At 31.1% G+C, this 72089-nt stretch overlaps 8 protein-coding genes and 1 pseudogene across 9 annotated transcripts; 5 read left to right on the top strand and 4 right to left on the bottom strand.

Moving 5' to 3' along the window:
* Positions 1 to 2124: 2124 nt before the first annotated feature.
* Positions 2125 to 3929, bottom strand: LOC107934472 (UDP-glycosyltransferase 75C1). The gene has a single exon (XM_016866902.2). It carries the CDS (start codon positions 3765 to 3767, stop codon positions 2367 to 2369), a length of 1401 nt encoding a protein of 466 aa, XP_016722391.2. The 5' UTR covers positions 3768 to 3929; the 3' UTR covers positions 2125 to 2366.
* A 4134-nt stretch (positions 3930 to 8063) lies between these two features.
* LOC107934471 (UDP-glycosyltransferase 75C1) lies at positions 8064 to 10047 on the bottom strand. Its single transcript, XM_016866901.2, has one exon. It carries the CDS (start codon positions 9639 to 9641, stop codon positions 8232 to 8234), a length of 1410 nt encoding a protein of 469 aa, XP_016722390.2. The 5' UTR covers positions 9642 to 10047; the 3' UTR covers positions 8064 to 8231.
* A 2899-nt stretch (positions 10048 to 12946) lies between these two features.
* On the top strand, positions 12947 to 21193 carry LOC121214418 (phloretin 4'-O-glucosyltransferase-like; annotated as a pseudogene).
* Positions 21194 to 31585: 10392 nt separating this feature from the next.
* LOC107934474 (UDP-glycosyltransferase 75C1) lies at positions 31586 to 33497 on the top strand. Its single transcript, XM_041088022.1, has one exon. The coding sequence runs from the start codon at positions 31906 to 31908 to the stop codon at positions 33421 to 33423; it is 1518 nt and encodes a 505-aa protein (XP_040943956.1). The 5' UTR covers positions 31586 to 31905; the 3' UTR covers positions 33424 to 33497.
* A 4426-nt stretch (positions 33498 to 37923) lies between these two features.
* Positions 37924 to 39605, top strand: LOC107934473 (CRIB domain-containing protein RIC4). The gene is made up of 3 exons (XM_016866904.2): positions 37924 to 38177; positions 38273 to 38416; positions 39280 to 39605. Exons 1-3 carry the CDS (start codon positions 38051 to 38053, stop codon positions 39513 to 39515), a joined length of 507 nt encoding a protein of 168 aa, XP_016722393.1. The 5' UTR covers positions 37924 to 38050; the 3' UTR covers positions 39516 to 39605.
* A 6451-nt stretch (positions 39606 to 46056) lies between these two features.
* LOC107934479 (uncharacterized) lies at positions 46057 to 49248 on the top strand. 2 transcript variants are annotated; one of them, XM_016866920.2, is made up of 7 exons: positions 46057 to 46693; positions 46836 to 46938; positions 47031 to 47647; positions 47728 to 47830; positions 47959 to 48563; positions 48656 to 48754; positions 48834 to 49248. In XM_016866920.2, the coding sequence occupies exons 1-7, from the start codon at positions 46157 to 46159 to the stop codon at positions 48912 to 48914; spliced, it is 2145 nt and encodes a 714-aa protein (XP_016722409.1). In that variant the 5' UTR covers positions 46057 to 46156; the 3' UTR covers positions 48915 to 49248. The 2 variants fall into 2 exon arrangements, with proteins under 2 accessions (XP_016722409.1, XP_040943953.1); XM_041088019.1 differs by having other exon boundaries at positions 46101 to 46693; positions 47959 to 48560.
* A 2049-nt stretch (positions 49249 to 51297) lies between these two features.
* LOC107934480 (xyloglucan endotransglucosylase/hydrolase 2) lies at positions 51298 to 52989 on the bottom strand. The gene is made up of 3 exons (XM_016866921.2): positions 52643 to 52989; positions 52018 to 52211; positions 51298 to 51938 (listed from the first exon to the last, which is right to left on the bottom strand). The coding sequence occupies exons 1-3, from the start codon at positions 52922 to 52924 to the stop codon at positions 51539 to 51541; spliced, it is 876 nt and encodes a 291-aa protein (XP_016722410.1). The 5' UTR covers positions 52925 to 52989; the 3' UTR covers positions 51298 to 51538.
* A 12462-nt stretch (positions 52990 to 65451) lies between these two features.
* LOC121214417 (uncharacterized) lies at positions 65452 to 67068 on the bottom strand. The gene is made up of 2 exons (XM_041088020.1): positions 66708 to 67068; positions 65452 to 66101 (listed from the first exon to the last, which is right to left on the bottom strand). Exons 1-2 carry the CDS (start codon positions 67024 to 67026, stop codon positions 65668 to 65670), a joined length of 753 nt encoding a protein of 250 aa, XP_040943954.1. The 5' UTR covers positions 67027 to 67068; the 3' UTR covers positions 65452 to 65667.
* Positions 67069 to 70455: 3387 nt separating this feature from the next.
* Positions 70456 to 71895, top strand: LOC107934453 (uncharacterized). The gene has a single exon (XM_016866884.1). It carries the CDS (start codon positions 70456 to 70458, stop codon positions 71893 to 71895), a length of 1440 nt encoding a protein of 479 aa, XP_016722373.1.
* The last annotated feature ends 194 nt before the right edge of the window (positions 71896 to 72089 follow it).

Genomic DNA, 72089 nt, shown 5'->3' with positions numbered 1-72089 from the left:
ATTTCTTTTTTCTTCTCATTTTTCTTCATTACAACACAAGTTCAAGCCTCTATTTATAGGCTGATAAAGTGACAACAAATGTGGCTATTAATCCACTTAATTTCCAGCCACAAAACATCTCAATAATGGAGCACTTTGTATGGCTAAAATTTCAGCACTTTGCATGGCACAAAATTGCTCCACGTCTCATGCTTCTAGATTATGCTTGGAGTGGGTTTGATTTCTAACAGAATCTACCAATCACTTGTTTTTTGAATGCTCCTTTGTGAAAAGATTCTGGTCGCGTATATTTTGCTGGTGGGGGTTGAGATGGAAGGACGTAGCAAACTTTGAGGAATTCTTTTCCTTTTGCTGGAGAGTGTCTTTGTCTGGCATTCAAAAAAGTTTATGGTTACTGGCAGTATCAGCAGCATGTTGGTCAGGATGGATTTCTCGTAATGAGAAAGTGTTTGAAGGTAAGGCTACAACACTTGACTTAATTTACCAAACAAAATTGAGATCGTTTGTATGGGCAAGAGTGGTCTATGAGGAATGTATTTTCACAGAGAGTGATTGGTGGGGGTGGCCAAGGAAGAGCAGTCTGGTTAAATAGGGTGGGGAATGTGCGGGTTATGGATAGGGAACCACCTCCTTGCGGTTGGATGAAATTTAATGTGGCTGGGGTTTCTTTGGATGAAAGAGCGGGCTGCGGAGGGGTGTTGCGGGACGAGAAAGGGGTTGTTTCAGCTCTTTTTCAGGTAACTGTGCAGTGGAGGGTTTGGAAATGGTAGTACTGATGGCTATAAAAGTAGCAATAGAGATGTTTTCAAATTTGTTTCATAAGGTGCAACTTCCTTTGATTATAGAGCTTGATTTGAATACGGTATTGAATTAGTTGAAATATAGAAATCTTCGTCCATGGTCGCTAAGGAAGTTGTTTGCGGAAATTGAAGATGGATGTAGACATATTGCCGAAATCCAGTTTGCAATCACTAATCAAAAAAAGAGTGGAATGGCGGAAACTTTAGCAAAGACAGGCATGTCAAGGAAAAACTTCTTTAAAGCTGCTTGGTGATTTGCTGCTGAAGCAGAATGGATGATGCTGCTGGGATGGTCTGCTATTTTCTGCAGCAGAATACAACGGGGAAATCTGTTGTTAAAGTGTTTTTGTCTGCTTAGTAGTATATGTTAGGCTGTTCTGTTTTTTTTTTTAAACTGTGTTTGATAGTGTTTGGATTGTTCTCAACAATCCGTTTTGTTTTTCACAGACTTTGCAAAGAAAATGGATAATATATATTAAATCTACAATTACATGCTAGTAATTGAATTTAAACAAACAAATTGAACTACTATTATTTGGTTTAGGACGAAAATTTCAAAAGACTGAAAATATAGGGACTAAAATTGAACATTTTGAAAAGTGCAGGACTAAAAGTGATTAAATTGAAGTATTGGGACTAAATCCATCACTTTCATAAAGTATAAGGACTAGTAGCAGAATACAACCAGAAAAAACCACATGCGCATAAACTTGTGTGGTGGCTTATTCAAGTTTCATGGTACGATAATACCTGCTCCAGTACGATGAAAGGTATTAAAAGGGATAATACTGAAGTTTGTCCTCAACATTTATATATTTTACCAATTTAATTATTTTTTAATTAAATTCAATTATTAATCTTTGAAAAAACATAAATAGAAGCCAATCGAAAAAAATTTATAAATTCAGGAAACACAAGAAGAAGAAAGAAAAAAAAGCAAAAACTTGGTTACACTTCAAATGAAGTCCACAGCTCAGTAAGGTTAAAAATATGCATATATATCAAAGAAGACATGGGTAGCAACAGTAAAGAGATTTTTGAAGGGATAGAGGTACGACAACAACACATTTGACTGTTGTTGGTTAGGTTATAATCATATATCGAATGGTGAAAGTTGGATGAGGGGCGTAATAAGCCCGACTGGCACCCTTAATCCATATGATAATGGAAGCATCCATGCTTAATCACATATCCTGATTTTGTTTAGGAAGCTCATAGACCGAATTCAAACTTTGGGTTTTTTTTTTTCTTTTTTTTTTTGAGATCATGTATCAGTTATTAAGTTAGAAGGTGGAGTGATATTAATGAAGGGAAGACGAGGATAGGACATGAAACGAGTGAGTGGCATTGATTGAGATTGAGATTGACAGGTGGCGCTCAAAGACTAAACAGACCAGCTCCTCTTGGGTCCTTAAAAAGAGGAGTTTTTGTTTCGGCTTTTCAATCTTACTTTTTTTTTTTTTACAAAAGATGATGGAAAGGAAAAAGAAATAAACTTAGAAATTAAAGAAGTTACAATCTTTATAGCTGCTATTATAACAGTGAATTTATTTGAAAATGATAAATTTACTTGCAACCAGCTTGAGCAACATCATCCACAAAAGCTTTAAGCTTCATATCCATGGAGCCGCCTTCCATGGAGGCTTCCCTGGCTAACCCTTTCCATTTCTCTACATTTTTCTTCACTTCCATCCCTTTCTCATCATCCCCCATCACCAAATCCAAGCACCTAACGATCTCATCACATTCCACCATCCCTTCTTCATTAGCACTCACTCTCACCCCATTCCCCCACACATCTTCAATCAGCTTCGCATTAGTCCATTGATCCGTCCATTGAGGGAAAGCCACCACCGGTACACCGGCCACCATGCTCTCCAACGTCGAGTTCCACCCACAATGCGTCACGAAGCAACCCAACGACGGATGAGACAATACTTCCACTTGCGAACACCATGGAACCACCCTCCCAAACTGTTCCAATTCTTCCCTGCAAGTCAGTTTATCTTCTTCTTCGCCTCCATCTTTCCGGTTCCTCACCACCCATAAAAACGGTTGCCGGCTGGATATTAAAGCTCGAGCGATTTCCTCCACTTGTTGCTTCGTTAACACCGCAATGCTCCCGAAGGAAACGTAAACGACAGCCGATTTTGGTTTGGAGTCTAACCATTGGAAGTAATCTTTTGAATCGGATTGAAAAAGATCGGTTCTCAAGGAATTATCCAAGGAGTCATTTGAGTTCAAGAAAGAAGATGGGATTAAAGGTCCGATGCCGACCATGTTGAAATTTTCAATGGCGTTTAATGTTTCGTGTTCCAAAGCATCGAATGTGTTAACAAGGATTTTAGGGTTGTATTCATCGGCGAGGACGTCCATTTGTTCTTGGATCAACGACGGTCCCCAACGGTAAACGTTTGAAGCGGTGACGAACGACGGAAGGTCGCTAGTGGCGAGTAGCGGCAGACCTGGTAATTTTATTGAACGCTTGGGGTTTGTTTCATCAGCTTGAGCTTTAATGGTGGATTCGTATCCGTTGAAGTAAAAATAATAGATGTCAAAAACGGTGGCGGGTTGAATCCAAAGTAAAGCTGTCGGGATGTGATGTTTACGCGCCACCTCCGTGGCCCAATGGATGAACAGGGTGTAGACAATGCAAGTGACGGGTTTGCCTTCGTTTTCACCGCTTGTTATAAACTCGGAGATGGCTTCTTTGCCTCGTCGCCTCAATTCAGATAGGTAACGGTCCACGTCATCGCCGGGTTGAAAACCGTCATCGTAGCCATCGGAAAAGGGTAGAAACGTTAGGCCTTGAGCAGTGGGGACTTTGGTCATGCGGTGGCGAGCGGAGATGCAGGTGATGAAAGTTACACGTACGCCAATACGTATAAGATGCTTGGCAAATTGTAAGGTTGGGTTTATGTGGCCTTGTGCAGGGATGGTCACTAGGAGGAAATGAGGCTGTGACATGATGGTGACGGCGGCACGTAGGTAGTTCACATGGTCTTTTTCTACGAACGTCGGAGTTGGAGTAACTAAGAAAGGAAATCGAAGTGTTTTTATAAGTGATGAGAGGCACTGACGAAGTTGAAGATCCTTGAATCCTTTTGGATTTTGTGTGGATAAACATTCAACACGTTGTCACACACATTCTTGCGCTAGAAGGACCATAAATTTTCTCTCATTAATTCCAATACAATAAATTAAAATATAAATTTATTTTATTTTAAATTATCCATTATTATTATTATTATTATTAAAGTCAAAAATTTTATTTGTGACAAATTAAAAGCCCAAGTTAAAAACAATTGCAAAACCAAATATATATACGTCGTACATATATATTATAATATGCACTATTTAAGAAAATAATCTTATGTAAGGTTTAAAAATTGTAGCAGGCAAGTTAGAATAATTTTTTAGGGGTCGAATAAATTTTAAATTTTTTATAGTTAATATATTTATATTATGTTAGAGATAATTTGTTTTAGATTAAATTATGGTTATGGTCTCTACTATGTTTAAATATAGAATTTAATATCTATTCTTTAATTTTATATAATTTGGTCCCTCTACATAATACTATTAATTAGTCGAAATAGTTGATACCTTTAATTATTGTGGTCAAAATGTTGAGATCAATTTTTTCCTTAAAAATACCCATTCGAACTTCTTGTAGAAATATATATATTGTATTGAAATGTGTTTTTAAGAGAAATTCATGTAATCATTTTAATCGATATAGTTAAAAATATTAATTATTTAGGATAACTAATGTCATTATAAAAGTAGAGGATCAAACGATGTCAAATTAAAATATAAATATTAAATCTCAAATGTGAGCAGAATAGAGAGATAAAAACTATAATTTTATCATTATCTTATAATGTCGGGAAAAAAAGGTCGTATCATTAGTTAACCCAAATAATTAGCACCCTTAATATTTTTAGTAGTTGATGTGAATATTTTTAATAACATTTATTCCGATTCATTATGTAAAAGTAATTTTTTTATAGAATAGTATTTTTTAAAAAAATTAAAAAATTAATTAGAATAGTTAAAAAATATGTTAATTATTTCGACTACCTAATATCATTGTAAAAATAGACAATCAAATTATGCCAAATTTAATTATAAAGATTAAATCTTACTTTAAAAAATTAAATCTTAAACGTAACCATAATAGAAGAACCAAAACTGAAAATTTACGATTATAGTTATAAATTTATCAACTGTAGGTAAAAGTATTATTGAGGTCATTGTATTAGATGTCAGATTGCATTTTATTCTCTAGCTATACTAAAAAATAGATAAATTAGTCTCTATATGTTAAATCAACTAACAAATTAATTTTTTTAAATATTCTTCCGTTCTTGCTATTAAAATTTCGAAGAATTAATTTATTCACCTCACACCCTAATCAACTCAGTTAACTTTTCTTTGTACTATAATAATTATAACACTATGGTCAATCACACCTAACCATCAATATGATAACTTTCACTATAACTTTCACCAAAAATTGCTTATTATAACACCCCTAACCCATGTTCGTCACCGGAATAGGATTATGGAGCATTACTAGACCTATCGGACAATTTACAATTAATATACAAATAATTATCAAATATAATATAAAATAATCTTAAAGTCCCTTAGATAAACCCTCAAGGTCCATAATACGAGTTAAGAATGACTCGGGACTAATTCGGAAACTCGGAGATTTTTTTTTTTGCGAACTCAATATAACTTCTTTATAAATATCTAGCATTCCCTGTAATTTAAACTGCAACCAATTTACAATCAATATGGAAACCAACACATTTTCACATTTAAACATATTTAAATCATGCCTAAAACATTTACTTATCAAATTGATCAACAACATCCATAATACTATATAAAAGTTAACTAATAAACTTCGTTCATTTTATTTCAATTTTAGTACCAAATTAACTCAAAAGTATGTCAATTTAACTTACTATAACCATCAATTCATCTTAGGTTCAAATATGCATTTTCTCAACACTTAAACAACCAATTCATATGGTCAAATACACACCAACCTTTAAAAGCCAAATCTCATGGCTAATATCATAACTCAAAACATACCAAAATAACACTAGCCTGTACATCTCATATATCATATATATACAATTCAAAAGTACCAACTTAGATGTTCGATAGCGCGATGATGTTCCCGACGACTTTTGAATCCGAGCTAGCCTTGATTCTCTATAAAACATAAGAAAATAACACGAAGTAAGCTTCATAGCTTAGTAAGTTCGTAAATGAATAATTCAATACATCAAATACATACAATTCAACTAATTGTACATAACATCACCATATATACAATTACAACAAACCTTTCTCAATGTCTTAAAACATGATCAAATACCATTTCATTATCTTTCTCTATTAAATACTCGAATAGGTTCTGTACGTACCTGTATCATCTCGTACTAACCTCTTACTCAATCATCTCAATGATATTTATAATTCAATTCAACTAGGTCGAATTCAAATAAATCTCAAACACATAAACATTTAACTAACTCATATAATTGCAAATTATCACATTAAGTGCTAAACTTACCTTAATATTGCATGAACATATAACTTCACACATACCTGAATCATTCAACTCAAATTCACATTCGAAATAGTTAAGATCATACGAAAATCATATAAAACTCGTACAATACCATATCTTGGATATGGTCTTATATGTTAACACATATCAATTCCACTGTCCCAGACATGGTCTTACACGTTTTCTTACTTCGATGCCAATATCCCAGACATGGTCTTACGCGAAATCACACCTCGAAAGTCCTAATATCATGACATCAATATCCAATACATTTACTAAGGTTCATTCGGAGCTTTCGACTTCGTAATTAAATCAATTCATGCACAAAACCAGTAATCCAAAGCTCAAATCAATTCGGTGATATATATCCATATACGAATCAAATTTGTCAATGTATATATATACAAATCAAATTTGGTAATGTATAACCATATATAAATTAATTCAGCAATGTATATCCATATACAAATCAAATTCGGCAATGTATAACCATAAACAAATCAATTCAAATGAAGACATGAATAGCAAATAAAGATAATTTTGAAGGGACAGAGGTACGACAACAACACATTTGACTGTTGTTGTATAGGTTATAATCATATATCGAATGGTGAAAGTTGGATTAGGGGCATAATAAGACCGACTGGCACCCTTAATCCATATGATAATGGAAGCATCCATGTTTAATCAGATATCCTGATTCTGCTTAGGAAGTTCATAGACGGAATTCAAACTTTGGGTTTTTTTTTTTTGAGATCATGAAGTTAAGAAAGGGAAGACGAGGATAGGACATGAAACGAGTGGGTGCTTGAGGCAAGAAAGGAAAGCATTGATTGAGATTGAGATAGATAGATGGGGCTCAAAAACTAAGGGCCAGTTCTTCATTGCTTTTGAAAAGTGTTGTGGAAAAGTACTTTTGAAAAATGCTTTTTTAAAATTTGAGTGTTTGATATTGCTGTCAAAAAGTGCTTTTGAGAAATAAAATATCCATTTTAGACATGATATTATAAAGTAACAAATATGTATTTAAATAATGTTCAAATTAGTTAATATTATGATATTTTAGCAAAATTATAAAAATAATTTATTATAACTTATTGTTAATATTTTAATATATAATATTAATTTTAAATTTTTCTAAGTAATTAATATTAATTATTTATTAAATTTAATTAGAATATATAAACTATATTTAAATATTTAAATATAATAATTAAATATTTGTAATTAGATATTGACACAATTGTATTATTTTAAAAATTATTTTTTATTTTTAATTAATGCTTTTAACACATTTGTATTATTTTATTTTAAAATGTATTTTAATATATAACTCTTATTAGATATTAAGATAACATAGAAAATATAAACCTAACAAATTAAAATATTACATATATTTAGATTAAAGATTTAAAAAGGGATAATATTTATATATCAAATATAAATACTAAAAGTTTTGGGAGAAAAAAAAGGCTAAAAATGTAAATAGAAGCCAAAAGCACTTTTCACAGGTAGAAAAGTTAAAATTTTTAATTTATCCATCAGCCAAAAAGTATTTTTTTTAAGTTAAAAATTTTTCTGAAATAATGTCTAATCTTTATTATTTTTCAGAAAAAAATACTTTTACATGCAAAAACTCATCTAGTAATAAATAACACAGCCTAAACAGACCAGCTCTTCTTGGGTCCTTAAAACAGGAGTTTTTGTTTGGGCATTTCAATCTTACATATATTTTTTAAAAGATGATGGAAAGGAAAAAGAAATAAACTTAGAAATTAAAGAAGTTACAATCTTTATAGCTGCTATTATAACAGTAAATTTATTTGAAAATGATAAATTTAGTTACAACCACCTTGAGCAACATCATCCACAAAAGCTTTAAGCTTCATATCCATGGAGCCGCCTTCCATGGAGGCTTCCCTGGCTAACCCTTTCCATTTCTCTACATTTTTCTTCACTTCCATCCCTTTCTCATCATCCCCCATCACCAAATCCAAGCACCTAACGATCTCATCACGTTCCAGCATCCCTTCTTCATTAGCACTCACTCTCACTCCATTCCCCCACACATCTTCAATCAGCTTCGCATTAGTCCCTTGATCCGTCCATTGAGGGAAAGCCACCACCGGTACACCGGCCACCATGCTCTCCAACGTCGAGTTCCACCCACAATGCGTCACGAAGCAACCCAACGACGGATGAGACAATACTTCCACTTGCGAACACCATGGAACCACCATCCCAACCTGTTCCAATTCTTCCCTGCAAGTCAGTTTATCTTCTTCTTTCTCTTCTTCGCCTCCATCTTTCCGGTTCCTCACCACCCATAAAAAAGGTCGCCGGCTGGATATTAAAGCTCGAGCGATTTCCTCCACTTGTTGCTTCGTTAACACCGTAATGCTCCCGAAGGAAACGTAAACGACAGCCGATTTTGGTTTGGAGTCTAACCATTGGAGGTAATCTTTTGAATCGGGTTGAAAAAGATCGGTTCTCAAGGAATTATCCAAGGAGTCACTTGAGTTCAAGAAAGAAGATGGGATTAAAGGTCCGATGCCGATCATGTTGAAATTTTCAATGGCGTTTAATGCTTCTTGTTCCAAAGCATCGAAGGTGTTAACAAGGATTTTGGGGTTGGATTCATCAGCGAGGATGTCCATTTGTTCTTGGATCAACGACGGTCCCCAACGGTAAACGTTTGAAGCGGTTACGAACGACGGAAGGTCGCGGGTAGCGAGTAGCGGCAGACCTGGTAATTTTATTGAACGCTTGGGGTTTGTTTCATCAGCTTGAGCTTTAATGGTGGATTCGTATCCGTTGAAGTAAAAATAATAGATGTCAAAAACGGTGGCGGGTTGAATCCAAAGTAAAGTTGTCGGGATGTGATGTTTACGCGCCACCTCCGTGGCCCAATGGTTGAACAGGCTGTAGACAATGCAAGTGACGGGTTTGCCTTCGTTTTCACTGCTTGTTAAAAACTCGGAGATAGCTTCTTTGCCTCGTCGCCTCAATTCAGATAGGTAATGGTCGATGTCATCGCGGAGTTGAAAACCGTCGTCGTAGCCATCGGAAAAGGGTAAAAACGTTAGGCCTTGAGCAGTGGGGACTTTGGTCATGCGGCTGCGAGCGGAGATGCAGGTGATGAAAGTTACACGTACGCCAACACGTATAAGATGCTTGGCAAATTGTAAGGTTGGGTTTATGTGGCCTTGTGCAGGGGAGGCCACTAGGAGGAAATGAGGCTGTGACATGGTGGTGATGGCGGCTCGTAGGTAGTTCACTTGGTCTTTCTCTACGAACGTCGGATTTGGAGTAACTAAGAAAGGAAATCAAAGCGTTTTTGTAAGTGATGGGAGGCACTGAAAAAAGGTGACGTTTGGGCTGACGAAGTTGAAGATCCTTGAAATCCTTTCGGATTTTGTGTGGACAAACTTTCATCACGTTGTCACACTCAAGATAAATTAATTTTTTTAAAATTATCCATTTTTATTATTAATAACAAAGTTAAAAAATTTATTTGTGACAAATTAAAAGCCGAATATATATATTATAATATACCCAATACTTAAAGAAAACAATGTAACGTAAAGTTTGAAAATTATAATAGGAAAGGATGAAGTTAGAATAATTTTTTAGGGATCGAATGAAATTTTAATTTTTTGTAGTCAATATCTTCATATTGTATTAAGGATAATTTGTTTTAGATTAAATTATGATTATGGTCTCTCTACTATGTTTAAATATAAAATTTAATATCTATTCTTTAATTTTATATAATTTGGTTCCTCTACATAATAATATTAGTTAGTTGAAATAGTTGTTACCTTTAATTATTCTGGTCAAAATGTTGAGGTCAATTTTTCCTAAAAAATACCCATTCGAACTTTATGGAGAAATATATATATTGTATTGAAAGGTGTTTTTATGAGATATTCATGTAATCATTCTAATCGATATAGTTAAAAATGTTAATTATTTAGGATAACTGATGTCATTATAAAAGTAGATAATCAAACTATGTCAAATTAAAATATAAATATTAAATCTCAAATGCGAGCATAATAGAGAGATAAAAATTACAATTTTATCATTATCCTATAATGACTGGAAAAAAGGTCGTATCATTAGTTAGCCCAAATAATTAGCACCCTTAATATTTTTAGTAGTTGATGTGAATATTTTTAATAACATTTATTCTGATTCATTATGTAAAAGCTATTTTTTATAGAATAATATTTTTATAAAAAATAAAAAAATTAATTAGAATAGTTAAAAGCATGTTAATTATTTCAACTACCTGATATCATTTTGTAAAAATAGACAATCAAATTATGCGAAATTTAATTATAAAGATTAAATCTTACTTTAAAAAATTAAATCTTAAATGTAACCGTAATAGAAGGACCAAAACTTAAAATTTACAATTATAGTTATAAATTTTATTCTCTTTACTAAAAAATGGATAAATTAATCTTAATTTAAAAAATATTCTTCCATTCTTACTATTAAAATTTTGAAAAATTAATTTATTCATCTCACACCCTAATCAACTCGGTTAACTTTTCTTGGTACTATAATAATTATAACTCTATGGTCAATCACACCTAATCACCAATATGATAACTTTCACTATAACTTTCACCAAAAATTGCTTTCACGTAATATGAATAATTAAAAGTTGATGTAGTTGTCAATTGAGTCTTAATTTGATTAGCATCGGCATTGTTGTCAGTGTAGGAGGATGTGAGTTCTAGTTTGTTCTCCTATTTAAAGGTGGGGAGGGTTATGGGTAGTTCTAAGCATTGTATCAAAAAAGAGTAGATTCTCACTAAAGTTACTTGGATTTATAATTTTTTTAAAATTAATTAATAAAATTCAATCAAAATTCCATAAAAAAAATCATCATTATTAATAATTTGAGTAAACTACATTCAAGGTTGCTAAATTATTAGTAAATTTATGTTTTGATCAATTAGCTTAAAAAAACTATAAAATGGTCATTAAACTATTTAAAAATTTTCATTTAATTTGATGGATTATTAAAACTGTTATTGTATGGCCTTCTCCGCTTGCAATGCCTGCACCAACCGAAAGATCTCTTTTCTCTTCTTTTCCATATTTCAATTTTTTTTCATGAAACAGTTTTGAACGCCACAAATTTGCAAATCAAAATTTAAACAACTTTCTTCTTCGATCTCTGACACTAACCGCTAGATAAATTTTGATTTAAAGTATGTTTTTTTTACTTATCAATGTGTACTAATTCACTGTATCAATCGTCGAATAGTCGCTTAGAGCTAAGGTTGTGCAAATAAACTAACCAAATCGAAAATTGACCCAAATCGAGGTATTTAGACGATTTATGGAATCCAAGTTTAAAAATTGCAGTTACATGAAACTAAACTGAATTGTGTTTTTTATTTAATATATAATTCATTTTATTTTTTATGATATAAAAATAAATATTTTATATTTAAAATAGTGTAAATTATTTAAAAGTTTTTAAAAGATTAGTGTATTTTAGAAATATTTATAAAAAAGCCTTGAAATTTTGTCAAATAATATTCAAAAGTCATAAAACAAAGCTCATTTTATCAAAATAAATTTAAAAAATCAAAATAAAAAATTAATATAGAAAAACTAAACCGAGCCAAACCGAATTATGATGGACAATTCAAAAGAATTGAAAAACTCAAAAAACTCAACCAAACCGAACTGATATCACCCCTACTTAGAGCTTGCTAGCCGGACTTAAAAAAAATATTTAACAGCCTAGTGACTTAAATAAAAACTTCGAATAATTTAGTTACTTAAATGAAAACTTTCAAATAGCTCAGTGGCCATTTTGTAAAATTTTAAAGTTGAGTAATCAAAATATAAAAGCTAAACTACATTGCAAGCCACTCAAATATGTTTAAGTTTCTTTTTTTTTTCACTCAACTTTTAAAACTTTCAAATTGTCACCTAACTAATCAAATTTATTTTTTGGTCCATTTCAGTTAAGGGCTTGACACGAGGTTGAGGTAACACTTTAAAATTAGTATAATAACAAATTTAGCCATCAAAATTTATATTTTATGTCAATCTAATCATAATTTTTAAAAATTAACCCTCAACTTTACAAATACCTAATCTACCAGATATGCAAAGATAAGGCATTTAACAATGCTTAAGGGATATGGATCAAAAATATCGAACTCAATTAATTGAGTGACCATTTCGAAAGTTTTAAAAATTGAGTGAGTAAAAAAAAAGTTTACGCATAGATGGATAACTTGGTAGGTAGTTTAACCAAATATAAACTTACTAGTTTAGTGTTGGGGTTTAGTTTAACCTAAATTATAATTGGTGAATCAAGTTCAAACCCCCAAGACTCGTGTAGTCTGAAACTGTCTCTGACAGCATCATGCATCAAGCTGCAACCTAAGCTTTAAAAAAACACCAGATAAATCCAAAAAGGTTTAGGAATCTATGAAATTCGTCAGCTCAAACGCCACCTTTTATGAATTCCTCTCATCACTATAAAAACCCATTAATTTTCTTCACGAATTACTCCAAATTAGTAAAAAGAGAGAGGATAATTCACTACCCACGCGCCGCCGTCACCATCATGCCACAACCTCATTTCATCGTATTGACCTATCCTGCACAAGGCCACATAAACCCGACCTTACAATTCGCCAAGCATCTTATTCGTATCGGCGTACGTGTAACTTACATCACCAGCATCTCCGCCAGCCGCCGCATGACCAAAGTCCCCACCGCTGAAGGCCTATCGTTTTTACCTTTTTCAGATGGCTACGACGACGGAATTAAACCCGGCGATGACACAGACCATTACTTGTCTGAATTTAAGCGACGAGGCAAAGATGCCATCTCTGAGTATATAACAAGTAGTGAAAACGAAGGTAAACCCATTACTTGCATTGTCTACTCTTTACTCCTTCATTGGGCTGCGGAGGTGGCGCGTAAACATCACATCCCGTCAGCTTTACTCTGGATTCAACCCGCCACCGTTTTCGACATCTATTATTTTTACTTCAACGGATACGAATCCGCCATTAAAGCTCAAGCTGATGAAACAAACCCCAAGTGTTCGATAAAATTACCAGGTCTACCGCCACTCTTCACCCGCGACCTTCCATCGTTCGTCATCGCTTCAACCGTTTACCAGTCGGCACTGTCGTTGTTCCAAGAACAAATGGACGTCCTCGCAGAAGAACCCAACGCTAAAATCCTTATTAACACCTTCGATGCTTTGGAACACGAAGCATTAAACGCCATTGAAAAGTTCAAGACAGTTGGTATTGGACCTTTAGTCCCATCTTCATTCTTTAACTCAAAAGACGCATTAGATAATTCCTTAAGAGCCGATCTTTTTCAATCCGATTCAAAAAATTGTTGTTCCAATAGGGTCGGAAGCGTGTAAATTATTGTACTAAAAAATCACACAAAGTTCAATTCCCAGGGAAGAGAGGTGGATCACATGGATCTCTTAAATACCAAGTCTTTCCTTAGACATAATATCCCTTCTATAGTAATTTAATAGCACAATTAAATACTACTATTATACCCTCAAATATTGAAAGAAAAATAGGACAAGAAAGAACACAAGAGTTTTAACGAGGTTTGGTAAATTATACCTAGGTCCTCAGGCACTAACACCAGATGATAACTTTACTATCTCCAAAGTATTACAAACAAATAGAATTCCTTAAGAATTCTCAAATGGGAGAAGAGAGAAAACTAAGAGAGAAAGATTGGTTGGGATGAATTGAAATGAGAAATGAGAAGGCCTATTTATAGTTGAGGTTTAAGGACCAAACAATAAATAGCCCATTATCTCAAGGACCAAAAAAAAATTATCCCATGCCACTTTTTCAAAGTCAACTTTAGGGTGCTAAACTTGCACCACTTTGTATTGTTTGCCATTAATGTTGTCTCCCATTAACGTTAACAATCTCCACCTTGAAGATTTGATTAGGATAATCACATCTTCACACACTTTCTTCAACTCCCCAAATTCGATAAAGCTATCTTTTTTAGTGCCTACAAATGCACTCTCGAGCGCCATACACCTAAAGGTGCTCAAATTCTCAGGATGTTAATCAAGTTCAAACAATGATTAAACTTGATTGTTGTTACCACCTTGGTCATCATATCTGCGGGATTATTTGCTGTCGGAATCTTCTGAAGTAGAATTTTTCCTTTTTCAAAGACTTCCCGCACAAAGTGATATCTTACGTCGATATGCTTGGTTCTTGAATGATAGACTTGATTTTTCGCTAAATGAATAGCGCTCTGACTGTCACAATATAAACTTATGTGACTTTGAACAACTCCTAAGTCTTTCAACAATCCATTAAGCCAAATAGCCTCCTTAACAGCTTCTGTAACTGCCATATATTCTGCATCTGTAGTAGACATAGCTACTGTAGACTGTAAGGTAGACTTCCAACTCACTGGGGCTTTCGCAAGAGTAAACAGATACCTCGTAGTTGAACGACGTTTATCTAAATCACCAGCAAAGTCGGAATCAACATATCCAAGTACAAACTGACCAAGTGCTTCATCCTGTTCAAAAATTAAACCAACATCTACGGTTTTTCGAAGATACCGTAGAATCCATTTCACAGCTTGCCAATGTCCTTTTCCAGGATCATGCATATACCTGCTCACAACTCCAACAGCTTGTGAAATGTCAGGCCTCGTACACACCATCGCATACATCAAACTCCCAACTGCATTAGCATATGGGACTTTCACCATATATTCTCTTTCATCTTCAGTCTTCGGAGATAATTGAGCACTAAGTTTCAAATGAGAAGCAAGTGGGGTACTTACATGTTTTGTGTTTTCATTTACACCAAAACATTGTAATACCTTTTTCAGATATTGTTTCTGATTTAAACAGAGCTTGCCTCTCGGTCTATCTCTACTTATCTCCATGCCGAGAATCTTCTTGGCCTCACCTAGATCTTTCATCTCGAACTCTTGATTCAACTGAGCCTTCAGCTTATCTATCTCATTTTGGCTCTTCGAAGTGATTAACATATCATCAACATACAAGAGTAGATAAATGAAAGATCCGTCATGCAACTTCTGCAAATATACACAATTGTCATATTTGCTTCTTGTGTACTTCTGCCTTCTCATAAAGCTATCAAATCGCTTGTACCACTGCCTCGGGGATTGCTTCAATCCATATAGCGATTTGTTAAGCTTACAAACCCAATTTCTACCACCAGCATCTGTGTATCCTTCTGGCTGAGTCATATAGATCTCCTCTTCTAACTCACCATGCAAGAAAGCCGTCTTAACATCAAGTTGAGCTAGCTCCAAATTCAACTGTGCTACCAAGGCCAACAAAATTCTAATGGAGGAATGCTTCACAACAGGGGAAAATACATCATTGTAGTCAATTCCCTCCTTCTGAGCGTAGCCTTTAGCTACCAATATTGCCTTGTAGCGAATATCCTTCTTGCTAGGAGATCCATCTTTCTTTGCGAATACCCACTTGCATCCGATTGCCCTTTTACCTTTCGGTAATTGCGCCAACTCCCAAGTATTGTTCTTCCGGAGAGACTGCATTTCTTCATCCATGGCGCTTTTCCATTTATCACTTTCTAAGCTTTGCATTGCTTCTTGATAAGTGATAGGAATATCATCAACAACGGGAAGGGCGTAGGCCACCATATCAGTAAATCGAGTAGGTTTACGAATTTCTCTCCGTGGCCTTGCAACTGCAACTGGTTCTGGTGTACTTAGTGGTTCTTGGGTCAGAACCTTTTCAACCTCTAATTCCTCCATTGTGGCTGGAGAATTAGACTTATTAACTGGGCAAATCCCCATCTGCTCAAACTCCACCTGTTTTGGAGTACACTCCACCTGCTGTGGAGTATTGCTCATCTGAATATCTTTATCTGCTACCTTTTTCAATGTGGCAGATTCATCAAAGGTAACATCTCTGCTACAGATCATTTTCTTTGTGCTTAAGCACCAAAGTCGAAATCCCTTCACTCCAGAAGTGATTCCCATAAAGAGAGCTTTCTTTGCCCTCGGATCTAACTTTGACTCCTTCACATGGTAATATGCAGTGGTTCCAAACACATGTAAAGAATCATAATCTGTAGCCGGTTTTCCAGACCATACCTCCATAGAAGTTTTTCTTTCTAATGCAGATGATGGCAAACGATTAACAAGATGGCCAGCGTATGTCACAGCCTCAGCCCAAAATTGCTTGCCCAACCCAGCATTGGACAACATACATCGAACTTTCTCCAGCAATGTTCGATTCATACGCTCTGCCAATCCATTCTGCTGTGGTGTATCCCTAACTGTGAAGTGTCGAACAATACCATACTCTTGGCACATATCGAAGAACGGATCACTTTTATATTCCCCTCCATTGTCCGTCCTAAGCCACTTGATTTTCTTGCCAGTCTGGTTTTCGATCATAGTTTTCCATTTAAGAAAAACTCTAAGCACTTCATCCTTAGTTCTCATGGTATACACCCAAACTCTTCTGGAAAAGTCATCAACAAAAGTAACAAAGTAGTGTTTTCCTCCCAATGAAGGTGTCTTGGAAGGCCCCCACACATCTGAGTGAACATATTCCAAAATACCATTTTTATTATGGATAGCAGTACCGAATTTCACTCTTTTTTGCTTTCCCAGAACACAATGCTCGCAAAATTTTAATTTGCAAGCCTTTGCACCTTTCAACAATCCTTGCTTTGCCAGAATTTGCAAGGATTTTTCGCTGGCATGTCTCAACTTCATATGCCACAACTGTATTGAGTCCAATTCTTTGTTGCCGGAAGCTGCAGCGACTGCTCCAATAACTGTACTACCTTGGTAGTAATACAAGTTATTTTTCCTGATGCCCTTCAATATCACAAGTGCGCCAGATGTCACTTTCAAAATCACATCTCTCATAGTAACAACTGAACCATTGGATTCCAAGGCTCCCAATGAGATGAGATTTTTCTTCAAACTGGGCACGTACCGAACATTAGTCAGAACTCTGGTTGATCCATCTTTATTCTTTAATTGGATTGAACCTATCCCAACAGTTTTACAGGCATTGTCATTGCCCATATAAACAACTCCTCCATTTAGTTCTACTAAATCAGAGAACCACTCCCGGTTAGGGGACATATGATAGGTACAACCCGAATCCAATATCCACTCATCTGAATGGAACGACGATGATGATGATGCAACCAGTGATAGTTTAGAGTCACTGGTATCATGCTTTACAACACAAGCATCTACAGCAGCTTTTCCCTTATTCTTCAGCTTTGGACAATTTTTCTTCTAGTGGCCTTTCTCATGACAAAAAGCACATTCATCTTTCCCGAGTCTGAACTTTGACTTTGATCTCCCCTTTTGAGTTTTCTTCCGAGTGTATGAACGACCTCGGACTACTAAAACTTCTGTATCTCTGATTGAGTTTTTATGTTTGTCCTTCTTTCTCTGTTCATAACTGTATAAGGCTGCACAGACTTCGCTCAGAGATATATCACTCCTGCCATGAAGTAGAGTAGTTTCTAGGAACTCAAACTCCTCAGGAAGTGACCCCAACAGCATCAAAGCCAAATCTTCATCTTTGAATGTCTCATCCATATTCAGCAAATCAGTGACTAACTGATTAAATTTGGTGATGTGATCATTCATTGTGGTACTTGGGACGTATGTGAAGCGAAACAGTCTTTTCTTCAAGTGGAGCTTATTTTGACTGTTTTTCTTCAAAAATTTTTCTTCAAGTGCCACCCACAACTTATTTGCAGAAGTCTCCTTTGAAAAAGCATACCTCTGCTCTCGAGAAAGGCATGATCGAATTGTGCCACATGCCAACCGATTGATCGCCTTCCAATCTTTCTCCTGTACATCATCTGGTTTCTCTTCATCAATGGCAATGTCTAGACCCTGCTGAAAAAGGGCATCTAGAACCTCACTTTGCCACATACCAAAATGGCCCGTGCCATCAAAGATCTCCACGGCCAATCTTGCATTTGCAATTGTCGGTCTTGTCTACATGGACGATGTTGAAGCTCCTACACCGACCGTTTTCTCCATAATCTTTCAATATACCTAAGGAAATCTTTTCTGATGTGGAAGATCAGTTTAAACTGCAACCACAGAGCATACTACGATTAACCTTAGGCTCTGATACCACTTGTTGTTCCAATAGGGTCGGAAGCGTGTAAATTATTGTACTAAAAATCACACAAAGTTCAATTCCCAGGGAAGAGAGGTGGATCACATGGATCTCTTAAATACCAAGTCTTTCCTTAGACAGAATATCCCTTCTATAGTAATTTAATAGCACAATTAAATACTACTATTATACCCTCAAATATTGAAAGAAAAATAGGACAAGAAAGAACACAAGAGTTTTAACGAGGTTCGGTAAATTATACCTACGTCCTCGGGCACTAACACCAGATGATAACTTTACTATCTCCAAAGTATTACAAACAAATAGAATTCCTTAAGAATTCTCAAATGGGAGAAGAGAGAAAACTAAGAGAGAAAGATTGGTTGGGATGAATTGAAATGAGAAATGAGAAGGCCTATTTATAGTTGAGGTTTAAGGACCAAACAATAAATAGCCCATTATCTCAAGGACCAAAAAAAAATTATCCCATGCCACTTTTTCAAAGTCAACTTTAGGGTGCTAAACTTGCACCACTTTGTATTGTTTTCCATTAATGTTGTCTCCCATTAATGTTAACAAAAATTACATCCAATGGTTAGACTCCAAACCAAAATCGGCCGTCGTTTACGTTTCCTTTGGGAGCATGGCGGCGTTAAAGAAGCAACAAGTGGAGGAAATCGCTCGAGCTTTAATATCCAACCGGTGACCGTTTTTGTGGGTGGTGAGGAACCGGAAAGATAGAGGCGAAGAAGAGAAAGAAGAAGATAAGTTAACTTGCGGGGAAGAATTGGAACAATTTGGAATGGTGGTTCCATGGTGTTCGTAAGTAGAAGTGTTGTCTCATCCGTCGTTGGGTTGCTTCGTGACGCATTGTGGGTGAAACTCGACGTTAGAGAGCTTGGTTACCGGTGTACCGGTGGTGGCTTTTCCTCAGTGGACGGATCAAGGGACTAGTGCGAAGCTGATTGAAGATGTGTGGGGAACTGGGGTGAGAGTGAGCGGTAACGAGGAAGGGATCGTGGAACGTGATGAGATCGTTAGGTGCTTGGATTTGGTGATGGGGGATGATGAGAAAGGGATGGAAGTGAAGAAAAATGTAGAGAAATGGAAAGGGTTAGCCAGGGAAGTCGCCATGAAAGGTGGGTCCATGGATATGAACCTTAAAGCTTTTGTGGATGATGTTGCTCAAGTTATTGCAAGTAAATTTCCTTTTTTTCCCTTTCAAATATCATTCTTTTTTTTCCAATCTTTGAATAGTAATAGTAATGTGAATAGTGTTGGTTTAATGGTAAGAATGTTTATTGTTTCAATCAGTTCGAGTCACATTAGTTGCGTTATTGTTAGGATTTTATTTTTAAATTTATCCATATGTTAGATCATTCGAAAAATTGAAAGGTTTAGATCTATCCATGGGTTAGCATCACTTATCTTAGTTTTATTTAATATATATGTTTTTTTAATTTATTTTTAATTTGTTAAGAAACATTTTTAATAGTTATAGTATTTTTTATGTATTAAATTTTTTTAAAAAATAAAATAAAAAAATTAATACTAGTGAGTTAGACTGAATTCGAGTTTTAACATTTTTATCTGGGCCGAGCTAGTCCCAAGCCTACAAGCGAAACTAAAATTTTGATTGGGCTCGGCCCGACCTATAGACACCTTTATTTGTTCTCCTTCTATAATTTACAAAAAAAAATATGTATATCTAAATTCTTTTTCGATAAATACAATAATAAAAATACTAATTAAATTAAAATTCAATAAGTTGTCAATTTTGTGTTTATATTAAATTTATGCTTTAAATAATTTTGGTGCAACCAAAAATAAATTTAATTAATAAAAAGTACAATCGTGATTATACCTTTATAAAAAAAATTATTAGGTTTTGACTTGTAGTAATTAATGATGGTAATGCTGAACCACCACACAAATGGAACTGCACCTAGTCAAAGTGAAGAAGATAAAAGGCTATCGTTTTGTCAACAAGTTCACGCAATGTGGTTTGTTTCTTCTTGTATGAAAATTGAAAGCTACCATTTTTTAAGTATTATATATTTGAGGATGCTACAACAGGATTCGTTTTATGGATTTTAAATCGTTCAGTTTTAAATAGAATACATTTTTTGTATGAAGGATAGTTGCAAGGTATGACAAATTGGATAATTTTTTTTTTGGCGGATAATTGGCATGAAGCAGTTATAATAATTGTTTGCTCTTTACTATATAAAATTATCATTTTACTCGTAAAATATGTATAACCATTCAAATGGTAAAAATGTACAAATGCATTATAAAAAAAGCTTTTATGTTTGGATTTTTTTAAAAAGTTATGCTTAGTTGTCTTATAAAAAATTTAAAAACTTTAGAAATAATTAACAAAAATTAAATTGATGTGGGATGGAGTGGGGTATTTCCAACATCTATAGAAGTGGTAATAATTTTCAAGGTTTAACATATGTAATAAAACAGGGCAAGTGGTAAAGTGAAGTGAAGTGAAGTGTACCAACTGTGAAGCAGTAGTGGATTTGACAACATCTATCCTAACTCGCTCTATTGTCATCCCTAATAAGTGTAAGTATTATTGTTAGAGTTGTGTGATCCAAATTCCTGTTGAATAAAACAAGAGATTATTTGCAAGTTAAGTTTAACAAAATATATTTTCTTTTTAGAAGATTTAGTACTTATTAGTGTAATATATTTAGCATTTATTAGCATAATTTATTTTACCTACGAATTTAGCCAATAAATAGGCTCTTTTACAACATTAGAAAAAATACCTATTAAAAAGATTAGAACTCAAAAAAAGAAAAAAAGAAAAAAAAAGAAGAAGAAGATAGTGTCACATTTGGTACTTGTACTTTCATAAAATATCCAATGTGATACCTTAACTATCAATACGTGTTCTATTACAGTACTTGGCGTTAACACTATTAGTGAATTGCTAAAGCAATCAATAAAAGTTTTGGCACATAAAATTTACTTAAATGAAGAAGATGATGTTTTTATTTATGTAAGTTTAATAATAGATCCTTTTTATTAATAATATATTTAATTAATTTGTTTTTGTTTTATTTATTTTTCTATATAATTTATATTATTCATGTGGATTTGGATGATTTAAAAAAAATTACGTATCAAATTTTTATTGGCTGGTTTAGTAATTCATTAATAGTATTAACACTAGGTACCATAATAAAAACACATTAATAGCTCAAGTATCACATTAGATATTTTACAAAATTGCAAGTACCATAATAAAAAATATATATTAATAGTTCAGGTGTCACATTAGATATTTTCAAAGTACAAATACTACATTAGAAATTTTATGAAAGTATATATACTAAATATAACGTTATCCCAAAAAGATATAATGGTACAAAATAGTTAATTGTACTAAACATCCTTCCATTATAATTTATATTTTAAATTAATTTCTAAAATTTAAAAATTTTAATTGAATTTTTAAAATATAAATATCGTTTTAATTAAAACCTTTTGTTAGTTTAATTATTAGTTCCCACATTAAATATTTGTAAAGCATATTTGCAAGACATTAAATACCACTTTATATACCCACGTGACACGTGATACTGTTTTATTCTTTTTTTGTCGACAAGTGTTTTAATTTTTTTAAATGATGAGCTTGATTAATTATGTTTCTTAAACATTCTAATTACGTCTCAAAGCAATCGATGTTTTATTAATCAGGTCCTTCCATTATGAAAATTGTTAATTTAATCATTAAATGACACGTAAAATCTTATATGACATAAATCAAAATAAAATTTTAAAGAAAAGTAAAATGTCGTTACATAATTTTTAAAATTAAAAATTAAAATAAAGTAAGACAAACAAAAAAAGAGAGGAAAATGAACGATAATTTCTGTAAAATCTATGAAAACCTCAAAATTGGTATTTATACAATATTCATTTTAAATTATATCACGTAAGATCTGACATCTTATTTAGCGGTTAAGTTGACAATTTTAGTAACGGAAGAACCTTATTTGATATAACATTGATAATTTAATGATATAATTAGAATGATTTAAATTTTGAAGACCAAATTAAAATAAGAGTCATAATTTAGAGATATTTGATACAATTAACTCTAATTTTTATAAGGCGTAAAAAATACAAATTATTTAAAAATCCAAATTAAAATTTTAAACATAATTATATTGTTAATCTACATCCTCCGAAAACATATTAATCTACTAACTATTCCATCTAAACTATTTTTTTTAATAATATTATTTTCAAATGTTTCAAAAATGTTATTTTCGAAGTTTTAAATCAATAATTGTAGTTGATAAAGGTAAAATAAAATCATTATCAAATTATCAAATTAATGAAAAGGCATTATCTTCTTGATAGTAATAATTTCATTATAGATTTTTCATATCTGTTTTTTTTATATAATATTTGGAATTGTTCATAGTCTCTCATCAACCTATAAATAGGAGGATAATGCGTTTTAGTGCAATCGAACTCACATCCTCCTGTATTGACACCAATACTCATACCAATCGAATTAAGAATTTAAATGAATAAATGAAATATATAATATGAATGTGTTAAATAAAAATTATTTATATAATAAATTTTATATTAATATTAATGTTAAATAATTATAACAGAAAATAATAAAATAATATAAAATTAGTAATTGTCGAATGACACCACTCGCGTGACACGTGAATAGTGTCTGTTTTTTTCTTTAATTAGAGTAGTGTCTTTTTATAAATTATTCTAAGCAAATTGTCGAAACCATTTTTTTGAAAACAAAAATTTAGTTTGTCGACCTTTAAAAATAAAAATTTGAGTCGCCACCGATCCGTGATTTAGGTGTGATCGGCTTACCTGAAAAACAAATGTGATCTACGAAATTTGAGAAAACAGGTTCGGGAGTCAGTTACGCACGAGGAAGGGTTAGCACCCTCATAACGCCCAAAAAAATCGGTACCGAATTTAATTATTTAATGTCTTGGTGTCGAAAATTTAAAAGATTTTGTTAAGCTCAAACATTGAAATCTGAAAAGGATAGTCAATTATTCAAGTCATACGAAGAAATTCAGACCCAATACGTTAGGGTACAATTTCTCAAAATCCCCGAATTTTGAATATCACTTTTGCTTTATAAGTAAATCTTCATTTCGAGGAAGCAATTATGTCATGCCCAATATGTTAGGACATAACGAATTAAGTTCCCAAAAATGATTTGTACTTATACATTTTAAATCACGAATATTCTCGGTTATTTGAAATTAACAAAGAAAATCGGAACCCAATACGTTAGGGCTCTATTTTCCTCGAAAATCCCTAACTTTGAATCTCGTTTTTATTTTGAAAACCTTTGAATCATAAAAAATGATTTTAATGTTCTGACAAAATCAAAATGTATTTGAAAAATATGTTAAAAATGTCAATGCAATATGAAACAAATACTTTAATTTAAATTATGTGTATACATAAGTATGATATATAAACAATTTTACCAAATATGTATATGGATATGAGACAGAAAACGTAAGTCATAAAAATAAAACAATGATAAAATACATATAAAATATATTAATACGTTTTAAAAAAATGTATAAGGATAATGTATTAGTAACTATAAAATCATGGAAAATATTTATAATAGCCTTGAAAAGAATGCAAAAATATATGTAAACGTTATAAAAATGTATAAACATATGAATTATAAAACATGAAAATATAAATATCATAAAAAATATGAATGTATATAAAATATATATAAACTATAAAAATAAAATGATATGATAATAAAATATATACGTACTACATATATGTATTTAAAACATTTAGAATATACATATATATATATATTAACATATATACATGCTCACATATATACGGACAATAATAATAATATAGTAATAATTATACTAATAAACAATATAAACAATATAATAATAAATAAATATAAAAAAAACTGAAAAAAACAAATTAAAGATTAAGTTTCAAAACCAAACGGAATTTGAGAGCTGAATTTGAAAATAAAAATAAGAAAGGGAGTAATTTAAACATGCGCAATCAGGGGGAGGACCAAAAAACAATTTACCCAAACCACTCGAAGCATTGCGCAATATTGGATTAAATCAAAACATTAACAATGTTTCATGGAAAAAATTTGAAAATAATAAAAAAACAGTGATTTTGAAAACCAAAAAACATGAAGGGCCTAAATTATAAATAACCCATCAACTTAAAACATGCGGATCTGATCGGGTTTTTGGATCGGGTCACGCGTGTAACAGCCCGATTTTTTTGAGTCTAGTTGGAACAGTGGTTTCGGGTCCAAAATTCAGACAAGGAAAAAAAATTATTTTAAAATTTATGATTTATGACATATTAATTCAAGAAAGGATTCAATTGCAAAAGTGAGAAAAGTTTTGTTACCCAAGAGTAAATACTGAAAAGTTGAGGGTTAAAGTGTAAATATGAAAAAGTTAAAGAACCAATAGTGTAAATATTTTAAGGGTGGAATAATCTAGAAACTAAGAAAAATGGATGAATTGGGACCAAATTGAATAGATGAAGAATTATGAGGGATTAAATTATAATTTTACCAAATTAAGTGATGACTCAATGATGGAATTTTAAAAGATCTCAAGGGTAAAATGGTCAATTAGAAGAAAGAGAAATCTAGAAAATAATGATGATGTTGGAGATATTTAGACTAAATAAATAAGTAAATATTAGTTTATTAATATTTTAATTAGATTTTTAAATGACATTTTATTATTTTATTATTATTTTATTTAGTATATATATATATGGAAGAAAAGAGGAAGAATCATCTTCTTCTTCCATGCAACCAACGTGAGAAGAGAGAAAAAGAAAGAAAGTTTTGCTTTCTTTACAATTTGGTCCTTTCACCAAAAATCTATCATTTTCACTTAGAAATCAAAGAAATTTCCATAGCCACCAAGAGATAAAATTGGCAAGGAGACTATGGGGAGCTAGAATATCAAGTTAGATTCTAGAAATAGAGGCTGGATGAGAGAGAAAATCAAGTTAAAGATTGAAGTCAATTGAGCAAGGTAAGAACATCATGATTTCAACATATTTTTGAGTTTGATATTATTGAAAAAGTATGAGATTGATGTTAATGTAGAGTTTTATTATATAAGATTATATGTTCTTGATATGTTAGTTATAATTTATATGGTTAGAATCTTTAATGAGTCTATTTTTATAATAAATAAACAGAAACAACATCCAAATTCTGTACAATGAGATAATTACTTTTTAGTGAATAGTGGTCGAAACTATCAGATAGCGAAACAGGGAAAACTTTAAAGAATAAACTGTACTATTTGGTTGGACCAAAAATTCTGAAAATTTAATGGCAAGAAGATATGTGAGTCTAGTTTCAGGGAAAATTAACAGATCTTCATTTGGAGCTCTGTAGCTCCAGATAAAAATAATTTAGTGACTCTGACTCGGATAAACAACTTTGAATATACATGTGAGTGAATAATGAAATTATAGTTAATGTTGTTTAAGTGTGTTATACACATTAAGGATGTGGAATTGAGAGGAGGAGGAGGAAAATTAGGAAATATATGAATGATTTGTGTATAATTGGTCATATGCTTGATTATAATTGATAAACGATGAAATAAAAATGATGCTTATATTTGTGCATTATTGGTCATGGTCTAAGCTCATGTATGAAAATAAAGTTTCATAGTATGTGTGTATGGTATATTCGGTATATGATTTGGCATAAAAAAATTATGAATGGTTTATGAATTAACACATGTTGGTAAGCGTGATACATGAATAAATGTTGTGCTCATCCATGCTTGTAATGCTTATGCTATATGTGTATTTGGCTAACATATTTAGTGTTGAAATGAGAATAAAATAAAAATGCGAAAACTGAATAAATGATCAAATTGAGCGGAATGCCGGATTTGAGTACTTCTGATCAGTGACAAGTGATAAAGTGATAAGTGGTAGCTTTAGCTACACTTATCTGATCAAGTGACAAAGTGATAAGTGGTAACCTTAGCTACACTTATCTGATCAAGTGACAAAGTGATAAGTGCTAGCCTTAGCTACACTTATCTGATCAAGTGACAAAGTGATAAGTGGTAGCCTAGGTACACTTATCTGTTCAAGGACAAGTGATAAGTGGTCATACGTAAGACCATAGTTATACTATGGCAAAGTGAAAGTGAAGTACTTAATTTTCCGTAACAGTTTCCTAATTTGATAAGGACGGTAAGTGACAAATTGACCCAAAAAAATTAAAGAAAATGGATAAGTGGTAGTGTATTTATACCAGGATGATGTTGTTATTTAAGCTAAAATGATATTTTCATTGCAAAATTTAGAATTTCATAAATGTGTTAACGAATGGTATAATGGACAAACGTTGAATTAAATGCTAAATGCGTATTAGTGTTAAACTTAATGAGATTGAATTGTATGTGAATTAAATGGCAATTGCTAGTGATATGATCTAAATCGTGGGCATGAGAAATTGCGAATTGAGTGAAATGGAAATGAAGTATTGAATTGCATGAGTATGTATAGGGTCTCGTAGGCCCTAATTATTAAAATTATAATAACATTTCGAGGATATATTGTGAAGAGTTATAAAAGCATGTTAATAATTTTGAAAGTTTTAATTTAGATGAAATTTTATAACTCGGTTAAATATGTTTACAAGTGTATGTGTTCTGGTAACGCCTCGTATCCTATTTCAGTGTCAACTACGGGTAAGGGGTGTTACAACGCGGGCATTCGGGTACACCAAATACGGCGCCGTTTTAAAATCAATTAAAAACCCTTTTTCAAACCCTAAAAACCATTTTCTTTCTTTCTTTGCCATTGCGTCGTTTCTCTACCCTTAAAACTCCTCCCCTGCTCCGACAGTAATGAAACAAAGGGCTACATCGACACCACGCTGGTAAGTTTTCCTTTACCTCCCTTTATTTAATCTATTTTGTTTTAGAAACAAAAGAAAAACAAAAGTAAAATGAAAGCGGTAAAAGAACAGAAGAAAAGAAACAACAAGCTGTCACCTTCAAAATGTTTTTTTCTCTTGTATTTTCTTTTTAATTTTTTTATCAAAAATTTGCTAACCCTTATTACAGAAATCCATTGGCTTTTTATAGCCAAAACTTCTTTACAATTTACTGTATCTCCTATTAGTGTTGCTCGTGGTTTATTTGTTACAGGTATGTGGAAACGACAGGGTGTTCTGATCGTGGGTGGTTGCTGCGATGTGAGCAACTGCTGCGGCATTTGCGGAAGCGTATGAGGGATCCTAGCTGACGTGCGGCGCTGGGGCAAAGGGCTAGGGTTTTTCGGATGTGTGCTGTTAGGGCTAAGTATTTGGGCTGTTTGTGTTAGGTCATTGGGTTTAGAGTAGTAGGCTAAATGTTGGGACTGATGTAGTGTGGGCTTTAGGTTTAGTTGGGCCCGGGCAAAATTTAGGTCTTACACAAATGTTTAATCAACCAAACATATTCTTGTGATTTTATTATAAAATTTAATTAATACTTTATAAGATATACTAAAATCCCATTAATCAGGTTCCATTGGGTGGGAAACAACCAAATGACACTTAACTTTAATTATACACAAAAAATCTTCTATGGAAATAGATTTATCATTTGTTTGTAATTATAAAAAACTATTCGATTGAGTCTTAATTTGATTGGTATTGGTATTGCTGTCAGTGCAGGAGGGCTTGGGTTTGAATGTGCTGAAGCGCATTATCCTCTTATTTTAGGGTTGGAGAGGGGCTATAGGTAGTTTTGGTATTGTATAAAAAATAACAGATATGATAAGAACAGATAATAAGATTAATGTTAAAAAAACTTATTATTTGTCTTTGAATATGTTAACGTAAATTAATTGTTAATATCTTAAGAAATAAAGTATGAATGGAAGTGACAGTGAAATTGGGTATTCTGATAACATTGTGATTAAAAAAAAGCTGATAAGAAATTGTTTATCAATTCAGTTTCCTACGTCTACACAATCTAGCTCAATGAGATGAATTTACTATCTTTGAACTCAGTACAACAAGTAATCCTAGTTCTATCACACCCTGGTCTAGTAACCTCAATGTTGTACTCAAAGGCTAGATTTCTCAACATGAAATTCTCCCCCGGAGCACATAGTTTGTAAAACCACCATCAAGGCAACAATAGGTTTTACTATCTCATTTGCAATCTCACAATAACGTTCCTATGTGAACTAGTAAGTGCTCTAAAAAATTCAATACAGAAATCTATACAAGTATCTCAAATATATAAAAGTTTTCCAAGACTTACTCACATACTAAAGATTAATTACAATCCCCTTTGAACAACAACTAAATAGTTAAATCCAATATAATAAATAACAACTAAAGTAAAGAGGATTGTTGGAAGATAAGTTCTCAAGTTTTGTCCCGATCAAACATCCTTAATCGAAAGAATTTGGTAAGATTGATCTGATCCAATCCAATCCTTAAAAATAAGTTTCTCTAAATGGATTAATATTCATTGATGGGCCTGAATAATTCCACAATATTAATCTAACCTAAAGATTTTATTTCAATAAATTGTCAATTTCAAATATAACAAGTAGGACTCTATCGCTAATAATAACGTAAGACGATACTATTGGCTAGAGTTTTTTTTTTTTAACAACACTAACAGCATGTACTTATTTCAATAACTAATTCAAAGTTTAGGTACTTGGATAGATAAAAAAATAATTTAAATACCTAACTCAAACAAACCTAATAATTTAAGTATCTCCCGTTTAATTAAGCTTTAAAAAAATGGTTTAATCACTTTTAACTACTAGATCAGGCCTTTCGTAGGTTTCAATTAAGCCCAATTCATATTCGGGCCACCATATAAATCTAGACCTATACTAATAATACTCCAAAGTTTTTATGGAAAATAAATTGATTTTCAGTAATATATCTAAATTTGTTTTCAAAATATATTAACAACACTCACCATGTGAAAAAAATTATGGACAATTTTATATAAAAATAAATAAAATTTTAATTGTAATGGTAAAATTTTGGCTAGAAACTACCGTTTGTCTCGAGTTAAAATCTCAAAATGTTTAAATATTTTTAGAGATTTATTACGGGTTTAAATTGATTTTTATAAATTTTATATAAAAATGTAAAAAACAAAAAACAAAAAAACCCTCGTAACGTTATTTGTTACTTTGTAAAAAATATATATAATCATTTTAATTAAGATATTAATATTAAATTAATTTATCACGTCAATTAATATATTTACATAATTCATGAAATAACATTGTAAAAATATTCTTCCATTCCTACTATTAAAATTTTGAAAAATTAATTTATTCACCCCACACTCTAATCAACTCGGTTAACTTTTCTTGATACTACAATAATTATAACTCAATGGTCAATCACACCTAACCACCAATATGATAACTTTCACTATAACTTTCACCAAAAATTACTTTTACAAAATATGAATAATTAAAAGTTGATGTAGTTGTCAACTGAGTCTTAATTTGATTAGCATCGGCATTGTTGTCAGTGTCGGAGGATGTGAGTTTGAGTTTGTTCTCCTATTTAAAAGTGGGGAGGGCTATGGGTAGCTCTAAGCATTATATCAAAAAAGAGTAGATTTTTCCTACATTTACTTGGATTTATAAATTTTTTTAAAATTAATTAATAAAATTCAATCGAAATTCCATCACACAAAAAAAAAAACATCATTATTAATAATTTGAGTAAACTACATTCAAGGTTGCTAAATTATTAGTAAATTTATGTTTTGATCAGTCAGCTTAAAAAAACTTCAAAATGGTCATTGAACTATTTGAAAATTTTCATTTAACTTGATGGACTGTTAAAATTGTTATTGTATGGCCTTCTCCGCTTGCAATCCTTGCACCAACCGAAAGATCTCTTTTTTCTTCTTTTCTATAGTTCAATTTTTTTTTCATGAAATAGTTTTGAACGTCACAAATTTACAAATTAAAATCTAAACAACTTTCTTCTTCGATCTCTGACACTAACCGTTAGATCAATTTAGATTTAAAGTATGTTCTTTTACTTATCAATGTGTACTGATTCACTGTATCAATCGTCGAATAGTCGCTTAGAGCTAAGGTTGTGCAAACAAACTAACCAAATCGAAAACCAACCCTAACCAAGGTATTTAGATGATTTATGGAATGCAAGTTTAAAAATTGCAGTTACCTAAAACTAAACTGAATTGTGTTTTTTATTTAATATATAAGTCATTTTATTTTTTATGATATAAAAAATAAATATTTTATATTTAAAATAGTGTAAATTATTTAAATTTTTTTAAAAGATTATTGTATTTTAGAAATATTTATAAAAAAAATATTGAAAATTTGTCAAATAATATTCAAAAGCCATAAAACAAAACTCATTTTATCAAAATAAATTTAAAAAATCAAAATAAAAAATTAATATGGAAAAATTGAACTGAGCCAAACCGAATTATGATGGACAATTCAAAAGATTTGAAAAACTCAACCAAACCGAACTGATATCACCCCTACTTGGAGCTTGCTAGTCGGACTTAAAAAAATATTTAACGGCCTAGTGACTTAAATTATAAATTTCGAATAATTTAGTTACTTAAATGAAAACTTTCGAATAGTTCAGTGACCATTTTGTAAAATCTAAAAGTTGAGTAATCAAAATATAGAAGCTAATCTACATTGCAAGCCACTCAAATATGTTTAAGCTTCTTTTTTTTTTCACTCAACTTTTAAAACTTTCAAAATTGTCACCTAACTAATCAAATTTATTTTTCCGTCCATTTCCGTTAAGGGTTTGAACACGAGGTTGAGGTAATACTTTAAAATTAGTATAATAACAAATTTAACCATCAAAATTTATATTTTATGTCAATTTAATCATAATTTTCAAAAATTAACCCTCAACTTTACAAATACCTAATCTACCAGATATACAAAGATAAGGCATTTAACAATGCTTAAGGGATATGGATCAAAAATATCGAATTCAATTAATTGAGTGACCATTTCGAAAGTTTTAAAAATTGAGTGAGTAAAAAAAAAGTTTAAGCATAGATGGATAACTTGGTAGGTAGTTTAACCAAATATAAACTTACCAGTTTAGTGTTGGGGTTTAGTTTAACCTAAACTATAATTGGTGAATCAAGTTCAAACCCCCAAGAGGCGTGTAGTCTGAAAGTGTCTCTGACAGCATCATGCATCAAGCTGCAACCTAAGCCTTAAAAAAACACCAGATAAATCCAAAAAGGTTTAGGAATCTTTGAAATTCGTCAGCTCAAACGTCACCTTTTATGAATTCCTCTCATCACTATAAAAACCCATTAATTTCCTTCACGAATTACTCCAAATTAGTAAAAAGAGAAAGGATAATTCACTACCCACGCGCCGCCGTCACCATCATGCCACAACCTCATTTCATCGTAGTGACCTATCCTGCACAAGGCCACATAAACCCGACCTTACAATTCGCCAAGCATCTTATTCGTATCGGCGTACGTGTAACTTACATCACCAGCATCTCCGCCAGCCGCCGCATGACCAAAGTCCCCACCGCTGAAGGCCTATCGTTTTTACCTTTTTCAGATGGCTACGACGACGGAATTAAACCCGGCGATGACACAGACCATTACTTGTCTGAATTCAAGCGACGAGGCAAAGATGCCATCTCTGAGTATATAACAAGCAGTGAAAACGAAGGTAAACCCATTACTTGCATTGTCTACTCTTTATGCCTTCATTGGGCTGCGGAGGTGGCGCGTAAACATCACATCCCGTCAGCTTTACTCTGGATTCAACCCGCCACCGTTTTCGACATCTATTATTTTTACTTCAACGGATACGAATCCGCCATTAAAGCTCAAGCTGATGAAACAAACCCCAAGTGTTCGATAAAATTACCAGGTCTACCGCCACTCTTCCCCCGCGACCTTCCATCGTTCGTTATCGCTTCGAACGTTTACCAATCGGCACTGTCGTTGTTCCAAGAACAAATGGACGTCCTCGCAGAAGAACCCAACGCTAAAATCCTTATTAACACCTTCGATGCTTTGGAACACGAAGCATTAAACGCCATTGAAAAGTTCAAGACAGTTGGTATTGGACCTTTAGTCCCATCTTCATTCTTTAACTCAAAAGACGCATTAGATAATTCCTTAAGAGTCGATCTTTTTCAATCCGATTCAAAAGATTACATCCAATGGTTAGACTCCAAACCAAAATCGGCCGTCGTTTACGTTTCCTTCGGGAGTATCGCGGCGTTGAAGAAGCAACAAGTGGAGGAAATCGCTCGAGCTTTAATATCCAGCCGGCGACCGTTTTTATGGGTGATGAGGAACCGGAAAGATAGAGGCGAAGAAGAGAAAGAAGAAGATAAGTTAACTTGCAGGGAAGAATTGGAACAATTTGGAATGGTGGTTCCATGGTGTTCGCAAGTAGAAGTGTTGTCTCATCCGTCGTTGGGTTGCTTCGTGACGCATTGTGGGTGGAACTCGACGTTAGAGAGCTTGGTTGCCGGTGTACCGATGGTAGCTTTTCCTCAGTGGACGGATCAAGGGACTAGTGCGAAGCTAATTGAAGATGTGTGGGGCACTGGGGTGAGAGTGAGCACTAATGAAGAAGGGATCGTGGAACGTGATGAGATCGTTAGGTGCTTGGATGTGGTGATGGGGGATGATGAGAAAGGGATGGAAGTGAAGAAAAATGTAGAGAAATGGAAAGGGTTAGCCAGGGAAGCCGCCATGGAAGGTGGGTCCATGGATATGAACCTTAAAGCTTTTGTGGATGATGTTTCTCAAGGTTATTGCAAGTAAATTTGTTTTTTTCTTCCCTTTTAAATATCATTCTTCATTTTCAATCTTTAAAAATCTCATTGGTGTTGGTTTGATTTGATGGTAAGAATATTTATTGTTTAAGAGTGATTCACGTTAATTACATTACAGTTAAAATTTTATCTTTAAATTTATTTATAAATTAAGTAACTCTAAAAATTTAAGTTGCTATAAATAAATTTCAATTTTGTGTTTATATTAAATTTATGCTTTAATTAATTTTGGTGCAACCAAAAATAAATTTAATTAATAAAAAGTACAATCCTGATTATACCTTTTAATCATTATATAAAAAACTTTATTAGGTTTTGACAAAATGGAACTTCACCTAGTCAAAGTGAAGAAGATAGAGGCTATCGTTTTGTCAACAAGTTCACGCAGTGTGGCTTGTTTCTTCTTGTATGAAAATTAAAAGCCACCTTTTTTTTTAAGTATTATATATTTGAGGACGATAGAAAATGATTCGTTTCATAGATTTTGAATCGTTTAATTTTAAATAGAATAAATTTTTCTATGAAGTATAGTTGCAAGGTATGGCAAATTGGATAATTTTTTTTGGTGGATAATTGGCACGAAGCAGTTATAATAATTATTTGCTCTTTACTATATAAAATTATCATTTTACTCGTATAATATAATATGTATAACCATTCAAATGATAAAAATGTACAAATGCATTATAAAAAAGGCTTTTATGTTTAGATTTAAAAAAAAAAGTTACTCTTAATTGTCTTATAAAAAATTTAAAAATTTTAGAAATAATTAACAAAAATTAAATTGATGTGGGATGGAGTGAGATATATGTAACATATATAGAAGTGGTAAGGTTACACATCTGTAATGACGTAGGGCAAGTGGTGAAGTGAAGTGAAGTGTTCCAATTGTGGAGCAGTGGTGGATTTGAGAACAATCTATCTCAGCTCGCTCCATTTGATACAATTGACCCTACTTTTTATAAGACATAAAAAATAAAAAAATAATTAAAATCCAAATTAAAATTTTAAACATAAATATATCGTTAATCTACATCCTCCGAGAACATATTAATCTACAAACTATTCAATCTAAACTGTCATTTTTAATAATATTATTTTCAAATGTTTCAATAATGTTATTTTCGAAAATTTTAAATCAATAATGGTTGTTGATAAAGGTAAAATAAAATTCGAAAGGCAATCAAAATGATTGGACATTATCAAATTAATGAAAAAGTATTATCTTTTTTATAATAATTATCTGATTATAGATTTTGATCATATTTGTTTTTTTTATATAATATCTGAAATTACTCATAATTTCTTATCAACCCATAAATTGGAGGATAATGCGTTTTAGTGCATTCGAATTCACATCCTCCTGTATTGATAACAATACTTATCGAAATGTGAAATATAAAATATGAATGTGTTAAATAAAAAATATTTATATAATAAAATTGATATTAATATTAATATTAATATTAAATAATTATAACAAAAAATAATAAAATAATATAAAAATGAGTAATTGTCAAATGACACTGACCTTCCACCACTTATATCACCAGCGTGACACGTGAATAGTGTCTGTTTGTTTCTTTAATTAGAATAGTGTCTTTTTCTTTTTTTGCTAAAAATGGACAGTTAATAATAATATTCCATTATTGAGATGTACTTTATTTAATTTTTAAACTTAAAAATAATAAATAATTTTTGTAAAAGAAATGGTTGGTGATACATATTGCAATATAAATTACTCTAAGCAAATGTTTAATCAACCAAACATATTCTTGTGATTTTATTATAAATTTTAATTAATACTTTATAAGATATACTAAAATCCCATTAATCATGTTCCATTGGGTGGGAAACAACCAAATGACACTTAACTTTAATTACACACAAAAAAATCTTCTATGGAAATAGATTTATCATTTAGGTTGTTGTCAGAAGGGCATAGATTTAAATGTGTTGAAGCGCATTATCCTCCTATTTAAGGGTTGGAGAGGGGCTATGGGTAGTTTTAAGTATTGTATAAAAAATAACATATATGATAAGAACCTATAATAAGATTAATGTTTAGAAAACTTATTATTTGTGATCTGCTGAATATGTTAACGTAAATTAATTGTTAATATCTTAAGCAATAAAGTATGAATGGAAGTGACAGTGAAACTGGGTATTTCTATAACATTGTGATAAAAAAAAAGCTAATAAGAAATTGTTTATCAATTCGGTTTCCTACGTCTACACAATCTAGCTCAATGAGATGAATTTACTATATTTTAACTCAATACAACAAGTAATCCTAGTTCTATCACACCCTAGTCTAATTAACCTCAATGTTATACTCAAAGGCTAGATTTCTCACCATCAAATTCTCCCCCCGAGCACATAGTTTGTAAAACCACCATCAAGGCAACAATAGGTTTTACTATCTCATTTGCACTCTCACAATAACATTCCTCTCTGAACTGGTAAGTGCTCTAAAAAATTCAATACAAAAATCTATACAAGTACCTCAAATATATAAAAGTTTTCTAAGACTTACTCACATACTAAAGATCAACTACAATCCCCTTTGAACAACAAGTAAAATAGTTAAATCCAATATAACAATAACAACTAAAGTAAAGAGGATTGTTGGAAGATAAGTCCTCAAGTTTTGTCTCGATCAAACATCCTTAATCGAAAGAATTTGGTAAGATTGATCTGATCCGATCCAATCCTTAAAAATATCCATTGATGGGCTTGAATAATTTCACAATATTAACCTAACCCAAAGGTTTTATTTCAATAAATTGTCAATTTCAAATATAACAAGTAGGACTCTATTGCTAATAATAACGTGGGATGAAACTATTGGCTAGAGTTTTTTTTTTTTAACGATACTAACAGCATGTACTTATTTCAATAAGTAATTCAAAGTTTAGGTACTCGAATCGATAAAAAAATAATATAAATACCTAACTCAAACAAACCTAATAGTTTAAGTATCTCCCGTTTAATTAAGCTTTTAATAAAAATGGTTTAATCACTTTTAACTACTAGATCAAGCCTTTCGTAGGTTTCAATTAAGCCCAATTCATATTTGGGCCACCATATAAATCTAGACCTATACTAATAATACTCCAAAGCTTTTATGGAAAATAAATTGATTTTCAGTAATATATCTAAATTTGTTTTCAAAATATATTAACAACACTCACCATGTGAAAAAAATTATGGACAATTTTATATAAAAATAAATAAAATTTTAATTGTAATGGTAAAATTATGGCTAGAAACTACGGTTTGTCTTGAGTTAAAATCTCAAAATGTTTAAATATTTTTAGAGATTTATTACGGGTTTAAATTGATTTTTATAATTATTTGTTACTTTGTAAAAAAAATAATATATAATCATTTTAATTAAGATAATGTTAAATAATTAATATATTTACATAATTCATGAAATAACATTATAATTATAATCGGTAATAGATCAGACTAGACTCGAATATAAAAAATAATAATTTTATACGGAAGGTCAAGTAATTCACTAATACTTAAATAATAAAAAGAAATTGTTAATGTTGATCCAAACAATCATTCCTTAATTAAATTTGGGGTTATAGTTGGCTATCTAACAACATTCAAGTACTCTTTTAGACATAAATTTCTTTTTTGAAACTAAGGAATACTTGAGACTATCATTGAATTTGATGGTGAAGTCACTTGAGATTCACTCTATGATTGATGCTATTATGCCTATTAAGTTTGTCTATTTTCAAGGTTGATGATGAATGTGTATATATATATCAAAGAAAAAAAAACAAAAAAGGGAGAATGGATGAATTGATTGCATGAAAATAATCAATTAATAGTGGCTTCAAATACAAGAGAAGAACAACAAATACTTTTTTTTTTTTGAGCCCACCATTCACCAATATATTTAGAGGAATTATAATGAATACAAGTGTTTCTAGTAGACTTAATCAGCAAAAAAGAAAATTAGGTTGAGTTGCACTGTTTAGCTAACTATGTACCAAACCCCAACCCTACCCACTCTCTCTCCATGTGATGACAAGTGCATAGTTAACTTATTTGAACATAAAAGGCTGTGATAAATTAATATTTAGTCCCCGAATTTTATAGCTTTTTAAATTTAGTCTGGAACTCTTTTTTGGGTACATTTTGATTTTAGAACTTGACAACTTTTTCTCGTTCTGATCCAATTTGTTTCAACACTAAAGAAGAAGAAATTAATTTTTTAAGAACAACATATTTGACGATCAATTTAACAAATTTTAAGTCACCGACGCAATTTTTTAATTTCCAACCCAATTTATGAAATGGCTACAATCTCTTGTATGATATAAAATAACCGAAATTAAGACCAACCATATATATAAAATCATTGCCCATGTTCTCATTTTTCAGATGCTAAAATCATTCTATCTTGATGATAAAGCCAAGGCCTAACCAAAATATAAACTGACCCAACATTTCCATTTCCATTTGCTTCTTCTCATTCATTCATATTGGTGACAAATCAATTACCAACCCCTACCCCCTACCCCCCCCCCCAAAAAAAAAAAACATTTTGGTGATAAATCGATTGCTTTTTCTAAAGGAAGGAAAAAAAAAACATGAAAGAGAGAATGGAAAGGCTTGTTCTTCCTTTCACAACTGGTTGTTCTTCTCAGGCAAGTGTTGCAGTTGGCAAAAGTCCTCCAAGGAAACAAAAACCAGAACCCAACTATCAAAATCTAACAAGTATGATCATGTCTCTTCGTTTCTGTCTGATCATTTTTTCTGCTCAGGTTTAGGGTTTTGTCTGATATATACATATATATATGTTTTGAATTAAGGTAAACAAGTTGTAGGAGAAGAGTGTTCATCAAAGGGAAGAACAAAGAATTCATTTGGTTGGTTGGCTCTTTCAAAGCCCAACATATCGAATGGGATACATAGATTGGTTCGAATTACTGTAAGAAGCTTCTCTCAGTTATTTGGTAAGTTTGATGATCAATGTCTTCTTTTTTTTTTTTTCACTTTGCTTGGATTTTCTTGTTTTGATAATTTCACACACACACAAAAAAACCTTTTATAAAATCTCAAATTTTGATTGATCCCATATTTTCAAACATACCAGATGTGAGTATTTGGTATGGCATGGGGAATGCTTATTTTCAAAGTTTTTTCTTTATATATTTTAGGTTATTATTTATGATCTATTTCTGCTTTCAGTCCTTGTACTTTTTCGGAAGATTTTAGTTGATATGTTTTTAATTTCAAGAGTCATTCTATATATCCGATTTAAAAAGCACTGTTATTATTTGGCCTGAATCAGAATTTGAATATTTGTTGAATATTAAAATGAAATAATATTGAAATTTAACAAAAGTTCATTGCTAGTGTTATTAATGTGATTTTAATTTTTTGGCTTAAATGCAAAATTCAAACTATTCTGTTTTTCCTATTTAGATACTTAGAAGTTTTTTTCAGGGTTAAAATGATATATAAATTATTAATTTTTTCTTATTTACCCCAAAACACGATACTAACCAATAAGAACATGATACATGACAAGTTCTTAAAGGACGTTGTATACTTTTTTTTTTTTTTGTAAAATGAGATGAAATCAATAACTTATGCATCACTTTTAACCAAACGAACTTTAAGAACTTGAGTAGGAAAAATAATATAGTTTGAGGGTCAATTTTACAATTAAGCCTAATTTCAAAAATCCCAATTTTACATGGATTAATGCCCATATGCAAATACTCTTGATTGAAATTAGCACATTGTGTTCATGCCATATACAATTTCCTTCAAAATTACTAAATGAAGCAAGCACCCATTGGGGGTTTCACAGTTTACAAAGACATAGAGGAATTGACAACCGAGATGGAAATTGGGAATCCGACAGATGTGAAACATGTTACACACATAGGATTGGATGGCACCACCACAACCAACAACAGCCCTTTTAAGGGTTGGCAAGATTTCAGTTCACTTGACCATAACTTCATTGCTTTCCCTTCTATTTCTTTGAGGCAATTCGAGATGGCCATGGCTGCCCAATCTCAACCTGGACCACTCATTGTTTGAATGTATGTTTTTTTTTTTATCATAATCTTTTTTATTATTTGTATCGGATTGGATCATGCTAATCATTGAGATACATTTGTGTTTGTGAAACTTTTTGTGTGTATGCACCAATATTTGGTAGATTTCTCAAATTACATGATAATATATATAATGAAATTTACATAAACTTGAGGTCTTTTGGATGCCAAATTAGTAGGGTTAAATCTGGCAAACATCTCCGCATTGTGTTCTATATTCTAAATTGATTCGTATATTTTAAAACGTTTCTAATTTAGTCATTAAAGTATTAGCATAATATAATTAGGTTTTTCTATCAGAATTGCCATTAGCTTGAGTGTTAAATTTTAACTCAAATATGGTGTGGGTCAAATTGTAAACATGAATTAAAAAGGAAGAAGAAATAATCTTCTTAAATTTTAATAATGCTGTTAGTTTCTTTTAACAAGTTAAATCCAAGTTGTTTGTACAATAAGTACACATATATTTACAATTTTATTCACGTGTTTTGAAAAATGCTTCACCTCATATCTAAACCGACATTTAAAGCTTAAATTAAAAACTAGATAAATGAAAGAACCTAATTGATATTATACTAATTATTATATACTTCTACTTTTGGTCGGCCCTTTTGCTAGAGAAGCCCATAAAATAGCTCAGCCTCCAAAATCTGAATTTCAGTCACTTTCAATTTAATTAACTTAGAGTGAGTTTGGATGAGCAGTAAAGTGCAACGCAGTGTGTTTAACTTACTTTTTGTCTCACGCTACAATATCTAATCTCACCGTCACCACTGTTTTTACACTAATCATAGGTAAACGCACCACCCATCTAAACTCACCCTTAAAAAACCCAAATAATCAAAGCTGGCAGTATTTTTCATACCATTAAACACAAATACTTATATGATTTAGACATATTTATTTTTTATATAAATAATAAAATTCTTTTAGTCTGAGTTTTTTTATGAAAACTTTCAAATTTTAAATAATTTTTTTACGTGAAAAAATTGATTGGGTCATTAAATTTTTAATAGTAGTGACATGGTAACTTGCGCGTACTTTATAAAAATTCAAAAAAATAAAAATAAAAATAAAAATAATATATTTTTTAAAAAATTATCCACATCAACAATGAAATACACATAGACTGTCATGTTAATATTGTTAAAATTTTAACAGATAACTCAGCTAAGGTCACAATAGAAAAAAGGGTAAATATTAGGGACTAAATTTGTGATTATCCCATGTAAATTTATTATTCTTGAAAAAACTACACCCAATCAATGACTTGCAGTTAAAGTTTTATTCTAAAATATTATCCAGTATTTTCCGTACGCGTAGACAAATTACATCAGCAATGCCTGCCGGCTATGAGAAAATTTAATTTAAGTCGGTTTACACTCAACTATATATATAGACCAAGTCTCCTTCGTTGTATACACGGAACATAATACAAACAACAATGGTGAAACCAACTTCTTCATGTAAACGCAGAAGAACCACCACCGGTTTCTCAGAGATAGAGATGGACGTAGCTTGCCAGCTGATGCAGCTTTGTAAACAATACATCAATGGTGACAAAGGGTCGAAGAAGACGAAAGCAAAAACCGATGAAAGCAGTCCGTGGGATCGATATCTTCCATTGGAGGATGAAGAAGAGGAGCATCTTCAGCCGAGGAAGAGGAGGTTTAAATCGATGGATTTCATTTACAGTTCTACCAAGCCTGTGATTATGCAGGACAAGAATGTAAAGAAGATGAAGATCATGATGTGTAATTAAATTAATCGGAAGTTCAAAGCTGGTTTAATGATCTGTTTGAATGCTTTGGTGCTGGTTTTGTTAGCACCTAGCTAATTTTTAGCAGGTTGTTTATTTTTAGGTTTTCTTGATTTGGCTTGGTTTACTTGTGCACCAAGATTTGTGTTTTTGCTTAAATTAAATGAGAAAGTGTAAAGGTATATATATTTGGGCATTAAGATTGGATTAATAACACATTTAGTCCTTAATACTTATATATTCTATCATTTTGATTTTGATTCTAAAAAATTAATAAATTTAACTCTTTATATTTATAAATTCTATCAAATTTATCCCCAAACTTTCTAATCAAACAGAGAACTTTCACATTTATTAATTATTTTATTTATGATTGAAATTGTCCAACATAACCCTTTTTTTATTTTTAAGAAGTCAGTGTTAGAAATTAACTAAACATCATTCAAAATAATAAAAAAAATATAAATTTTAAAAATATAATATACCCTAACCTTTTTTTGTTTATCTATTAATTATTTTATTTATGGATGAAGTAGGTGAATTGCATATCATATTAGACATTTTTTTGGGAAGAGAATAATAGCCTCGTGACAAGTGGTATAGAGCAACCCTTAATTGTTTGATTTCAAGCCAAGTGTTCTAAAGAAAGGTCTTGGACTATATAAGCATCTTTACTACACATCCTGTCACATATCTCCTTTTGAAAGAGAGTAATGATCCAGTGACACTAGCATGTAGCATGCTCGAAATGTGAAATCGCTCCTATCTACATTGCCAATCAATTAGAAGGTTATTATGTCTCTTAATGAGTAGACCGGGACCGACCCACACATTAAGATACAAAGGCAATAGCCAAAAAAGTGTCTAACTTTACCCATAAATATCACTTAATTAGTTAACCATTAGAAGGTAGAACTCTTCCTTATGCCAAAACTCTGTCAAAACATCCTCTAGAACGACTCTCCACATGATCATTGTCTTACCACCATGTGAGCCACGTTCATGTTCTCCTCTCTCCTTACATCAAAAAAATTAAAAATCTAACGTATATCACATTTAAACCGTTACGAGTCTAAAAGCCAATGAGATTTAAGAAATATAAATGGTAAGGATCCACATATGGAAATCCAACGAGGAAATCTTATTCATTATGACGGAATGCCTTAAAGCTTAGCCCAATAATGACTTGCTGTTAAAGTTTAGCTCTAAAATTTTATCCGGGACTTTCCCTACACGTAGACGCATTGCATAAGAATTCCCTGTCGGCTAGTAGAAAATTTAATTAAGTCGCTTTACGTTCACCTATATATAGACCAAGTCCCCTTCATCTCCATTAAAATACGAATTGCACAATAGAAGCAACGATGGCGAAACCCTCATCTCCTTGTAAACGCCAAAAACCCACCAGTTTCTCAGCGATAGAGATGGATGTAGCTCGTCAGCTGATGCAGCTTTGTAAACAATACATCAATGGCGACAAAGGGTCGAAGAAAACGAAAGAGAAAAGCAACCCATTGGAGATGGAGGAGGAAGAAGAGGAGCATCTTCAGCCAAGGAGAAGGAAGTTTAAATCGATTGATTTCATTTACAGTTCTACCAAGCCTTTGATTATAAAGGACCAGAATGTAAAGAATATGAAGATCAAGATGTGTAATTAAATGAATTGGTTTTCGTTTCTCTTTAATCCTCTTTTTTTGGGAGATTAAGCGAAAGTTCAAAGCTGGTTTTAATCTGTTTGAATGCTTGGCGCTGGTTTTGTTAGCACCTAGCTAAATTTTAGCAGGTTGTTCTTCTTGGTTTCCTTGGTTTGGCTTAGTTTACTTGTGCACCAATATTTATCATTAATTTCATTATAGGTTTTTATTATATTTGTTTTTTAGATAGAAACTACTCTCGACCCTTAAATAGAATGATAATACGTATTAGTACACTTAAAATCATAACCTCTTGAATCGACAATAATACCAATACTAGTTAAACTAACACTCAATTAGTAATTAAATTATAAACTTAAAATTTTCTTAAGAGTATGTACTTAATACATACTTAATACATGTGAAGTTTTAAATAAAAATAAATGAAATATTTATGAACTCTATGCATCTTTAGTAAATTCTTATAAAAAATAATAAATTATATTAAAAATTATAAAAAAATTGTATTTTTGTAAATATATAAGGTAGACGGGCAAATTTTATCTAGTGATAAAAAATTTTAATAGAAAAATCAATTTTTTTTACTTATAATAGATTGAAACTTGATGATTTAGGGTTTTTTTTTGGTTACCTTTACTTAATTAGGTTTATTTATATAAGGGTGAGTATTCGATCGAGTCGAATCTGAGTTAAAAAATTTTGAGTTAGTCGAGTTGATGAATTCTATTTTAGCAACCGAACTCAATTTGAATTTTTTCCGAATTGAATCAAGTAAAAAAAATTTAAGTTAAGTCGAGTTGAGTTAATGAATCCTATTATTTATACTCAATGTTATAGTTACATGGATCAATTATTTAACTAGTAGACAGAGTACAAGATTGATTAACTACATAAACAAATATAATAATTTTGCCTTTTAACTTAATTAGTAAATATTTATCAAAACTATATAGTTTTGCCTTTTAACTTAATGATTTTGACTTTTAACTTTAGAATAGGTAAACATTTATCAAAATGACGTAGTTTTGCCTTTATTTATTCAGATTTTCAGATAACTCGAATTGTGTAATTCATATTCGAGTTAAACTGAAAAACTTAATTTTTTTATTCGAGTTGATCTGAATAACTTGATTAACTCAAATAACTTTAACTATTTAATTCGAAATTTAAATTTTTTATCGAATTTTTCAAATCGAATCGAATTTTACTTACCCCTATATTTATAAACCGAGATAGGTAGATTTCAATCAAGTTCAAATAAGGCATCTTTGCTCATTCTATTTGCCTTAAGTTTGATTTGATTTGAGTGTAAGAGCTTACTATTTTACTCAAGGCAAGCATAAATAAAATTAAAATGATTGAAGCTCACCTTGGTTAGTCATATATTTAATTTATTTATTCTTCTATTTCTTACACGAGCCCTTTCTTCTATTATGTTTTTGGTTTCATTAAAGGGTAAAGGGAAAAGAAAGAGTACAAATGTAAATTATACAAAATGTTAGGGTTAACAACGATAGTAGTTCACATTGTAGATGGTACAAAAAGCCATTAAAATTATGGTGGTTCACATTATAAGTAATGCAAAGAGCTATTAAAGATGGTGGCTTATTTGATTTCGAAGGTTGTTTCTTCTTGGCAACTTTGTAAACAATACCTTCCTCTTCAGATTATGGATGTCTTCTTGCTCACTGGTAAACCAGTTATAGTAATCATAGATGTCTCAACCACCAATTCTTCCTTAATTATAAATTAATCGTGGGAATCGTCCAATGATGTACCCTTGCCGAACGAATAACCCTAGAAAGACACATTCACGATTTAGTCCGTCGACAACCTTGCAAACTGGAAGAACCTGACTCTAATTAACGATCTTAACCCCGTAGATCATTTAAATCAAATCACTTAATCTCATGGCATCACCCAATTACACTCCCAATCGAACCACGCCAACTTGTTCTTTGGTAAAGTAATTCCACGCGGAATTAATTGTACTAATTGTGTATCGTTCCCAACACTGTACAAAAAATCCTTCTTAAAACAACACTAAAAACAATAGTATGAGACCATCCTATCTATCTCTTGAACTGAAAAAAAAAAAAAGACTGAATGCCCAAATGAAAATGATTAAGTACAATTTTAGATCTCACAATTCAAATACCGAAATTTTATCGACCTTTAACTAGAAAATAATTTAGTTGCTTATGATAGAAAAATGAAAAAAGAATTTAAAAAGAAAATAAAGAAAAGAAAAAGCGAATTTTTTATTCCTTGCCCGAAATTCCGAAGCAAAAGTAGCGCCGTCATTCCCCTTTAAATTTCAGAAAATTAATTTTTAGTGTTCTAATCCTAAAATTAAAAAAAATTAAATATTTATCTAAACAAAATATAAAAGATTTAATAAATATAAGTACAAATAATATTTAGATAAAAATAATCTTAATTTTTTTTAAAAAAATCTTGTACGTCATATTGCTATCATGCCTAAATCATTACATTTTAAATTTACAATAGAAATTTAATAATAAGCACCAAAATTAATAATATGGTTTATCGAAATAAAGCACACAAATATATCGATTTAGTACTCTATTAATATTTTTATAAGTAATTTAAATAAAAATATTTTATTATTAAATAATAATTTAGGTACATTTAAGAAAAGTTAAAATTTTAATTATAATTTCATCATCTCTAAGTTTTTAAAATTTCGAAATATATATTTTGAGGATTAATTTTTCTCTTAATTTCTTAAAATAAGTTAACGTAGCTTAGTGTTTTTTAAACATGTGGGTGTATTGATATTATTAAATTTTTTTTTGAATGTGCAAAAATGTATTCAATTGTAAAATAAAAATAAATAAGCCAAATCAAATTATTTTGTATTATTCCATAAAATGCCACGTAATTTTTATTACCACCGGTTTAATCGAGTTGTAAGAAGTTTGATCTTAAAATAATATCGGGGGAATTTTATTTTTTGTTTAAGGATTTGATCCAACTCGAATTCGGACTGAGGAAAAAAATATAATGGGCTTTTTTTGAAAGCAAGTTCATAAATGGTAAGGCCCAAATCCATATTATTTCCCGCCAAGCTTAGCACACGTTTTCCCGCTCTGCAATCAAATACATTTTATCATCCCTCTTTTTCCCGCGAAACTCCATTAATCTCTTCATTCTAGCTCACAAGCACCGTTCCTCTGAGGGTTTACGATGGAGTACTCAAAGGGAATCTCTAAGAAACGGAAGCGGCCATCTCTTCATCCCTTAATGGGAACTATAACTCGTAGCAAATCCCAGATCCATATTCATCGCAACCGGTCGGGAAAATCCCGAACCCAGTCCGTCGGCGGAGGAAACCACCGACGTCCGCAACCCTTTCTCAAAAAACCCAAAAAAAGCTCACTGGCTGAAGATTCGTCGGTGGGGTACGATTTATCCATCAAAGATCTCCGGTTAAGACGGGTCTTCTCCCCTTCTTCTACTGATGGGGTAATTCCTAATTGTTTGGATGGTGCCGAGAATCTGGGGAAAAGTGAGGTTGCTGGGGATTGTTTGGCTGAAAAGAAAAAAGGTTGTGAAAATGGGGATTTTGAGGAATTTGGGCAATCTACCCCACCAGATGCTGAGATCCTTGGAGTTAAGCAAGAGTTTGAAAGAAACGGAAGTGAAGACATGAAGATACATGATGAATGCAAAGAAAAGGGGTTTAATGAAGACAGAAACGGCATCAATTGTTCAATAAAAACAGTAAGGTTTTAATTTTTTGTTTAAAGTAATGTCCTGGTTGGTACTTTTTTTGCTATATGTTGAAAATTATGTTCATCTTGTTCATAATTTGAGTTAATTAATCTGTTTTTAATGGCGGTTGTGTATGTGGGGTTTCGTGTAGGTTCGTAGACCATGTTCTCAAGAGAAGCTTTTCAAAACGCCAGGCTCGTTCAGTTATAGAAGATTGCTTCCTTATTTGATGGATATCAAAAAAGAATCTTCTGGTAATTCCTTACTTTGGTTTTGTTACCTTTTCAAGCTTTGGTTGCAAAAGGAACTATGGGATTATAACATTATTGCATATGATTCTTCACAGGGTCCCCAATAATGGGTCATTGTCAAAAAACTGAAAAGGATTTTGAAGAGAAGAGCATGGTGGGTTCAAATGTTGAAGAAGCATTGGGTGATAAATCTGCGGCGAGTGATTGCTTTTTGGAGGGTCATAATAGTGATTCTGTTAAGGAGTTGAATATGGTATTGGATGAATCTATGATGACACTTTTTAATGGAGAGGTTAAGAAATTTGAGTTGCAATGTGAAGACCCGAATTCGAATTGCTCTTCGGGTGGTGTTGTTTCTAGTGATGAAATGTTGGCAGATGATGATGATGATGATGTTGCAAAAATTAATGTTGAATCTTCTTGTGATGCTCAAAGTCTAGAAGTTTTGGACCAGACTTTGTCTATGGTTGAAAATAAGTGTGAAGCTGGTGATTATAATGAAGTTCCACCAAGTTCTAATGGTGATTTACAGCAGTCTGAGATTGAAGTAAATGATGGTGAAGCTGTGGAACAAATTGAAGACTTGAATGGACAATGTCTTCCAATGACTCGACTGGATTCTGACATGTTTAAATCCAAGACTGATGTTGAAAAGTCGATGAACGAAACCCCTAGTGATAAAAGCTTAGACACAAGTCCTAAGAACAAGTTGGTAAGATGCTATCAAGCTGCAAGTTTTTTCAACTATGGTAACTCATTTGCTAATAATATTGGCCTTGTGATGTTGAATAGGTTCCATATTCACGGTTGCATCCGAAGTTATCTAAAATACCTGGCTCATTCAGTTATAAAAGATTGCTTCCATTTTTGATAGACATAGCAAATGATTACTCCTGTGAGTTCTTTACTTCCTAGGCCGTCTCTTGCACATCCAATGCTTCTCACTTTCTCGTAATTCTATTGTTTTAAGAATCGATTGCGAGTCTTTTTGTAACCTTTTCACTTGTATGCTTGCTTTATCAGGTGTTCCTGGCAAAGATGCAGGCACCGGAGCTTCCAATTGCAAAAGTTCTCATGTAGAGCATAGTGACCGTATTAGGCTCACAGTGACTGCAGCTACTGCTATCGGTTTGCAACAGGAACAGGCAACACTTGGTAAAAATGCTGCATTGGATGCAAACCAGAGGCTAGAAGAAACGAACCCCGAACTTGTGGTTGAGCCACCATCCGTGTCATCTATCATCAGTGCTAAACCAGTGTCTTATCAGTTACCCTTAGAAACCGAAGGGGATGCCATAAAGTCTATTGTGAAATGTGCAAACCATGTAAATCAAATTGAAGCTGATAGCTTTGGAGAAGCCTCTATTACTCCAGCAATTCCTATTGTTGGTCTCAAAAAAGGAATTCTTAAAAGAAATCCTCCTGGTTGTAGAGGTATTTGTACTTGTCTGAACTGCTCTTCTTTTCGGCTTCACGCAGAGAGATCATTTGAATTCTCGAGAAATCAGATGCTAGATGCTGAAGAAGTGGCCTTAGATTTGATTAAAGAGTTGTCATTCCTACGGAATATTTTGGAAAAATCTGCTTTTGGTGCTGCTAAAGATCAGTCTACCATGTTAATCAATGTGGTGAATATGAAAAGAACTCTTGTCCATATACTTGGTTTAGACTAGACATAAGTATATAAATTTGTGCTAAATTTCCAACATGCTCAATTCAGGTTAAAGAAGCTTGTAAAAAGGCCTCCAAAGCTGAAGAAGTTGCGAAATCCCGTCTCGGCGAAATGAACTATGATCTAAACATCCATTGCAGAATGCCAGTAAGTATAGTTTGCACTTTGCTGTCCATAAGCATTTTGATCCATGCTTGCCTTACAATCTAAGTTCTTGTTCATGTAGTGTGGGCAGCGACCAAGAGTGAGATTCGCCAGTTATTTAGAAGAACAAGTCATTCCAATAGCCGATTCATCGAATAAATAGCTTCAAAGTCAGGGGAAACTATTGCAATGGCAGTTAGTGTGATTTCTTTGTGATTTTTGCTTTTCATAGTTAGCTATGAAGCAACGTTACTCCTGGTGTGAGTGTTAGATATGGGTATTTTCATGCATTCGAGTACACACATGGCTTTGAAGTCATCCTGTGATTGAACCAAGCATCCAATTTGAATGAGAGGAAAAATGAAGCAAAGAAAAAGAAAACTTGTGCATGTCAGTTATGATTGAATGATTGTTATGGAATTGGTTTTCACTTGTATTTCTATAGTTCTGTATATACTTATTATTATGTAAAAGAATGTGGATCTTCTTTGATTGCCTATCAATTATCTTTTGATGTCTCAAAATTATGATTATTAATCGATGGATAATTCATAAAGAAAATTTCTTTTTTGGTAATTGGATTAATCCCTTTGTGACATAAAAATGAATGACAGGCAAATTGGTTTGAAACAATGATTATTAACTGGGTTTTATTGCTTTAAAACAATGGGCAGCACCCAAAAATTGATTGGGAAAATAAGACTATTTTACATGGGAATAATATAATTGTTGGTGTTTGAACTTGGATCCCGTTAAGATTTAATGATATGATTAGTGTTATTAGAACATGGTTGAATTGATCTGTTGGATTAATTAGATCGAACATCGATTGTTGATATATTAGTTCGAACAAAGTGGTTGAATTAATTGAATTAAAAATCACTTTGAAACTAGGATAAAAATCAGTAATTGAACCAATTTAATAATTTTTTATTCTTTAAAAATTTTATGAATTTTTAATTATTTATTTAGTTATTGTTATATCTAACAATTGTATCACATCATTATTTAAAATTTTAATTTTCAAGTGATAATATGATATAATATTAACATATTATCAAATTTTTATATTTTTAAATTTAAGAATTAAAATGAATCTAATTATAAATTCAAGTACTAAAACGGACCCAAAAGATGACATTAAGGATTAGTTTTCAAGAATGATAAAACGGACCCAAAAAACAAGTAAAAGTATTATTGAGACCTTTGTACTAGGAGTTAGATTGTATTAGATAATAAATTAATTTTTATACTTTAGATCAAAGAACAAACTGATCATTATATTAAAAAATTCATCTATTTCTACTATTAAAAACCAGTCAACATATGTCAACATATAGAACACATGGCACCAATTTTTTCGTCAAAATACATAAAAACTTTAACAAAAAATTAATTTACTTTTTATTCTAATATATGAAAATTAATTAATTTATTTTCTAAAATAAGAGTAAAAATATAATTGATTTTATAACAAGACTTTAAAAAACTAAATTGGTATACAAAAATTTATAAAAAGAGTCACACCACCCCTTCTTCACGTGATGTGATGGCTATTTTTCTAGGCTTATCCTATAATTTTTGGACTGTAGCTGCAGTTTCACAGTCTGGAACTCGGTGAAGCCCCTTTCCTTATCATTTAATAATATCTTTATTTTTTTGGGATTAATTTCGAAATTTGACAATTTCTTTTTCAAAATTAGTCCTTGTATTTAGATTCTATTAAAATATAATACATAAGATTCTAACATATCATCAATTGGAAATTTTAGAGTGATAATGTGTATGATATTAGAGTGACATGCCATTTCAAAAATCAAATTAAAAAAATCGTCCAAAATAGGAAATTAATGATCAAGGATCAAGATGAAGAAAGTATTAAATTTAGAGACTAAATGATAATTTACCCCTAATTTAATAATAATAAAGTTGGTGAAAACTGGTGCATGCATTGCATCGTGATCCTATTTCACTTCCCTCAGGACAGGAAAGCCTTATCCTTTGACACACATAAAAACAAAAGCTCTTTAGTTCCATAAATTTGCCCCATAATTCGTACGACCTTCTGCCCCATAATTACTAAGAAAAAAAATTATATTATTATTAAATAAAAAATCTTGGTACTCATTTTTAAAATTTGTCATTAATTCCCACTTGCTGATATAAAGATTATTGAATTACATTTATTGTTCCAACAAGAAATCGAAACCAGAAATCAACTTAAAAATTGGTAAAATTAAAATTTAGATTAAAAAAGTGGAGTTTCTTTTTTCCTTCCTAAAGCATTTCAATCTACATTTCAGTCGGCTATTAATGTTTTTAGATTACAATCCGGATGCATCTGGCTCGTGTTTATGAGGCGAGGCGATTGTGTTGAGCAAATTTGAGAATATGATTATTGTGATGAGTTGTTAGAAACAGATTGTATGAAAGCACTGCATCATATTAAAAATATCTTAATAATTTCTATGTCATTCAATTTATCTTGAAAGGAGATTACCTCTGTGGTAGGGGAAGAATTACTTTGAAGTTGAATGAATATTAAATACTCAAAAAGAGGAAAATTTTATTATCAGAAACAGGGAATTTACATCTATTTTCAAGATGATTTAAGAAGCAACAAAGAGAAATAAAAATACATAAAAAGAATAATAATAATAATAATAACTTATTCAACTTGAATACATAGTAAGAAAGTAGTGAAAAAAAGAATATATTACATGGAAAAGAGGAGAGGTTTGATTTTAGAACCCTGGGCGTTTACACTCTGGTGGAACAGGTTTGATTTTAGAACCTTGGGCGTTTACACTCTGGTGGAACACCTTGAGGGAAACGTTTCAAATCAGTGCAATAGTTATAAATCATGAAATATTTTTGAACCCATCTTAATCTTCTTCTTCCTGGTGCATCAAGTTCGTTTGTTTCCCATGCACCGGCGGAGACCGAGTTAGTTTTAGCACATGATGAACTTGTTCCTGACCAGACACAAGCATTGGCATTGAAGTTCCTGTAATAAGCTGTGAAAGGTGCTTTTGCCCAATCAGTTTTCACTAATCCACCCCTTGTGGCCCAATCATCAGCATTCCATAAACTAGAGTAAATCCTCATGGGTTGGCTCTTGGGGAATGGTACACCAATGGATTCAGCATTTTTGAAGACTCTAATGGGGGTGTTATCCACCAAGAAACTGAGAATAAAAAACAAAAAGTAGCTAATGTTATTAAGGCAAAAGACAAAGTAGCAGGCATTATTTGATGGGTTCTTACATGATGTGTTGGGGTTTCCAAATGATGGAATAGGTGTGGAAGTTTCTTGTAGGGTCAAACCAAAGATAGAACTGTTGTTCTCTGTTGCCTTTGCCTTGTGTAAAGACATTGGTGTGTAAAATGTAAGGGTCACCGCTCAGATTCCCTAAGAATTCAAAGTCTATCTCATCATGGGTTGGCCCTTGAGATGACAGCTGCAAAACATACACAAAAAATACATTAAAAACACTTCTAAAATGTAACATAAAAGCTTTGTAACACATTCTATATGTATGTAGCATGAAAAAGGTCATAAAGATAGGGATGGTTCAAAACCAAAATAATTGGTTAAAAAGCAAAATAATAAGTTCATTCTTGTGAATCAATACTCTTTCCTATTCTTTTTGTTCATACAAATTCTATTGTCATTATCTGTGTGTATGGAAGTTTTGTTATTAAAAGTAATCTCTTTTATTAAAAAATAAATATATTTACGTTAAATTAAAAATTAAACTAGTCATTATTTTTAAAATTTTATCTATTTTTATTATTAAACATATGTATCGAATGTAAAGTATAATCTAAGTGGATGATCGCATATCAACTAGCCTATTCAAAATAATGAAGTACTATATGTTTAACATACATAATAAGCAGTGACAGTGCCAGCTGAGTTGCCAGCAACAAGCTTGAGTTGCATATCGATCCTTCCAAACAAATACTCTTTCTTAGATTGAAAACCAGACCCTGAAACCCTGTCTAAAGACAAAGACAAGAGCTTGCCACCATTGAAAATCTTGCCTCTTCTGTCACCCCATGTTAGGTCGAAATCCTGGTAAAAGTCACCACCGTGGGCAACAAAAACCAAGGAGTTCAACACCAAACAAGCCAGTAAGGCCATTGAAACAACATTACAAGAAGAACCCATTTTTGCTTTGATATTGAAACTAAAGAATGAATGAGAAAAAGAGAGAAGAAGAGAGGGGTTTTGTGGATATTTTTCAAAGAGAGGGTGTATTTATATAGGGAAATGAAAGAAGGGGGGGGGGGGTTTGATGGTATGGAGAGGTGGGGGTAACGCGTGAGGCAATAACTGAGGGAGAGAGCCTAATAGGAAAGCTGGTGACAGCTTAGCAAAATACAATGAAAGCTGGATGTTTGGAAGCTTTTGTTTTGTGCCTCTGGGGAAGGGTGAATTTGAAAACTTTTCTTGGGTTTTAGCAAACAAAAGGGAACTAAACTATATAAATAAAGAAATGGATTAATATAACTTTTAGTCCGTAAACTTGGAAATTAAGTTCATTTTGGCACATGTACTTTTTTGTTATCCACTTTGGTAACTAAACTTAACAACTAGGTCCATTTTGCAAGACTTTCGAAATTGGACTAGTGGTCGAACTGGTTAGGTCATCGGTTTGACTAGTTCGATCGATCTATCTAGTTCGATTAAATAATCATTAAAAAATTCATACAAAAACATTAAAAATAAAAAATTTTGGTTCAATCACTTGATTTAACCGATCCGTATCGATTCCCAACTTAATTGGTTAAAAGGATTTCTTCGGATTAGTACCCCAACTAGTTCTTAGTCCAATCGGCTCAACCGACCAATTAGGTCCAGTTCAGATAACCATGCCATTTTTGGCCCTTGAACTTAGCAAAAAGTAAAAGTTCGATGATGTGGCATTTCGAGATTGTGCCATGTCATCACCTAAAATTTATTTATTAAATTTTAGGTGATGATGTGGCACAATATTGGAGTGCCATGTCATCAAATTATGATGGAATCCGAGTTCAAAGACCAAAATGGACCTAGTTCTTAAGTTTAGATTTTAACATGGACCAAAAAAATATAAGTATCAAAATTGACTTAATTGTCGAGTTCAGGGACTAAAATTTATATTAACCCAAAGAATAATAAATGAGGAAAAAAAGGAAGGGGTTTTGATTTGGTTTTATGTGAGAAAAAGTATGTAGAATGATTTTGTTTCCCATGGAAATGACGTAGAAGGAAGGGGGTCCCTTCCCTATGATTTGCTTAAAAATAGGTGGGTGGATGACAACTAGGATCATGGATGGGGAATAAGTGTCTTTAGTTTAAGCCATGATGGACCACTAATTATATGTATTTTCTAGCCATTCAACGTTTGCCATGTGTTCAAAATGGTATCCGAGTCATTGTCTATTGCCTGGAAATTCTTCTTTAACACATTTTTATTAGGTCAAATTTTTATTTTGGTCCCTCTACTATGCTTAAATTTGCAGTTCAGTTCATATACTTTAATTTAGTATAAATTAGTTTAATGTTATAAGAATTAGATTATGGTTAAATAAGTTAGACAATTGGTTCCTAATTCAATACGTTAAATAATGATTAAAAAATTCAAAAAATTCTAGAGAAATTAATAAATGCAAATTCTAACCTTTGGTCAATAAATATGGTACAAAATCACCCAAAACAACTATTCATATGTTCTTAAGCCAGTTTCGATTTTAATTAAATCACAATGGTTCTCTTTATTCTGTATTATATATTAACTGATCGAACTGGTTGAACTATTAATTATCGATTCAACCTGAAAATATTGATTTGGAAATCTACTTCTATAAAATAATTAGTTAATCCAAATAGTTAATTAACACCGTTAATTGTTCTAATTAAAGTGTTGACAGGGGCATAGTTAGGGGATTGACAGGGACCCGACCCCCCTAAAATGAAAAATTTTCTATCTAGGTCCTTTAAAAATGATAAAAAATTTATTTAATCCTTTAAAAACTATAGAGATATATGCTATTAAAATGGTGAGATTACATTTTTACTATCGTAAAAATTACAATTTAATTTCGACCCCTCCTAAAATAAAATTTTGACTTCGTCCCTTAATGTTGGCATGAATTTTTCCTAGAAATACCACTTTCAACTTATCATATTGACGTGATTTTATGTTATTTTTGAGTCGGAAGAAATGTTTTTATTAAAAAAATCCCGCCATTTTAACCAAAATTCCTAATGGTATTAACTATTCCAACTAATAATAACATTTAATATAATTCATATTGTTTTATATACCAAATTTTAGAGATAACTTTGACGTCAATCTACAAAAGAAAAAAAAAATCACCAATAATAATTCCTCTAGGATTATCATGCTTGATTTAGACATGTTAATGGTATTACTATCATGTTTGATTGAGACATGTTTAATGGTTTTAATGTGTGTGTTTTTTTTCTACCTTTTCAAAATGGGAATAATCTTAAAAAAAAAAAAATTAAGAGAGTCACGAGAACACTAGGGTTTTGTTGTATCACTGTCTCTTTGACCGTTGGATATGGTTTTTTGGTTTCATATGTATCACATTTCAAACTCTTAGGTAAATTTCCCCTTATTTTAAAACCTCAAAACAAAATCTTTACTCAAATTAGATTATAAAATCCCATCATTAGGACAATTTTTTGACCTTGTGTCAAGAAAATTGTCAAATTTTGAAGCACGGTTGAATAAAAACAAAATACAAAGGCAATGAGTCCGGTAATCGTATCGGTTGAATCGAGAATTAATGTCTAGATTCGTGGATTTTGATTATTTTTTTTAATATTTAAGATAAATGTTGTTGTCTAGATGGTTGAAAAATTGAAAGTGACACAAAGTGTTTTGAAAAAGTAATTAAGCTAGAACACTACATTAAATCATTTTATATTTATTAAACAGTTCTTGTGTGAAATTAGTGATAATTGATGGGTAGAAAATAGGTAAAGGACCAAAATGAACACAATTTTGAGTTTTGAAATTCTAATGCAAACTGCAAAAGAAAAATACCTTGGGTACATTCGCAGGCTTTGCGTGACTCTTATCGGTCCTTTGCACGAAAAAGAAAGATGGAATTTTATTTTTTTATTTATTATTTTTCAAATTTTTACAGCTATTATTTATTTATTTTTATAAAGGAAAATGTGATGATCATGTGAAGGGATGTCTTGAAATTGTGGAAGCTATGTACCATTTTGTGTATATGAATTTTACCTAATTTTTAACTTGGTATAATTCATATTTAATCCTCAATATTTTTATATTCTATCAATTTAATCTTAATTTTAAATAATTTAATAAATTTAATCCTTTATATTTATAAATTTCTTTAATTTGTAACATGGAAATGCAACAAGAAGGGATGACTAACATCAATGCCCTAATTTCACAAGATGACTTGTCATCATCTACCTCATCCTTGTGGAATGTTAGAATAATTATTATGCAATTTTTGCTTTCCCATGTTACAAATTGATAGAAATTTAGAAATATAAAGAGCTAAATTTATTTTTTTTAAATGAGAATTAAATTGATAGTAGGGACAACGGTGGGAGCTGGTAGGGGCTTTGGTCCTCCTAAAATAGAAAATTTTTATTTTTGACTCTTTACACTTTATAAAATTTTAAGTTAGTATAGGTCAAATTGCACTTCACCCACTAAAATAATAAAATTTTGATTTAGTCATTTAAAAAATTATAAACATATAAGCTATTAAAATGTAGAAATTGTATTTTAAGTATCATAAAAACATACAATTTAATTTTACCCTCCAAAAAATTTTCTGACTTCGCCCGTGATTGATAGAATGTATAAATGTTTAAGAATAAATGTGTAATTATAGCAATTAACGCCATCATTTCCATTAATGATTCAACAGAGAGTGACTAAAATAGAAACAAATGATAACGTTGATGACTGAAAATAAAAAAATTATAATTCGATATTGACCAAAATAGAAATCCGTTAATACTTAGATGACTAACTATACAATTTACCCTAAACATATCTCTCTTAACCCCATTTTTGATAAAAAGAAAGTTTGAATTAATCGGTGGCAAATGCCCAGATTTGAGTACAAATTTATTTGAAACCCATCACTTAAAAATAAGTGCATAAAACCAAAGAGGCTAAGATCCTAAGCTCACATTTTTTCTGAACCCTATGACAATAGCTTTGACCCCATGATAATGGAACCAATTTAGATGAGGTGTGAAATCACGCATGGTCTCGATTTCACTATGCACACACATTCACAGTTGGTAACATAATCTTTATGGGGTAATATGCAATACTTTATCTACTTATTTTACTTGGGAAAAGGTCAGAAAATAAAATAAATAAATAAAGGACCAGATATTCAGTGACTTGTTTTGGAAAAGTAAGAGAAATCGTTGCTATTACTAGAAAACCTTTGTGTCATCATCATCATCATCATGCAGCTAAACTGCTCCTATTGCCTTTTAGAAGAGTAGTATATTTACTTATGGTTATAGTTAATGTAAGAATAGCTATAGTGTTAAAGATTAGATATTATAATAATATTTTATTATGAAATAAAAAATTAAATACACTGTATCAGAAATAAACATCTGTCCAAAGTGACCCTTAATAACTCTAATATTTTCTAAAGGGAAAGGGAAAAGGAAAAATGTCTCTTTTAACATTTCTTTTGCAAAAATGTTATTATTTTTGAGTTTTAGTCGGATTTGTTGCCACAAGATGATATTTAATGAATTTAAAATTAAATAATTTTTATTTATTTTTATACTACAAAATTTGTATTTATATAAAATTTATTCTCTTTTGTTTTCGATTTGATTATGTTTATTTCTGTCTAAGAGTTAGGCTATTGTTTAAGCTTGAAGGCTTGTTCAATATTTTTGAGATTTTAAAAAAAAATTAGACTTAAACACAAAAATTAAGCTAGTTTAAAATATAAATCTAGATTGTGTTCTAAAATTCACAACTAAGCTTTGATTTTTAATTCTTCTAGAACTAATATTTGAGAGAGTTTTCCTTTATTAGACTTGAAAATTGGACTCTGGACAAAAAATTGTTTTATTTAAAAAATGGATTAAGCTTAGATTCTAAACTTGACAATTAGGCTCTAGTTGACCCATTTTTCAATATATATCATATTTTATATTATATGGAAATTAAATTATAGTATTAAAAATATTTAAGTTCTTTATGAAAGTTTAATAAAAAGTATATAAAATAGTAAATATTAAATAAAAAAATATTTTATAAGAATCTTATACCTATAATTCAAATTAAAACTTGCACAATTATATATGGTGTTGATGTGATACATAAACTTGACATGAACCCAATCGATAGATATTTATACTTTAGAGCAAGGTTGGTTGAACTGGTTTGGGAAAGGATATCAAACTGTTGATCCAAATATTGGTACAAATTGATTAAATTAAGACAAAATCGGTTAAATCGAGTTTTTAATTTTTAATAAATTATTTAATTAAATCGAATGAATAATTAAACCTTTTAGATAAATAAATTAATAAATTAATTAACTGATCGGATTGATTAAACCCACAAACCGACCAATAACATGACCCATAAAAAGATTATCTCTCATTATATATAGAGTTTAACATCACATATAAAAACCATGATTAAAATAATAACGTATTTATATAGCAATGATTGACCATAATTGATGATAGCTAAAATTATATAAACCAATTACCTATCTAAAATGCTATATTGCTGGATGCAATTAGTGTTACATAATTATATTCACATTAGCACCAAATGATGTATTATTATATCCTTCCAATTATTCTCCACCAGAGATAATGGCCAGTTAAAGTAAATCCCTTGGTTATATAAATATGTAACCTTTTTTTTATTAGGTTTATTATATAAAAAAGCCGCTTGAAAATAATTCAATAATCAATTGAGCCCTCAATTGAAAACAACACTAGCCAGACTTCTTCTTTTAAAAAAATTAACAATCGAAAGATCAAAATGTATTTATATAACTTTTTAAAATTCAAAGATCAAAACGTAAATTAATTAATAATTTAATGACTTCGGATATAGTTTATCTTTAAAAAAAAAACTTGGATAAATCTAGAAATACATGGGGTGGTGCTTGTGGGGTATGCTAGCCATGACCCTCAAAATAGAAAATTTTTAATTTAGTTCCTTTAAAATGTGTAAAAGTTTAAGTTAATCTAATGGTAAAATTATATTTTGACCTCTTTAAAATTTAAATTTAAAATTTGATCCGTTCAAAAATAAAAATTTATAATTTAATCCGTCAAAGAATAATAACATTTTAAATGATAAAATTCCATTTGAATTCTTTTTAAAGATTTATAATTTAAATCTGACCCTCTAAAAAAAATTCATGAATGTGCATGTAAGCTAGAGGTGTTGTTATATATATGCAGGCCCAACCTTGGGGTAGTTTGATAGTGCAGCCACCCAGGGCTCAGGGCTGGAAGGGGCCAAAAATTTTTTTTTTAGCATTTAATGTCGAAAAAAATCTTTAGCCTTTTATGTTTTCTGATCGACGCTTCATTGTACATAGAAAAAAAAGGGCCCAATCTTTTTATTTTATTGTATTAAATTTTATAAATTTTTTAAAAAGAGTCCCAATTTATTGTTTTACTTAAGGTCCTAAAAATATCAAGAACAAATCTGTATATATGCACACAAATAATGTGGTATAAAATTCTTAAAATATAAACTCAAAGAAGGTACGATCAAATCATTATGTAGGTAGGTGCTTTCCATTTCTTTAAAGAAGCTATATAACTGAGCCAATAGAAAATGAAAAATGTACTTCTAAATTTATTTATAATATATTTTATTAATGATTCAGAATAAAAAATTGTTTATTTAAATTTATTTATTATCTATATATATTAATTTGGTAATAATACACGAATAAATTAATCACTTGAATAGAGTTTCAAATTTAATTAATTGTATTATTAATTAAAAAATTATCAATAAATTAAATCAATCGAATCGAAACCGAATAATTTATGCAAGTTGATAGGTATATTAAAACTAAATGTCTACAATGTAGGAAGAAAAGTAAATGAAATAAATTAGGCAAATGAATGATATTGATTGGAAGGTTAGGATTCAAAATTAAATGAAACCAAAAGCAATAGCTTTGAACAGCTCATGTATATAGTTGGGTTCCTACTTGCCTCATTATTTATAGCTCTTTCAAATGTGAAATTGAGATAATCTCTATCCCTTGGGGGACCATTTGTTTAAATATTAGGGGACTTAAATAAAAATTATTATTATTTTTGTTATAAAAGATACATGCATGCAACGTATTTGAAATTTTGCACAAAATCACAACTAATATTGCATTAAAAAAAGTAAATCAATATATATTATATTTAAATTAGATTTTTTTTTGATATATTCGTTTTAATTCCGGCTTTGTATACTTTAATTTGATTATTTTTAGTTTTTGTTAGAAGAAAAGCTAGGAGATTGACAGGGGATTGGCCCTCCTAAAAATGCAAATGTTTAGTTCAGTCCCTCTAAAAATAATAAAATTGTAAATTAATATATGATAAAATTACATTTTGGCCTCCTAAACATAAAAAAAAAATTCTATTTAGTCCCTTAAAAAATAATGGAATTATAAACTAATACATGGTAAAATTACATTCTTTTAAAAATTTTATAATTCAGTTCCGCTCCCCTAAAATGTTTTTTGGCTTTGCCCCTGGATTTTGTACCTTACGAATTGGTCAATTTTAGTCTAGACCAAACAGTAACAACCAAACTCATTTGGATAAATTCTACTATTAGTCATGTACTATGCATAACGTTGTAAATTTAGTCAATTTTCTCCAATTGGAGCATTCTTAGTCCCTATACATTTCGAATTTTGAAATTTCAATCTTAATGCAAACAACTATCTTTAAATCCATTATCTGACTTTTTTTTTAATAAAATGTAGAGATAGTAAGCTGTCGCACATTTGAAAATATGTTTGCTACATCAGATTTGGAAAATAATAAACTTAATAAATTTAACAGTTATCATTTGGTTAGATTGAAATGTTAAAATTCACAAAATACATGGATAAAAAATGACTAAATTAAAATAAATCGACAAAATTCATAACTTACATATAGTACAAGGACTTACATCAAAATTTAACCAATTCCAAAAGGTATGTATGCTTGCGAATATTTAGTGGTTGCAAGAAATGCATGGAAGAGGTATGTGTGCTTGTGCCTTGTTATCATTATCTAATTTATAGGAGCAATTAATTAAAGATCCATACTTTCATTTTTCAATGTAGGATTGAATTACCTTACTCTTCTTCTACACTATTTAAATCTCAAAACAATTAGGGAATATGGATGCAAAGTATTTCATACATTTTCACTTTTATTTTAAAAATTAATAATTTAATTTAAACCCAACAAATTCTTTACTTCATCATTTACTTCAACACTCACCATACTTCGCTATGATTAGTTGATTTATCTATTTAATTAGAATGCTTGACATGGCTTATCACAACTACTTATGCTCATACTTAGGCAAGCACGCAAGTGTCATGCCAAATGTTCTAAAGAAATAAGTAACGCGTAGAAATCCCATATTACAAAAAAAGGAAGGTCCTGAGATAGATAAACGATTATGCTGCAATCTTATCAATCATGTCTTTTGGAAAGAAGGTAATCCTTAATTCGGTAAGATTGTTCTTTTAATCCTCCAAAAGTGTGAAATTTTTAATCAATTACTCTTAAAAAATTTACGATTCAATCTTAACCTCCTCCCCTTTATTATACTTTATATTATTTTGACACCGAATTGAAACACTCTTCCCATTCTCTTTCATAAAATGCCATGACTTGACAAATGCTAACGTTTTCTCATGAATGTTGTTGGTTGATAGTACTAAAGAAATGGGGAAATGGTTGAATATATGTAATTCACCAACCCAACATCAAGAAAGAAGGTAGCTCGGCGGTGGTGAGTGTGAAAGTTGGGGGACCTTTTTTTAAAATTTTATGATTGCAATTTCTTTAAAGATTCCCCCCAATTGTAATTGGACTGTCACATTAGACGCGTGATTGATTCCTATGCTTTATTATTATTTTTTCTTTGGGGGGTGGGGGGGGGGTGGGGGTTCCTTTTGGATTATGAAATGGCAACAAAAACATCATCATTGATATGCCCCTTTTAAAGGGGAATTTTTTGCCATGACATATTCTTGGAATTTGAGTTCCTTCACCAACACTCACAAGAAATCAATTCTAGGGTATTCAAATTCTTACTTTGCTAGTTGTATGTCTTCAATGAAATAATATATATAACGGTTAGAATTTAAAATTTGTGGTTTGGATGTTCTGAAAATTTATAGTTTAGATTTTGGGTTTGAATTTTATTTTTTGTATAAAAAAGTAAGAGAATGCGAGTTTGAGTACACTGAAGTATATTATTCTCGTATTAATAGATTAAAGAAAGACTATGAATAATTCTAGATATTATGTCAAAAAAGTAGATATAATCAAAACTTATAATTAGATTGTTCAAAAAAAGTTATAAATTTAATTTTAATTTTTTTTATTTTTTAAATTTTGTTCAAATTATTGTTTTTATGAAAAAGAATTGATTGAATTGTTAACATTCATGTCAGCTTCTTTATATATATACACATTACCTTGAGTAATGGTAAATTACTTTTTGTTGTTGGCTTAGGTGTGTGGGAAACCTTACCTAGGACAAAGGGTAAACAGCTCTTTTAGTTGTAGACTTGAATCATTGGGTCAAAATGCCAGTTCAAGATAGACTTTATATTTGATATTTAGGCTTTTTATAATTATTATTTTTATAATATAAATTATATTGGTGGTCACTTAACTATCAGTAAATTTTTTTTCTTATTTAGTTACGAAAAGTTACAAAATAATTATCCTAACTATTTGATTTTTTTCCTTTTTTGGTCACTAGACATTAAATGACTGACGGAAAAATAATATGTTAATTTTCAAAATTGACATAATAGCAATTTTAATCCTTAAATTAATAATCAATATTTACATATTATGTAATTTGGTCTTTTTTATAGTTTTGTTTTCTTTGAGACCATTTCACATAAAAAAAACTTTAAAAAACAAATTCATTAGCTAAATTTGATAAAAAAAATACACAAAAAATAGAAACACCCAAAAACCCAATATCATAATTTACTTTTTTTTAATTCTTTTCTCTTGATTATACTTCGATTATGGGAAACTACTGGTTAACATGATTTTGTCTTCATCGGTTCACTCTTCACCGGTTTTATAAGATTCATACTTGAGGACTAAATTAGGTAATGTGTGAATGTTGAGAACTAAATTTATTGTTTTGCCAATTTTAAAAGTTGTCATGTTATTTTTACAACGTCTAGTGACCAGAAAAGAAAAAGTCAAATAATTAGGTGACAAATTTATAATTTTTTATAGTTAAGTGACAAAAAAGAACCTTTTTAATAGTTGAATGACTACCAATGCAGTTTACCCTTCTTTATATATAAAACATAGTTTGATTTATTAATATATGAAACTAAAACAATATCTGATATTAAGCCTTATTTGAAAATAAATGAAATGAATTACTAAAGCTTTTATACAATAAACCCTCCTAAAAACCATTTATATTTTCAAAATTTTGACAAATTATATGTTGCTTGTTGTATACTTTACTTCATTTTATTTTCAAAATTTGCTTTTTCCTTATTAGGAACCATCTTAGGTTTCCATTGGTTGTGTATAGATTTTCCAGTTGCAAGCTGTAGGTTTGAGACTTGGAAGCTGGAACCATCCCATGGTTCATATAGCCAGGCAATTTCCTAATCCCTGGTTTTCAGGCCAAAATATGGTCCCTGCACAAACAATAAAATTCACAAACATTCATCTTGGTATTGTTGACAGACCTGTAAACAATTCTACATCCATCCATAAACTAAATTCTGATAAAAAATAAAAACTGGTATATGAAAATCAAACATTAAGGTTCCACTCATTATGAAATAAGGTTAAATAATGCAGATGGCACAGTTAAATAATTAACTATTAAGCCTCAAGTACATCCAATCATACAAATAAGCTAAAAGAAAAGGAGATGATGGGCAAAAGCCAAAGGTCCCTGCAATGACATAAAAAAAGTGGCCATACTTTAGTTATATAGCAGCCAAATAACAATATTATAATGTGTGTATGTCTCTAAAGTGACAGCATCCTTCCTCAACAATTTTGTACGAGTTATAACATTATTTATTTTAGGTCCTGGACAAAAGTACCATTATAATTTTCTACAGCTCGAATGATGGGATAGATAGGCATTTGAGAGGGCTTGGAATGTTTTGAACATTGGGTTTAATTTCGTTTCTTTATGGGTTTTAATCATATATATTTTCTTTAATGTTTAGAATTATACTTAACCCCTCCCTAATTCATAAATAAGAGGATAATGCGCTTCAATGTACTCGAGTTCACGTCCTCTTGTATTGGCAGTGATGTCCTGGCCAATCGAGTTTAAACTCAATCGACAATTATTTTTAAAATATATCATTTAATAAATTTGAATTTAAATTTTGATATTTATAATTATTTTTATTGTTAAATTACTTTTTTTTTAAAATTTAGAAAAAGGGGAATATAGCTTTTGAACGAGTTTGGGTGGCTGGGAATAATGGAATAACTAAAGAATTAAAGAAAAGGGTGGGTTTTGCTTACCAGCTTGCAACAATGAGAGAAGATAATATGAAGTTGCATTATTGAGTCTGTCTGGGTTCGTATGGGAAGAATTTGAAAGTCTTTTTTGGAGTCAGAAATAAAAATAAAAATTTTGAGACTCAAAATGTAAATTTATTTTTACACTAAATTGTAATATTAAACAAAGTTAAGAGGTAATATAGAAATCTTTTTCTTAGGGGGTTAAGATCATTGTCTGCCCCTTTAATGCCATCCCTCGTGTTATGTATGTATGTATGGGATAAATTTGAGGCAAAATTAGAAATTTTTTAAAGTAAATTAAGAGTAAAATATAAATGTTAGGAGGTTACATTTAAGTTATAATCTTACCATTTTTAAAAAAGATGTTCAAGCAATTATACCATTTTGGGGGCCGAGGCCATTATCCCCCAAATGGCAAATTATTATTTAATCCTTTAAGATTTTGTAAAATTATAAATTAATATAATAACAAAATTACACTTTAATCTCTTAAAAAATTAAAATTAAAATTAAAATTTGACAACCTTGCCAATTTCCCTTAAAAAAAAAGTGGGTGATCCAAACATTTTACCCTTGCCAGGATAAATAGATGATGGATTGATTTTTGTCCTTCAATTTAAAATTTCCTTTTCTTGTGGGAAATGATTAAAGATAGTGGACTCTTGGACAAGAATGAAGAGTCCAATTAGCAAGCTGGTAATTCATAATTCCATGTACTTGCCCCAAATCACTTTTTCCCAATAAGCCCATCATATGGTGGAATATTTGTCATATTTCTTATTATGTAAGCCCATGCCACTATTTGTCCATACTTCTCACATTTTGTTCATGAATCGAGTTATTTTATCCAAAGTTTATTTAACAAGTTTGAATAAAAAAAGATTTAATTAAATTAATCCCTCTACTATTAAATAAATCAATTTTAGTGCATTTAATCATTACAAACACTACACTACAAAACTAACTCAACAACTATTAGGAATACACATTTTACTACTACTAGCAATAACCCAAAATTAAGAACAAAACTATTAAATTCCCTTTGTTGCAGCTTGCATCTCATTCCAACAAAAACCAATCCCAGCAAAATATTTCCTTCTAAGTTCTAAATTTCTTAACTTTTAAACATGTTCTTCTAACGCGAAATCCCTAATCCTTGATATTTTAGGGCAGCACATGCATGATGTTGGCCTTCTTTTTGGTTTTGCATGCCATTTTTTCTCGTCTTCCCATCTCATTTTCAGTACCCCTTTGGCATCTATTTCGTATAAAACGACATCAATATTTGGAGCTGCTTGCTGTTGTTTCTTGGCACTCCATGAATTTGTTACCTTAGCAATGGCATCTTTGATCTTATTTTTCCATTTCGATTTCGAGCCAGGTTCATGTCTTGTGGTCTTGTTGTCTGAAGGACCAGGAGTTATGGTGGTGTCTGTTTCACCACTTGGTTCCATCCATGTCCTGAATGATGGTTCTGGTAAGCTTAATAAAAGGCATGCCTCTAGTTCAGTGTCTTGCTTCTCCAAATTAAGGCTCACTTCTACTTCTGGTTTTGCTGAGAAAAAAAATTCGAGCATGGAATATATGGTTACACAAATTGAATTTTGAGCCCAATACAAAAATGAGACCAGATTAATTCGAATTTACACTCAATAGCTCAAAAAACGAGTATAACCAGAAATGATTAAAGTAAGTAACTTGAGATAAATTAACTTAAAAATTCGATTGACAAACTTGAATGATACAAATCTAATATAACCCGAACCCGAATATGAAATGACTCAAAAATTTTAGAACTCAAATTAATTAGATCTATATTGATCTAATTCAAAATCAACCTGCCCGCTCAAGTGACAAAGTAACTAAATTATCAACCTTACTACCTCCTTAATCAAATAGAACCCTTACAATTTTTTCTTTTTAATTTTCTCATTTGTATTCAACAAATTTGTAGAAACATATAAATGAAAATCGGGTATAAATAAAAATAATTATTTGGTACATTTTGGTTGAAATTTAACTTCACAAGCGAGGTTCAAATTTTGTTACATATTCTAATTTTTTTAATTTTTAAATATAATTTAAAGATAAGAATAATGTAAACGAAAAGAGATACCAATTGCTTGCAAAAAATAAAAAATAAAAAATTACGAGACAATACCTTCATTTGTTGGACGGAGGTAGCCAATTCTAGAGGAAGAGGCATTGTCGACAACGGTGACACTTCGAAAAGAAAACGCATCGATATCTTCATCTTGTAAATCCATTAGGTCTCTCAGTGTATAGTATATCGGACTTATTTGTAACGTTTCAACCTTACTTGAATCAACACCTTCATCGGTTTCATCGCCACGGTCTACTTGATTTCCCTTGTGATTGTTAACCTGATGTTTATTTTCTTCTCGGAGATCTTCTATTGCTGCCGACAAACCCAATTCGTCTTTAATCAAACTTAAAACAAGACCTTGAATCATGGTCATTGATTTCTAAAGCAAAAAAGGACCCAAAATTGAACTCAAATAAGCTAGATTTAGGTTTTTCTTATGTGATTTGCCGTTTGTGTTAGTTTATATAAAGAGAAGCTTGATGTCAAAGGATTCTCGAACTTTGCTAAAGCAAGAAACAAATTAATACCTTTCCATACTTGAAAAATACTCTTTCCAAGCTATATTAGAATAAAAACAAAGAAGTTACAATAAATACATTAAAATCTGCAATAAATGCATTAGATTATCATATCAAGTAATTTAATTAGTAGTTCAAATTGGATACTTGGTATGTTAAATTCAAGGCTATGACATGTTATTTAAGAAGCAAACCCAGTTCTTCACATCATCCTAAATTCCTTAGTTTTGTTTATTAATTTAACTAATGAAAGATTTTGTTAAGAATCCATTATATCTTGATTGATGAGAAAGGATTGTATGAATATGAATATTATTACTTTGTAATAGTTTAACGCCGCATCAGTAATTTTATCTTGACTTTCAGGATTTTCATTTAGATTTGATTTTTTTTGTTCAAGATAAAAATGCTGATGTGGTATTAAATTATTGGTAAAAGGATACAGATGATGTGGTGTCACTATTTCATACAATCCTTTCCCCTTAAATGAGTTGGTGTTATCCATCAATCAATTTCCAATTCAATTGAAAAATTATCAAAAACTATAAAAAATAGTCATCCAATTATGCCTTTGCTTCTAATTTGGTCACTCAACTATTAATTTTTTCGATTTAGTCACTTAATTTTTCAAAATTAAATATTTTTGCCACTGCCCTATTAGTTGCCTTTAGATGAGTGATAGAAAGTTGACATGGGCTCGTTTATATTGGCTTAATAACAAATTTAGCCTTTCAATATTTATACATTATATCGTTTTGATTCTAAATCTAAAAAATTCAACAAATTTAACCCTCAATGTTTACAAAATTTGTCATTTTAGTTTGAATTCTAAAAAATCAATAAATTTAGCTCTCAACATTTACATAATATGATAATTTAGCTCTAATTCTAAAAATTTCAAAAAGGAAAGGAAAAATATTTAAAAATGTTTATTTTTTAATATTCCTTAATGTACCTCTAAAACCTGCTGAACAAGAAGAGCATTTAACACCATTCGTGTTGTGCTCATTTTAAACTAATGCCATTTTCATGCTAAAGAATCAAGTTGGCTTAAATCCAACTAAGTTCTATATTTTAGATTAATATCATATTATTTAATTAAATTCCTCTAAAAAATAACAAAATTTTTTATGTTTCTTAAACACAATTTGACAATTTTAAAATTCTTTTCAATTATACATAAAACGCAATTAATATATTTATTTGAAATATATAATTATAAATGTTTATTAAAAATCTAATTAAACATTGATTTAATTACTCTTCATCTTCACTAAACATAATCAAATGTTAAATTATTTGTATTTTATAACTCTTAATATGTAATGATAGAAAAAAAAAAAAAAACTCAACTTGAAAATGTTAAAAATGATAGCCAAAATTTTAAAAGTTTTAACAATACATAATAAGCAATAAATTTGTGAGAGAATGACATTGAAATTAGACTTAGGATTTTTTTTATTTAATTATAAAATATGTAAAAGTATAATAAAAGACTATTTTTAGAATTTAGAAGCAATGAATTTTGTTTTGGGTTTTAAATGGGTTAATATATATAGCTTATATATTCAAAAAAGTATTAATTTTTTAGATTTTTCGATATCCAATAAAATAAACTGAAATCAAATCAAAATAATATAGTTAAATAACGCTACTAATCGAAATCAAACCGAACTATAAAAAAATTGAACTAAATTAAATTATCATTTTAACTCAAATTTTCAATATTATCGAGTTTTTTACTCAACCTTAGCTCGTAAAGTCCACCACTCGCATGATAATTTTAGTCAGATCAGCGAAACTGACAAGAGGTGAGCAAGTACAAAACTATGTGTGTGTATATAGAATAGTATTTATTTTACACCACTTCACTAGCTGTTTTTGTCTGGTGTGCTACCTAATTTTGGGGCCTTCTACTATAACAACCTGATAACAATTTTCATTTTTCACATTCTTTTATAATAGACACCTCTGTACCAACTCAATTTATCCTGCTGCTATAATTGTAATTTTGTTTCTACATTGTACACATTAAGTCTAATTGTAATTCCAAAATGCAAATTGTACTTATAAAAAAAATCATTTCAAAACCACAATTAAAATAATTATTTTAAAAATTTTCACCCTATTTATAAAATCTTAAATCAATCAACAAATCACTGTAATGGCTAATTACTTTAAATAAATCATTAAATAAACTTTTACTCACTTTCATTTTGTTCCATACCTACCTAATTTTGGCTTAAATCCAACCGAGTTTCATATTTTAGATTAATATCATATAATTTAATTAAATTCCTCTAAAAATAATAAAATTTTTTATGTTTCTTAAAACACAATTTGACAAATTTAAAATTCTTTTTAATTATACATAAAATTGCAATTAATATATTTATTTGACATATATAATTATAAATGTTTATTAAAAATCTAATTAAACCTTGATTTAACCACTCTCCATCTTTACTGGACATAATCAAATATTAAATTATTTGTATTTTATAACTCTTAATGTGTAATGACAGAAAAAAAAAAACACCCAACTTGAAAATGTTAATAATGATAACTAAAATTTTAAAAATTTTAACAATACATAAGAAGCAAAAAAGAGATGAACAGTTGAATTCTTAAAAGTTTTAACAATAATAATAAATAAGCAATGAATTCGTGAGAAAATGACATTGAAATTAGACTTAGGGTTTTTTATTTAATTATAGAATATGTAAAAGCATAATAAAAATTATTTTATTTTGGGTTTTAAATGGGTGCGACCTAATTTTGGGGCCTCCAAATACAATAACCTCATAACTATTTTCATTTTTCACATTCTAATATAATAGACACCTCTGCAGTCTGCCCTAACTCAATTTACCCTGCTGGTATAATTGTAATTTTGTTTATACATTGTACGCATTGAGTCTAATTGTAATTCCAAAATATAAATTGTATTTATAAAATATCATTTCAAAACTACAATTAAAATATTTATTTAAATATTCTTATTTTTAAAAATTCACCCTATTTATAAAATCTTAAATCAATCAACAAATCACCTAATTTCTTTAAATAAATCATTAAATAAACGTTTTCTCACTTTCATTTTGTTTCATACCTACCTAATTTTGTCCTGTTAAACTTTCCATCCATCCTTCGAGATAACAAATTTTCCATGTGGTGGACGATATTAACCTTTTATTATAGATATAAATAGGTAGCCAAGCTCTTTGTGGTAAGCAAAACACAAGAGTGAAAGTTAAACACAACAAAGAGAATCATCCATTCAAATGGCATTGACCTTGCCCAAGTTTATCGTCCTCAAACCCAGCGACAATAATGGCTACTTAAGCTATGTACGTGAAGGCGAAAACAACCTTGGGTTTCTCAAATTCTTTGAAACTCAAGCCGTGAGTCCATATGCTAAGTTCGAAGTGGAGATTTCCGACACAAGTGGCTTGGTGCATATAAGAAGTTGCCAAAACAACAAGTATTGGCAACGAACCAAAACCGTTTCCATCGCTGGAGTCCCACCGGGGCAGTACTGGATTACCGCCACTGCCCAAAACAAGGAGGAAGATCAATCCAAGGAGACATGTACGTTGTTCAAGTTTGCCCCTATAGACCATGCTACTGGTCCGGTACGAATCGTGCATGTCCAATCAGGGTGCAATTTATGCTTATGGCTAGGGAGTGATCTGATACTTAATCGCTGCGTGTCGGCAAACTACCGGGAGTTTGATAGTAATGGCTTTGATATCTTCAGCATTATTGATTGTAAGTCGTTACTGGTTTTGCCAAAGTACGTTGCCTTCAAAGGATATAATAACAAGTACCTGTGTGTTCGTGAAAATTACATAACATTTTCAGCAGATGACATTGGTGACTCAACTGTGGCATGCGAGACTTTTGTTACTGATGATGGAAAGGTTCACATCAAATCCATTTGTGCTGGAAAGTTTTGGTGGGCCGACCCGAAATGGATTTGGGTAGGATATGATGACCCTAGCAACAATGATCGCACTACGTTTCGCCCTGTCAAAATTGACGATAAGACTATAGGTCTTATCAGCCTGGCCAACAAAAACTTCTGCACGACCCTCACAGGACAAGACCACGTGGAATGGCTTAGCCCAGCTGTCCCAACCATCACCAAAGAAGCCAAGCTAACGGTGGAAGAGCCAGTCTTGACAAGGGATATCTATGATGTCAAATATGATCTTGGTAATTCCAGGGTTTACGACGAAACAACCTTCATTATTGCCAAGAATTTTGCTAGTAACTATACCCAAGAACCCACCCATATGGACATAAAGCTTTCATATACAAATATCAAGACTAGTACTTGGAAGAGTAATTTTTCACTCAAGTTAGCAATGGAAGCTAAAATGGAATTCAACGTACCATTGATTTCTCAGGGAAATATTGAAATGTCCGGTGAATTTCACTCAGATGTCAAGTGGGAAGAGACCAAAGAATCGAAAACTTTAGTAGACGTTGTACACAAAATTGTTGTGCCTGCTATGACTAAGGTGACGGTTAACCTCATTGCAACCAAAGGTAAGTGCGATGTTCCCTTCACTTTCATGCAAAGCGACACTCTTTATGATGGGACCATTGTCACTACTGCAGTTCAAGGTGCCACTTACACTGGTTCCAATTACTACAGCATTCACTTTGAGACTGAAGAAACAAAGCTGGAGCCGAGAAAGAAGCCGGATCCTATGTAATCTATGAACACACAAAATTTCATTGCATTGTGTGTGTGCTTGTGTGGTGTGATAGCACGTGTGTGAGTAAAATAAAATCATGTTTCCTTCAAGGATGCATGCGTTTATGTTTTCCTATAATTAAGTACTATCAATAAATGTTGCATGCATAGCCTGGTGGCATTGTATCTCTCATGTTTAATGCGAGATATATA

This window comes from Gossypium hirsutum, chromosome D02 (assembly GCF_007990345.1).
Source record: "Gossypium hirsutum isolate 1008001.06 chromosome D02, Gossypium_hirsutum_v2.1, whole genome shotgun sequence".
Lineage (NCBI taxonomy): Eukaryota > Viridiplantae > Streptophyta > Magnoliopsida > Malvales > Malvaceae > Gossypium > Gossypium hirsutum.
This window is presented reverse-complemented; position numbering and strand designations above follow the sequence as displayed.

What these genes read in the sequence shown, in the direction of transcription:
- LOC107934472 (XM_016866902.2), bottom strand. Translation starts at nt 3,767, where the DNA reads ATGTCACAGCCTCATTTCCTCCTAGTGACCATCCCTGCACAAGGCCAC.
- LOC107934471 (XM_016866901.2), bottom strand. Translation starts at nt 9,641, where the DNA reads ATGTCACAGCCTCATTTCCTCCTAGTGGCCTCCCCTGCACAAGGCCAC.
- LOC107934474 (XM_041088022.1), top strand. Translation starts at nt 31,906, where the DNA reads ATGAATTCCTCTCATCACTATAAAAACCCATTAATTTCCTTCACGAAT.
- LOC107934473 (XM_016866904.2), top strand. Translation starts at nt 38,051, where the DNA reads ATGAAAGAGAGAATGGAAAGGCTTGTTCTTCCTTTCACAACTGGTTGT. An exon ending in CAACTATCAAAATCTAACAA is followed by an intron (nt 38,178 to 38,272) that starts GTATGATCATGT and finishes TTTTGAATTAAG; the next exon opens with GTAAACAAGTTGTAGGAGAA. An exon ending in AAGCTTCTCTCAGTTATTTG is followed by an intron (nt 38,417 to 39,279) that starts GTAAGTTTGATG and finishes GGGGTTTCACAG; the next exon opens with TTTACAAAGACATAGAGGAA.
- LOC107934479 (XM_016866920.2), top strand. Translation starts at nt 46,157, where the DNA reads ATGGAGTACTCAAAGGGAATCTCTAAGAAACGGAAGCGGCCATCTCTT. An exon ending in TCAATTGTTCAATAAAAACA is followed by an intron (nt 46,694 to 46,835) that starts GTAAGGTTTTAA and finishes GGTTTCGTGTAG; the next exon opens with GTTCGTAGACCATGTTCTCA. An exon ending in TATCAAAAAAGAATCTTCTG is followed by an intron (nt 46,939 to 47,030) that starts GTAATTCCTTAC and finishes GATTCTTCACAG; the next exon opens with GGTCCCCAATAATGGGTCAT.
- LOC107934480 (XM_016866921.2), bottom strand. Translation starts at nt 52,924, where the DNA reads ATGGGTTCTTCTTGTAATGTTGTTTCAATGGCCTTACTGGCTTGTTTG. An exon ending in GCACTGTCACTGCTTATTAT is followed by an intron (nt 52,212 to 52,642) that starts GTATGTTAAACA and finishes TATGTTTTGCAG; the next exon opens with CTGTCATCTCAAGGGCCAAC. An exon ending in TGGAAACCCCAACACATCAT is followed by an intron (nt 51,939 to 52,017) that starts GTAAGAACCCAT and finishes TTTTATTCTCAG; the next exon opens with TTTCTTGGTGGATAACACCC.
- LOC121214417 (XM_041088020.1), bottom strand. Translation starts at nt 67,026, where the DNA reads ATGACCATGATTCAAGGTCTTGTTTTAAGTTTGATTAAAGACGAATTG. An exon ending in CCTCCGTCCAACAAATGAAG is followed by an intron (nt 66,102 to 66,707) that starts GTATTGTCTCGT and finishes TTTTTTTCTCAG; the next exon opens with CAAAACCAGAAGTAGAAGTG.
- LOC107934453 (XM_016866884.1), top strand. Translation starts at nt 70,456, where the DNA reads ATGGCATTGACCTTGCCCAAGTTTATCGTCCTCAAACCCAGCGACAAT.